This window comes from Piliocolobus tephrosceles, chromosome 18 (genome assembly GCF_002776525.5).
Source record: "Piliocolobus tephrosceles isolate RC106 chromosome 18, ASM277652v3, whole genome shotgun sequence".
Taxonomy (NCBI): Eukaryota; Metazoa; Chordata; class Mammalia; order Primates; family Cercopithecidae; genus Piliocolobus; species Piliocolobus tephrosceles.
In genome coordinates, this window is record NC_045451.1 from 57,391,077 (window position 1) to 57,463,165 (window position 72,089).

Genomic DNA, 72,089 nt, shown 5'->3' on the forward strand with positions numbered 1-72,089 from the left:
AGAATCTTCACATTCTGGTAACAACAGGGTGTGAGGCTGAAAACAAGGCACTAGGTGGAAGTCTGTCTTCCAAGTGCCCTTTCTGTCTCTGCTTCCAGAACACAAGTGCCCAGATATATACCTTCCAGGCACGAAAATGAAGAATAATTCTCTAGAAAGACTGACTGGCCCTAGGGACAAGATTCACAGAGACTCCACCTGAAACGTTCTTTATCAAGTAAGCCCACTCATATCCTGATAACACTTACTGAGGGGCAAGCCACCCCATGCACATAGTCTCCTCTTAGCTTTTTAGTGTACCACTTCTTAATTATAAACAAACATCTAAGGATCACCAGACATTTGAAGAAAACCTCAACTATGAAAAACGAGAACTAAAAAATAAACGTTTTTCTGAGGGCTGAGAAGACATAGAGACAATAGAGGGAGCAGAAAAATAAACAACAAAAACAAACAACCCTATAGTCATTATCATCATCAGAAAGTTTTGAGAAAGTGTTGCATTCATGAAACAAGAATAAGATGCAATGAAAAAGTATAATCAGAATGAAAAAAAGGAATTAACCAAGATAAAAAATATTCTGTAGAGCAGTTGGAAGATAAGGTTGAATAACTCTCCTTGAAAGGCCAAAGAAAAAGATGAGAGTGAAGAAAAAGAAATGTATCCAACATCTGAAATTCCAAGAAGGGAAAGTGGAGAGAATTATGGGGTGGAAATAATCTAATAAGTGGTTGAATCTCCCAGAACTGAAAAACATGAGTTTCCAGAGAAGGCCCAGCATCATGTATTTAAAACAACAACCAAAAAGACTACCTAAGCAAATATTATGAAATTTCAGAATATCAGAAATAGGACAGATTGTAAATTGGCAGAGAAGAAAGCCTGTCACAAAGGACAAGGAATAAAAATGCCATCACGCCCTCTTACTAGCAACACTGAGGCCAGACAACAATATAACAATTGATATTCTGAGAAGAAAAAAAAAAATGTTCAGTCTACATCTATGTTCAGTCTACATCTATACCAAGACACACTTTTAATCAATTTTGAGGGTAGAACAATGAACTTTCAGATAAACACAGACTAAGGAAATACACTTCTTATGCACCCTTTCTCAAGACTAACTGGGGTCAGTGTTTCCCCAAAACATTTTATCAGCTAACAAGGTGCTACGATGTGGATATTTGACCCTTCCTATGTCATGTTGAAAGCTGGTCCCCAGTGGTAGAGGTAGGGCGTGGTGGGAGGTATGGGTTGTGGAGGTGGGTCCCTCATCATTGACTTGGTGCCATTCTCGCAGGAATGAGTGAGTTCTCACTCTTAGTTCTCATGAAAATTGGTTGTTGAGAAGAGCCTGGCACCTCCTCCCCATCGCTCTTTCCTCCCCTCGCCATGTGATGGCTGCTCCGCTTCCTCTTCCACCATGACTAGAAGCTTCCTAAGGTCCTCACCAGAAGCAGATGCTGGCACCACGCTTCTTGTACAGCCTGCAGAACTGCGATCCAAATAAACCTCTTTTCTTTATAAATTACCCAGCCTCGGGTGTTCCTGTATAGCAGTACAAATCAACAAAGACAAATAAAACAAAATTGGAATCCAGGAAGGGAGAGAGTGGAAAACAAACCCCAGAATAACACAGGAGAGGAATCCCAAAACAACTGTTCAATGAGCCTGAAGAGCAACCAATGCAGACTCTGGGAGTTTGGAGAACTCTAGGAGGAAAGCCTCCAAGCTGGGAGTAGGGGCCAGGTGGGAGAATTCTGTATTATTTAATATCTCGAACTTGGGGAAAATTGTATGAGAAGCATTTACACAGCTGTCAGAAGATGCAAGGAAAATTAGTGATAGGTTCACAGAACACTAAGCAAATGGAAAAAAAAGAGACAGTTATTAACTTCTGGAGAAAACATTGTAAAATAGACTAGATGTAAATATAGTACTTGTTTGGCTCAGTAGTAAATAATATTTATATTGCCACAATAACGTAAACCCTGAATATGGGCTATAAATATGAAAATGTGCTATAAATATGTTGAGAGGAAAGAGAGAGGGGAAGGGAATGATTAGAGAAAAGCTTCACGAGCATAATACAGAGTAAATAGATAATATCTAAAACAGATAAATCAAGCATTAGCAACATTAGCAAAGTATTTATAAATGTGCAGGTACATGAGAAAAAAACTAAAATAGCTAGAAGTAGTTGGCAATGAATGGAGAGAAAATGGGGGTGGAGAAAAGTGGAACAACAGTGCTGCTAGGTTTGATTTTAAACCTTTTACTGATAAATTGAGTCACGGAATTTGTGAGGGAGGGGATTGTTCATTTGTTTGTTTTAAGAGACAAGATCTTGCTCTGCCACCCAGGCGTAAGTGCAGCGGCATCACCGTAGCTCGCTTCAGTCTCAAACTCCTGGGCCCAAGCAATCTCCTGCCTTGGCCTCCCAAATCCTGGAATTAAAAGCATGAGCCCCCATACCTGGCCAAATTGCTAAAATTATGTCCACACAGATGACTTTAATAGCTATACAAATAACTATACAAATAATACATATAATGAATATAAATAAATAGATAAGAGAGAGAGAATGAGACAGACAGCAGAACGGACAGGAGGTAAGGTTTGAAGGAATAAGCAGGAAGCCTGCTGTTGATGCCAAAAACCATGAAGACCCAGGCTGAGCCAGGCACAGGTGCTGTTTTGCCAGAAATGCAAGACGAGCATTGGGGAATCAGGCAGAAAGAAACAGAAGATGGGCATCGGGGAATCAAGCAGAAAGAAATTGCTTTTTAGATTATGTAGGGAAGATTCTGGCTTGGACTGAGAGAAAAATAACATTGGAACTAAGCAAAATGTACTGACTCCCAGGAGAGTCTGGCAGAGATGAACCTGCAATGGTCATGAGCCAGCCTTGCATTGCCCAACCACAGGGGACGCTCTCCCCATCAAACTCCACATGACCCATGCTCCCTGGAGTTATGCAAGTGGACACACCACCCCTGTGGGTGGACATAGGGATCCAGGATCTAAATTTTACTTCTTCAACTGCACCTTAACTCCTTCAAATTATATTTGTTTTCTGTAACTTCCTGCCTGTATGAAACTATATGATAATTCTTAAGACCTTCAGCAATGAAGATACATTGCCCATAAGAAAGACATTGCTGTCTTAGTCTTAAGAAAATATGCTCTAGGAGAAATAATAAAATGAAAGGCCCCCAAGTGAAGTTCTTTTTTTCTTTTTTAGAGACAGGGTCTCACTCTATTGCCCAGGCTGGAGTGCAGTGGCATGATCACAGCTCACCATAGCCTTGAACTCCTGAACTCCTGGGCTCAAGAGATCCTCCTGTCTCAGCCTCCTGAGTAGCTTGGACTACAGGTATGCACCACCGTGCCCAGATAACATTTTGGTTTTCTCTGTTGCTGTTGCTGTTGTTTCGTAGAGACAGGGTCTCTCTTAGTTGCCCAGGCTGGTCTTGAACTCTTGGCTTCAAGGGATCCTCCCACTCTGCATCCCAAAGTGTTGGGATTACAGGCATGAGCCTCTTGCCTTGGTAAGAGGAAGTTTTTAAGTCCTCAAATGGTAGCAGAAGTGATAACAAAGCAGACAGCTGGGCTTGGAATGGGGTCTCACAGCCATTCCATAACAAAAGTGAGAGATCTCAGGCAGATCACTTCCCTAATCTTACCTAAGTGTCAAGACATTTACTGAGATGAGGAGTTGCGCTAAATATGGAGTATGGCCTATTCCAGCTCAGAACACTTAGCTATGTCTAAATTACACGGCTGGAGGAGAGCAGCTGCCTCGTGGACAGAAGTCCTCAGCCACTGCCACTCCATCGGGTTCCCCCACAGGGTTGGGTACCATTTCACAACACTTCAGGTTCTGCCCAAAGGGCTTCTTCCTCTTCGTGCCACAAAAGCCACTCTACTGAATGTTCAACCTGTACCTCAAGTCAGGTCTAATCAGATTTCCTTTTGTGTGTATTTTCTTCCAATTTTAATGAATTCGTGGTGAAGAACTAGTCATAATCCTCTACTGGCTCCTTCTGGAACAGGTGTTTGGTGGCAGAGGCTATCATGTGGCAACCTTTGGCGTGTCCCTTCTGGTTGTCCCATTTGAGTTGGAAGGTGGCTACAGAGACTTAGCAGTAGACAAAGTCAGGATATAAGACAATCTTCTATATAGTTGCCAAAAGAAGCGCGAGGTGGCGAAAACATAAAACACACAGGGTCTGCAAGTTGGCCTTAAACTCAAGCTGTAGTCCTTTCGGCCCACACACCACCCACTGAGTTTACAGAAGCCCACTTATTATCAAAGCGGTGCCCCAGCTGACGTGTTGTCATTTCCACTTTCTTGGACTAGGGTCATCAAGATTACTGCAATCTAATTCTGAGTCTTCTTTTCAGCCTTTTCTGCTTCACACACTACACAACATGGCCACTCTCTGAGCATGCTTTATCATTTCTCATTTTCACCCTTTTTCTCAAATTCCAAGTCTCTGGACTGTTTCTCCTTTACTCTATATTTGGAGTCCTTTGCACCTTTCCAAATTCAGACCCTGACCCCCATCCTAGAACACTTTCCCCAAACCTCGCTGGTTGAAGGGTTTCCTTGCCCACCAAGCTTCAGGACATTCATTCCCTTTAGGACTCCACAGCACAGACAAACCTTCATAGCCCTGCTTCCACCATCTTGAATATATTACTTAATGATTTCTCTATCTCTGCTAACCTCACCAGATTAGAAGTACCTTAAAGGCAGGATATACATCTTGTGCTTCACAGTCCCTCCCACAGCAATTGGTCCACACCTCAACAAATACTCCTTTAATATTATTATTATTTTACTGAATACGAAGTGTTTCAACTGGAGACACCTCTCATAGATGGACATGAATAACATGTTCATCTCTTCAACTCTAGGATCATTTTTACTCAACACAACATGTCACTCAAGTTTAATAACCTTCACTACCAGAAGCCCGGCGTTCTAGAGTTAACCGCATCCTACTTGACCCTGGCGTGGTATTGGCCAACAAAGAGGCAGCAAGACAAAGAACACACAATGGAGCTTGGTGCTCAACTACCTGGGATCTGGGGCCAGACTCCACTTTGAAACTTTGGGCAAGTTTTGCCTCTTTCAGCTTCCATTTCTTCCTCTGTAAAATTATCCTCTCTCCTCAAAAATAACTCTTTGGTGGATCTTAACATCTTCTATGATTCCGTTACATTTTACAATTCTTCCTTCAAGAGAGAGTTCTGCATAGGACTCTGAATGACAATCAAAGAGATGGATCCAAGCCTCAGATGGGCTGATGAGACAACTTCCTTGGCGTCCCCATTTGCAAGCTCTGTATGAATGGTTTTCATTGATTGGCATAATAAAAATACTTCTAATAACAAATGTGAGGGTCCTGCAGGAAATTAAGCATGTGATGGTTGAAGATAGCTTTTCTTTCACCAAATGTTTCTGGTCAGCTTCTGCTCACTTCATGGGGAGGGAGAGGGGTACACAGGCTACTCCTGAAAGAAACCTATCTCTTGACTATCAGTAGGGTAGGGGTTGAGATTTACACATTTGAGTATCTTTTTTCTTGTGAGGCTTTCACATTGAACAACTCTCTCTTTTTTTTTTTTTTTTTTTTTTTTTAGACAGAGTTGCGCTCTTGTTGCCCAGGCTGGAGTGCAATGGCGCGATCTCGGCTCACCACAACCTCTGCCTCCTGGTTTCAAGCGATTCTCCTGCCTCAGCCTCCCAATAGCTGGGATTACAGGAACGCACCACCACGCCCGGCTAATTCTGTATTTTTAGTTGATACGGGGTTTCTCCATGTCGGTTAGGCTGAACAACTCTTTTCTCCTGGGCCTAAGAGTTATATACTGAATGTCCTTCCCCCAGGGCCTGTGAGCTGCCCTGCACTCTTGGTACTCGGTCAGAGAGACAAGAATCTGCTGAAGTCTGCGATCTGCCTGTCTGCTGGGTGGAGCCCCATCACCAGAGGCCACTTTTACCAACTTCTATATCCATGTAAGGCAAGAGAAATGACAGAATAGCTGTGCACTCAGAAATCACAGTGTTTGTCCGAGTCTTAAGAACCATTTGCTACCATGATGATCACCGAGTTATGTGTTCAACTGTCCTAGGGAGAAGCTTACATTTGGGAGATTGGGGAGAAGGAAAGAGTGACAGAGGCTGAGATTCTCTCTCACACACACACACAGAGTGAGAGAGGAGACAGTAAAAGAGGAAAGAGAAAAAGAAGGAGAGAGAGATGAGAATTTGAAGAACTAGAGCAGAGATTAAACAGAATACGCCCTCAGAAGCTTCACGCACCGGTGACAAGCCATGCAGCAACCATCATGTGGAAGGGCTTTGATGGCTTTAACCTCCACCCTGAGAGCAGAGCTGGCGCTGCAGGGCCGCGTGTGCAGCAGCTGCACTCTGCCTCTACCTGCTGCAATGCAGATTTGTCCTTAAAGTGCCGGCGAGGCGACGTTTTCATGAGCTGTCTCGGCAATTGATAAGTCGTTGGTCGGGAAGTGGAGACATTCACAGGTTCCGACCTGGAGCCTGGTCCTTAAAATGAATTGGAAGCATCTGGCTGTTTTGCCGTCTGTAGGTAATGATGCAGCCGCGTCACACACCCAGATGTGATTCTACATTTCTGCAGCTGTTCTGGTGGGAGTTTCTACACCCAGAACATCTGCTGCTGGGACTCTGTGGTACAATTCTCACTCCGTCTCTCTGGGTTCTTATTCTTTTCCCAGAAAATGTACTTTCTTTCCGCTCAGTATTTTTTCTATTTTTCAAGGAGTTATTCCCAGCAAAGGGATGCCCACCAAATTCTATTTCATGTGGAAGAGAAATTCATATCATCTTCAAAATTCACAGGCAAACTGAGGGGGTATGATGCTAATTAGTTTTATGAGGTTTGATGACATAGAACATTAGAACCAGGCAAAGAATCATAGTTTATTGCACATTTAGAAGAAATGGCTTTAATAAAGTCACTTCTGTACGTTAAACAAAACAGGCATCATGTTTAACATTGACTTCTGTATGTTAAACATAAACAGAACATCTTTGAATTAAAAAATGTTTATCTCCATGATATCTGTCAGCATCATCAAACTGCACACATAAAGCTCTCTCAGTACTGCATATTTAGTCAATAAAATACCCTCGTAAAGCATGATTCCTCAAACATTTTAGGTGATAATACAAAGTCACATAATAGCTTTAAAGATCAACAAGAAATATCAAGAGTCATAAAATATTTATCCACTTTGACCCTGTAATTTCTAGGAATTTATCCTAAAGAAATTATCTTACGTAGAGAAAAGGCTTATTTATAAAGATACTTATCATGGGATTAATTACAGTGAAAAATGGATTTGATCTATTGTCCCAAAATACAGAAATAGTTAACACAGTGTCTCTACTTCCATAGGACACATGGAAAGTCAATAAGAGGGACTGAATTGTTCCAGCTGTTGGGCAGCAATTAAAAAGATATTTACTGAAGCTAATCATAACATGGGGAAACGCTTCTGACATAGATTAAGTGCAAAAGCAACATGTAAAGTTGTTTGTACATTATGCTTAGAATCATATCAAAACTCAGCATTTGAAAATGACCCAAAGTAATTGCTCCGAAACAATCATAGCTATTGTGTTTGAGCGGTAGAAGTATGAGCAATTTTCTTCTTTATTTTCCTAATTATTTCTGAAATGGTTATATTGCTTGAATCAATAAAAAGACAAAGAAAAGTGAGTTCTTACAGCGTGGCCAAGACACAGAATCTGCCAAGGCAAGGGAGTCTGGAAAAAAAAGCAAGACCACTTAAATCTGATGTAAGTCTTCAAACACAATCTAGAGCAAGCTGACTTCAGACAGAGGCCTGTTTCCCCACTGCAGCCGCAGCTTTCTGCCTATTTTCTCCAGCATTTTAAGGATCCCAAAGTGAAATTAACCCAAGATTCTGAGTTTCACCTGACAGAGCTGGAAATACAGTGACCAACTATGAGAAAGCCAACCAACCCAGCTTCAGATGAAGGTTCATGAATAACTACATATGGGGAAACTTATTTTCCTTCGTTTCAGTGATTGAAAAAACTTGGAATGCAGTTCCTCTCTTTGTTTCCACCAAGAAACTTTTCCAAGCCCACAAAACTTGGGAAGGGCGAATATAGTACTTGTGTCTCACTGCACCCAAATGCCTTTGCCAACTCCTATTAAACTTGAAGGAGAAAACAGACAAGTGAATATTGCTTCAGGCCAACTTTTTTTTTAAACACTCCTCTCAAATTTTAAAATAATACAATGGATTTTTTTAATATCCAAAACTAGACTGCTATTTCGTAGCATTTTGGAGGACAGTTTTCCTTTAGAAGTGAAAAGGGATGATTGAGTGATAGTGATAGGAAACTGATTAATCTCAGGATTTCACAAGGAAATGCCGACCCAGCATCGGGCCCTCACACACACCATTATAATTCTTTGATTTCCTGTCACTGCAGACAGTTTAAAAACTGAAAGTAAATAGGAGACATGGAAAATCAATGTGAGGTGCTGAATTGTTCCAGCTGCTGCAGCTCTGTTAATTACATCATATTTTTATGGAGACATTCGGCTCAGACGTGCCAAGTGACCGCATCTGGAAGCATCGCCTGCCATCCTGTTGGGGGAAGCTCTTCTCCCCAGGCATCTCGGTTAACTGCAAAAGGACAAGCTACCCCAGGAAAGCAGCTTGTACAGCCCAAGTCTCTGAGGCAAAATCCGGATGATCAGCGTGTCTTCCGTTACCATAGCGATGAGGTGCTGGGCACTGAAGAGGGGCCATACCTGTGCAGGAAGCGGGTTAGTCAGTACGCACAGTGCAGACCTAAGGAAAATGAAAGTCTATTCTACTCGGATGGCCAGGCCTCGGTGGGCTAAGTGGGAGAGAGCCAAGAAGAGACCGCAGGGAGCAGGCAGAGAGGAACAGTGAGAGCAAAAGGACGGGGCTTAAAGTGCCAGGCCCAGAGGAGCCACAGTGGGCTTCCAAGACAAAGTCCTTTGAGCACCTACCTCCTTGCCAGGACAGTAAAATAAAGCTCTCAGCACTAGCACAGACTTCACAGACTGTTCCAATAAAGGCTGTTGCTCATTTCCTTGTCATTTACATGCTTCCGAAGTGCTTCCTGGTTTCTCTTCCTCCTCTCCATCTTATTCCCTTGCCTTTTTCTTTCCTTGCATCTTTCCAGAAGTTTCCAAGGCCCCACTTTCTTTCCAGTTTTATGGGTGCTAGGGCCAGCTTCTTCATCCAGGCATCTCTATCTCAGCACAATTCATTCTCCTTTTCTCTCTTTGTTTTTATCTCTACAGCACCTCCTTCCCTCATCTATTTCTTGCTATTTTTTTTCTCATTGTAGCTTCTTGCACAAGTAGCTGGATGAAAGATAAATCTAGTGTTACCAAAGACACTCTGAGACATTCCTCAATGTCCAGCCTCTGCTGCCCACCTTATCCTTAGTGATGGGGTCTGTCTTAGGCGCAGTCTTGGCCCAAGACTCTGATTTTCCAAATCCTGGATTCCTCAGAAAGCATCCAAGGGCTCTATACACATTTTGTTTTAATTTCATTATTTATATGTATTTCAAATGTATGACACCTATCTCCTATTCTCTAACCCCCAACCTGAAAAAAAACCCTACACATTTTTATTGTAAATTAAATGTACATTATATGTAAATCTCAATGCATGAAATACGTAAGTACATAAATTTAACACACGTGGAAGTACATTCCATTTTTAATATAAATTCAATATAAATTGTATGTTTTTACAACATACAACCTTTTGCACATTGTGAACTTGTGCCTATTAGTAAATTGTTTTGTACAGATCTGGGAATAGAGGTTCTTATAGTTTCTAAGAACTGTCTCCTTGACTAGGAATGTGGTAGGGTTGCACTGATATTTGGATAAAGTCTGGCCTCTGCCTGGCAGTTCAAGTAAAATTGCTTAAAAGCACATCTTACGGCACATGAGTGAAAGGCTTGTTCCAATGCCAGCAAGGGTTCCTGCCTATGCTTGGGGCTTTCTTTTCCTGTAGGGTAATTGCATTTGTGCAATAGTAAGCTAGGTTGTACCATGTCAGAGACTATTTAAACTCTTGTTCCAATGTCCTGGTTGCTTTCTGCAGTGACCTTTCAATGAGAGGAATTTGAATATTTACTAAATATCATGAGTGATCCAGCCTTAAAATATAAATTTCCTGTTGCTCCTCATGCAAAGAGTCCAGGTCACTTTGACTAAGAGAATCTCCTAAAATTGCAAAGCCAACTGCCAACAAACTTGTCATTTACAGCATTTATCTGAGCAAATTTGCTGATTCCAGGTGATCTAAGGCTGAATTATTATCTGTAGCCACCAATTTCTACTTTTTGTGTTCATTCCAACAGCTTCATCTATATAATTTATCATTATAAAGATAATTGCTATACATTTGAAATAAAATGTATATTAATACATTATTTAATTGGCTTTATCAACTGGAATTTCCACTTAGATTTCATTTGAAAAGAAATGCTTTGCTACCAAAAAAAAAAAAAAAAAAAAAACTTGAGAACCACTGGCTTCGCCACTGTCCCCTGGCACCCTCCTCCTCTCCATCTCCCCCACTTCTGCTTTTGGCCCCAGGGGACCCATTGCCAATATCCTGCCTCCCCATCAACTGTCCTTGCTCTTCCAGGCTGTCCTCTGCTCCCTTGCCTCCTCCTTTCCAACTTGATCCATGACTCTTTGCCTAGAAGTCTGGCCATCATGCTCTAAGCTGTCTGCTCTAGTGTGATAAACAGACTCACACTAAGGGAGTCATTTCTAAAAATGATTTGAGGGGTTACCACTGCATGGTGGGAGTTGGGGGTGGCAGACTGACATCTATGAACTCTTGTGAGTTGATGTAAAAAGGCGAATCATCCACAGTGAAATTTTAGGCACTTTGACATTCAGAATAATCACAGGCAACCCACGGTCCATCTCATACCCTTTCAAAGTGTTTCCCAAACTATCAACTGAGCACACTAGTATCAGAACCACCTGTGAAGTGCTTACTAAAAAGGCAGATTCCTGGTATCTAGCCCGAACTCTTTGGAAGCTAAGACCTAAAGCTGCCTTTTTAGCCAGCTCCTCAAATAACTCTGCATGTTGAAGTTCAAGGGTCCCTGCCGCCACTGTCTGCACGTGGATGTCAAAGGCTGGGGTAGAGTGGGGACGCTGCCTCTGCCTCCATGGGAAGATACAGACTGAATGGCAAGCCAGGGAAGAGAAGTACACAAGCAAGATGAGGACCATACAGAGACAGGACATAATACCTACTGAGCATTCTGAAAAGGAAAAGAAAACTAATGCAAGTTCTCTTTTCTCCAGCTCCAAATTAATCGGTCAGCAGTGGCAGAGCAGAAACAGATAGGGGACGTCTGAACCACAAGGCAGCCCAGCTCCCAGCACATCCTGGAGGAAACAGCAGCAGGAAGGGGAGGGCGGTGCACGGCAGTGCTTGGAGGCAAAGCCACAGGCCATGGGGGCCCGGTGGAGGCACCAAGCCCTGTTCCCTCTGGTCTGCCTACGTGGAAGGTGTTTGTTGCTGGATGCACTGCCTTTGCAGCCCTTCTCCAGGGCAGGCCCGGAACTCCTGGAAGGCCCAGGCGGAAAGCACTTGAGCAGAACAAGCAGAGTCCCACTTCCTCAGGCTGTCGTTTGTACCTCTGTTCTTCCTTAATAAAAATCCACCATGCACTCCAAAAGAGTAACTAGGACACTTCGTTTTTATTCCACGTGCATCTCATTTGTCTTCAGTAGGTTCTTCCATAATCTCATCATTATTGCTATGGCCCTCGGAGGACAGCTGACTTGCATTAATCAGGCAAGCCCCTCATCGCTCACCAGATTCTTTACACTTTTACCATGCCCTGGGGCATCCTAACTTACTTGAAAAATTAATAAACCTCCCCCCTCTTATCTTACCTTATTAATGTCTGTCTTTGTAACCCATTATCCCCGCATATCATCAGAGATCACTGGAGGGTGCAGTGAACACCAGCTTGCTCCCCTCATTCTATTCCTGAAACTGGAACACCCCTCTCCCTGAATGGCCAGAAAGAAAATGGCCTTCGTGGGCCAGCAGGGTGTTTGTTTACCAGCTCAGATGGCACTGTGGACCACAGGCAGGAGAATTCTTAGGCTTCAACTAAAGGCTATTAAGGCCCATTAAGTTGTTCTCTCCTCCTCCACATCCCTCTCCCCTCTCTTGTGCACCCTAGTAAATCTGACTCATTAGCTTTAGATGTTTTGAAATAGTGGTACATTAATCACTTGTGTTTGCACACTGTTTATGTGGGTTGTTGGTCATGGTCTGTAGTTATACTGGCTGTCTCCCTTGCTTACTTAAAGGTACAATCCAATTGAAAATAAAGATTTTTGCAGGTTTGCTCATTACACACAGTGTCGGCAGCTGGTGAGTGTCTTTTGCAATTCATCAGAGGCCTCCCAGACCACCTGCTCTCGGCATCCTGCAAACAGCTGGCTCTGGGTAAGTACCATAAGCTATTACCTTATACAACAAATAAATAAATAAATAACGGGATGGATGGGTAGACAAATAAATAAGTTGAATTGTCGGCCCTGAATCATTGCTTCTGGAAGGAAAAAGTCCATTTTTAAAAAGGGAAAAAATATATCTAGCCCAAACTTTTGGGGTTCCATTTATAGGAAAAAAAAAGAGGAGGGAGGTGAAGCGCCCAAAACTTTGAGTGGAAATATTTTGTCATTTGGGTCACAAGGCAGTCAAGAAAAGAACTCTATGACAGGCTGGCAATGTGGTTTGGTACGGAACATGAGAAGTGGGGTAGGGGATTGAGTTTAATTGCCTGCTGGATTTTTCTTTTTTTCTTTTTTTCCAGAAAAAGCCACAGGGAGGCTTTGTGGAGCTTGAGCTAAGGCCACCAGATGTCCCAGGATTAAGAAGCCAACCTCAATTTCCAAGGTCGTCACCACTTTAGTTTTTTGTAACATTTGCCTCAATTTTTAACTCTGAAATGACCTTCTGTGTGGCCGTGCCCTACTCCAGTCCCTGAAGAAAAGCTAGAGATGGTGGGAGCAGGAGCTGAAAGCTGACCACTGGCAAGAAGGAAGGACAAGGTTAGAGAGGAGACAAGTTGCAGGTCAGCTGCACTGTGGCTGACCTTGACAATACAGAAACCAAAAAGCAAGTGTGGGTCTGGGAACGGGTGTCATTTTGAGAGATTTCCAAAATTTATCACAGACAGCCAGAAACTTCTCTGAGGTCTACTGAGAAAGTTCTTACAATTTGAAGCTGGATCCTGGATCACCCAACACAACTACGATCCCTGTGAAGGAAGAAGTTATTCATGATACTTGTTAAAGAATGGCGAGGCAAACGCTATTCAAAGGGGCTACTCCGGTGGGGTTTTGGAGTGGGGAAGAGAAATCGGGCTCAACTCAGAATACAAGGAAAAGTGGGAATTTACAAGCAAGGAGGTCAAGGGGCAGGCTGGGGAGCAGTCCATGGGAAATTGCTAAGAAGAAACCTCAGGGTTGGGTGTGGTGGCTCACACTTGTAATCGCAGCACTTTGGGAGGCCAGGGTAGGCGGATCACTTGAGGTCAGGAGTTCGAGACCAGCCTGGCCAACATGGCAACACCTCATCTCTACTAAAAATACAAAAATTAGCCAGGCATGGCTACATGGCAGTGCCACTACAAGCACGTGCCTCCAGACCTCCAAGAAGGAGTCACAAGGCTGAGGCAGGAGAATCACTTAAACCCGGGAGGTGGAGGTTGTGGTGGAGAAAGTCACACTGCCACTGCACTCCAGCTGGGGCAACAGACTCTGTCTCAAAAAAAAAATAATAATAAAAGGGGGAAACCTCAGGGGTAAGGGGGACTCTGCCCAAACTGACCTAACAGGATTCTTGCTGACAGCAGGCCAGGGTGGCCAGACATCACCTGAGGAGCTGGTGGGTGGAGGATGAAGAACTCCATCAGATATCAAGGGTGATCAGATATCACAGGTAGGACAGTCTGTCTACATTGACTTAACGGGGTTCCTGCTAAAACTGGACAATGCATGGAATTCAGTGAATACGAAAGTCCAAAGGTCAGGGCCTAGTTGGATGCAGGGCCTAGTTGATTAGAGTTTAGTCTACAAGAGAATCTTTGTCATCCTCCAGAATGATTTAGTGTGGTCTCCATGAATTGATCAAAATTTGGCTGTGACTTTTTACCTTGTCCTTGTAAAACTGGAAGGGAATTCTGGCATAGGATGGGTACCTAACTGACTCGCTGTTATGAGCTTCGTCAATCAAATGCCTGAATGAAGCTCTTAGAAATTGATATTTTTATCTTATGGCTGGTTAAAATCTGAAAAATTCTGCAGCTTTATTTTTGCCCCCTTTTTAAGCGTGTTTTTAGTGTGTGTGTTTTTTTTTTTTGGAGTGTTTATGGATTGAGTTAATGTAGAAAAATGTTTTGCATTTTACCACATTGAAAAGTTGGAAAATAAAAAATCAATATTCCTAAATTTTTCTTACTTTGATTCTTCAAGAACCTTGCTATTAAGAACCTAGCTACTCTGTGAGGCTAAGGAGCAGTAGCATCAGCACCAACTGGGGGGCGTGTCAGAAATACGGACTCCCAGAATCAGAATCTACATTTTAACATTTCCCATCCCCAGGTGACTTGTTTGCACATTAAAGGTTGACAAGCTCCTCACCCTCTTCTGTGCCCTTGATTCTTTTAGGTCAAATGTATCTGGTGTAGATTGCTACCACGCACATCAATACTAAGGTGATCATAAGAATTTGAATAAGCAAATGCAAATCTAGCAATTTCCTCACCAGTTCTTTGGAGAAGCAGCACAATGTGGTAGGAAAGAATGATGGAGTCAAAAATCTAGGTTGACTTTGACTCTGCAACTTAGTAGAATCCTGACTTTGGGCTATCACTCCACTGAGGCTTAATTCCCTCACTTGACAACAGAGAGAACAGCAACTCCAACGCTCCCTTCAAGGCAATTCCAGAAATAAAGGAGTTCTTTTATGTGGAATCATATACTAAGCTCTACATGTGTTACACATGTACAATTAAGTTGTAGTAGTAACAGAAATAAGTGATGAGGGTCTTGGAGCTGGATCGCTCACCAACTGCATGAGAATGGAGAGCCACCCTGGTGGAAGGTCGAGAAGAGGTAGGCCCTGGCATACTGCAGTGCTGCCACTATTCACATTTGTCCTTGTGGAAGTGGATGCAATCACTTTTGAGATAGTTCTGGCCCTTGAGAAGAATGTGGGATATGTAAAATAAAAGGAATTCCTCCAGACAATTGATTGATTGCAGAGAGATTACAATTAGACGGTCATTCAACAGTTCAAGTAAACTTATGAAAGCCAGAGCAACTTCTGGGCAACATTTAAGGAAATGCTGATCTCAGGTAGCCAGCGGATGCACAGAGAGAATGATCAGGCTCACAGGTAGCAGAGCTTCAGAGAAAGCCAAATTCTCATCCTACAAGATTTCCTATGCTGAGATCAAGCTCTATTAGGAAAACCCTAGGACCCTGAGACTTGGAATGGGGATATCTGAGTAACGCCATTGAGAATTTCAGCTCCCAGATTCCCCTGAGGCCTCTGGGTCTGCAGAAGAAGCCCACCCCACTTTGGTAGAAATAGTGCCCTGCAATTTGCTTTGAAGCGAGTGTCTATATTAGTGTTTAGAGTCCCCAAGACCACTCCAAATTTGATTATTCGCTAGAAGGACTCACAAGTCTCAGAATAGAGTCATACTCAGCTATGATTTATCGCAGCAAAGAATACGAAGCAAAATCAACAAAGGGAAAAGGGACATGGAGTGAAATCCCAGGGAAACCAGGCATAAGCTTCCAAGAGTTCTCTCCCAGAGGAGTCACACAGGACACACCGAATTCTGTCAGCAATGAGTTGTGACAACACGTGGAAAATGTTGCCAATCAGAGAATCTCACTAGAGACTCAGCACCCAGAGTTTTAACTGAGGGCTGATCATGTAGGCAGTCTCTACGTGGCAAGTACCAATATTCCAGACTCCCAGAAATAAACCACATTGTTTTAGTATAAACCATGTTGTTTGCACAGACAGTTTAGGCACAGTGAGCCGCTCTTACCCATTCCAGGAATGGTAGGAACCTTCCCAAAACCCAAGTTACAAATACTAGTCAAAGGCTAACCTTATCAGCAAGCCTTTCAAAGAATAACAGCCAGGCCTGCTGTTTTCTACACTATCGGTTATAGTTTTTTAATTTAATTTTATTTTTTAATTTTTATTTTTTTTTTGGAGACAGGATCTTACTCTGTTGACCAGGCTGGGATGCAGTGGCACAGTCACAGCTTACTGTAACCCAAACTCCTGGGCTCAAGGTATCTTCCCACCTCAGCCTCCTGAGTAGCTGTGGGAGGTGTGTGGCACCACACCTGGCTAATTTTTATTCTTATTTGTTTTTGTTGTTGTTGCTGAGATGGGGTCTATATTACCCAGGCTGGTCTTGAAGTCCTACCTTCAAGTGATCCTCTCACCTTGCCCTCCCAAAGAGCTGGGATTACAAGCGTGAGCCACCCTACCCGGACTTATAAATTTTATGTAACAAATCATCCCCAGGACTTAGTGGCTTAAAGTAACAAACATCTATTTGCTCACAATTCTGTGGGCTAGCATCTGTGGCTAGGATGAACTGAAATGGTTTGTCTGTGCTTTATGTGCTGTTGTGGGATTCTCTCCTGAGCTTGCAGTCAGTCAGTCATCTGACTAGGATTGAACTGTCCCCACAAATCTCCTCACACATCTGGCAGTGGGTTGGTGGGCTGTAATTCAGGACCGCTAAGTTTTCCTACATGTGGCCTATCTATATAACAAAGTTCACAGCATGGCCACTGGGCTCCATGAAGAAGACAATAAAAGTTGCATGGCTTTTTGAGGCATCGGTTTGTAAGTATCACATCATTTCCCAGTCTCCTCTGTCAGTCAAAGCAAGTTACATGATTGGCCCAGGTTCAACAAGGTAGAGAGATAGACTCTACGTCTTGATGGGGGGCATGGCAAAGAGGTACAAACAGACTTCGGTGCCACATTTTCCAAACTTTCACAGTGCTTGTGCCAGTCATCAATTTATTCCTCTCAGCTCCAATCCATCCTCCTTTGCTCTGCTTTGTGATCCTAGAGCTAGAGCTTGTAATCATTGCTTTCTTTTCCCATGGTATAATATCTTTATTAACAAAGGGCACTGGGGTGACACTGCAAGGTCACAGCCAGAGGAAGGAGATTCTCTTACTGGTTCCATAGGGCCATTTTTCTTTGTCCTCGCTGCCAGCAGAACAGCATGCAGGAGGCCTAGTAATGCTCACCTTACCAGCTCTTGTGGACCAATTCCAGCCTCCCTGCACCCTCCAGCAATTTTCTCCACCACCCAGTGGGCTGTTTTCTGCAGACCAGCTCCATCCGTGCCTTCTACTAAGTTTCTTCTTCACCAACACACTGTATGTTCCCATGGCAACCACACCCTCTCCAAGGGAGTTTGGACCTCAGCCTCGACGGAGGAAGATGGAGAAGATATCTTTTCTAAGTTCCTGGTCTCTCCCTCAGCTCTGGCAGTGGTAGCTGTTTTCCACGTGTACTATTTTTATCTTCCTTAGACCCCTCTTTTATGCCTTTTTGTAGTTAAACATATTGTACTACTTAATACTTCTTAGGTTAAAGTCTCTCTGTTCAAATTACTGGTGTGATTTTTGTCTTCTGATTGGACCCTGATTGATGCCATGCCTTAAAAAATAATGTTTGCCTCCCCCGACCCCTGCAGCTCCTTTAAGCAACAGAAAAACAGCAAGGTTAAATTTCAGCACACCCTAACCAGAGAGGTACTGGGCTTGCTAAGAGGCCAGGGACTATATACCAAAGAAGCTGTAAGCTCTGGCTAATATGTGCCAGCAGAAGTTGCAAAAGTGTGCATGGGAATGGATCCTGAGAGGTGGGGCTGTAGGACACAAAGTTAGACAAAGGAGAATTAATCAGTGTGGGAACATTCTCCCACGATACTCAAGTCTGGGCAAATACTCCAGAGAGAGTATAACACACTGCAAGGATGGCTCTCAAAAGCTTGAAAAATATCATGGCCCATCCATCTATTTGGCCCAATGAATTAGAAATACCAAAACTGATATGGCAAATGGTCTGAAAGGGGCATTTAAAGGTCAGAGAAGTGGGTATGCTAAAGAGGATATACCAGGTAAGTCTAGGGGGCCCCAACCAGCCAGAAATGTGCCAGAGAAGGGCCCCAAGGGCAGTCTTTTACAAAAGGGGTAAGAAATACATTCTTGACAATCAAAGATGTTGCACAAATTATCCAACTAAAAAACATCAAGAACAGAGGATCAAGAGCCTGCAAACATCTGCCTGAATAAGAAGTCATGATGTTTAACAAGCATCTGAACTTGAGCCAGTTCTCAGTTCAAGAATGACTGAAGGAGAAGCCAGGTCCCCATGACAAAAAAACCGTGCAATACCACAGAAGTGTATTTAGCAGTAATTCTTCAAGTTCTTCCACAAAGAGATCAACAGCCATTTCCTTAGATAACTGTCCAGTGGAAAAATGGGAACACCCAAAACTTACAAGGATCTAAGTGTAAGCTGACTTCGATTCCCAGGGACCCAAAGCACCATTATGCCCCTCCATTTGAATAGAGAAATATGGGGACCAGTCATGACCCACGTCCAGTTCACTAAGGCTACACTGGGTCCATTAATCCAGCCAGTGATCATTTCCTTGTATTGTGCTCAAAACTTACAAGAATTATTGGACCCACGGTCTGAATGGGCTGTCATATCCAGGGACACAAAGCTCCATTGTGCTTCCCATTATAATAGGGTGAGGTGAAGGCTAATAATGACCCAGCTCCAATCTCCCGATGGGTCCAGTGGGTTCATGGATCCATCCAGTGATCATTTCCCTGTACCCAAATGTGTAATTCAAATGGATATACATGATAAATGGCAGAACTCTTACATCAAGTTCTTGATCTGTGGTGCAAAAGCTGTTGAAGCGTGGAAAGTCAAAGGAAGCCACTGAAATGTTCCCACTGTCCCCTATCCAAGGCAATAAATAAAGACAATACCATATCCCAGGGGAAATGGCAAAATGTAGTGCCATCATCAAAATTTTGAAGAATGCAAAACTGGTGATGGCCATGATAGCCTCATTTTATTTACTACTCTAGTCCCTACAAAAACTCTATTGATTTTTCACTAGGAAGACTCACAAAACTCAGAATACAGTCATACTCACAGCTGTGATTTATTGCAGCAAAACAAAGCAAAATCAGCAAAGGGAAAAGGTACATGGAGCAGAATCATGATACATGATAAATGACAGTGGACTACCAACAATGACATGCTGGTAAACATTTAACAACAGGCTCTCCAGGGGTCAAGGGACGATTGCTATATAGTATTTGCCAATTTCCAGAGTATAAAGGTCCCACCATAGGTTTAACAACCAGCTCACAAGGCTCCTGAAAATTGAACAGTAGGCTCTTACAGGCCAGTATGTGCCTGCTTCAGCACCAAAACTGTCACAACCTTAATCAAAGAGAAGTCTCAATGGCAGCTGCTATGCCAATGTGGTATCTTTACTAGAACAAATGGTTTGAATGTGTCTCCTCCAAAATTCAGATATTGCCAATGTGATAATATTAAGAGGTGGAGACTTTAAGTGGTAATTAGGCCATGAGGGCTCCTCCTTCATGAATGGGATCAGGGTACTCATAAAAGAGGCTTCACACAGTGTTTGGCCGGTTTGCCTGTCTGCCTTGTGAGGACACAGCATTCCTTCTCTCCAGAGGATGCAGCAATAAGGCACTATCTTGGAAGTAGAGAACAACCTTTATCAGACAACTGAACCTGACAGCACCTTGACTTTGGACTTCTGAGCCTCAAGAACCGTAAGAAATAAATTTCGATTCTTTATAAATTACCTAATCTGTGATATTTTGTCAAGCACAAAACAGACTAAGACAAATTTCATCATCATAGCCATAACTATGTTGCTGGCTAACTTTTTGTTTCCATTTCCATCCAAAAGAAGAATCAGAAAGCAGTTCACATTCAATATGGGATGGTTAACAATACACTATTATGGTCTTCCCACAGGGCTTCATTAACAGAGTTAACTCTCTGCTAACTGCCCTCACAGCCTCTGTCATAAGATAGTCCAAAGGGACTTGGACATTTCACTAAACACCATATTGGTCCACAATATCAATGACATTATGCTAATTGGACTTGATTTGTAAAAAATGACAAGTGCTTTGTAGTATCTCAGTAAGACATATGAGCTCCAAAGAAGAAGAGCCCTATGAAGATTTAGGAATCCCTTATATTAATGAAGAGTTTAGATTTAGGAATCCCTTATATTAATGAAGAGTCTGTAGGGACCAAGCTGACTTAGATCATCTCTTCCAAAACAAAAGACAAATTATTAGATTAAAAAAGTAGTATTCTGCAGGTACAACCCTAGCACTGCAACATGGGCCAAAGATCCATCACAGCATCTGTGACAGGAAAAAGAGAAAAAAAAAGAACACCCTGCAAAGTTTGGGATAAAATATCCCACTGGGAACCAGCACTGCCTTGTCCAAGACTGCTCTCCCCTCAACAAGGGGACACCCCAAACCAATGTTGCTGATGTAGGGGCATAAAGGCTTAACCTTTGCTTCAGTTTGGGACAATTCTCAAGACCCTCCAGCCCCACCCCAGAAATTCCCCTGCAGAGATCTGTGGAGAATCAAGTCAGCCTTCTGTTGGAAATGCTTCGCAGATCAGCCTCCCCCTCTATCCAATGCTGTCTTCCCCCTTCTGTATAGACGCCTCTCAGGAGTATCTCCCAGTAAACAATCTGCATGCAGCTCTTCATCTCAGGGTCTGTTTCCAAGGAACCCAATCTAAAAGAGCATATAATGGAACTCGGTCTCACTTTCTCTTTATTTGCTTCTTTCTCTTTGTTTCTTGTTATCAGCATCACCGATACCTGATAAGATTTCTTATAAAGGGAAAAATTTTCAAAGCAAAATCAGGCAATGTCTCAATGAACTTGAAGGGACTCCTCATGTTCATTGCCTCATAACAAACCATTGTCTGTTAAAAACTTGAACTGAAGCTTAGACCTTGCTACCAAATCCAGTATGTCAAATACATGTTCTTTTCACATGCTATTGGGAGTGACTTCCAGCATAATCTTAAGAAATGTTCTAAGGTCGTTTTCATCAGAAAATGAGCATAATCAATTAGTCATAATTATTTAATCAACCAAATCAATTACTTAAATAATGAACTAAATAAATCAACCTAATCAATTAATGATGTCAGCCCTGAGTAGGATGTAAGAAATAGTGGTTGCCTATGTGACATATATTTGCAGAACCATTGTAGAAATTATATAAGATGACATACTAGGAATGGGTATGAGCAGAGGAAATTACTGGTATAAACCCCATAACTGCTACAGAATTGGGTATTCTGGGGAGAAGAATGAGCTGTTTTACTGAGAGCAGAACTCCTGGGTTAGAAGCAAGGCAAAAGAGTTCTTCCCATAAAAGAGGTGACACTGGAAGTATTTAACTCAAATGACTATCAGATTGGGGGGCACATGCCTCCTTGACCCCAAGGGCACTGAACAGGTTGTTCTAGAATTCAGAGACTGCTGGGACACCAAACACAGAATTCTTCTGAGACTGTGGTAACTTAAGAGTTCCCAGGAGCAGGAAGGCTCACAGGATTGGCTATAGAAACCACAAAGAAAGGAAAATCAGTCTTGCTTGTGATCAAAAGGAATCAACTAAAAAACTGAAAGTGCTTGGGACTCTGAAAATCCAAAAAGATGTCTATTACAAAATAAATGGATAAGAGTTCATAGCATTTAAGACATAATATAAAAAAGTAGATCTTACATTAAATGTGTGTATATGTGCATGTGGGGGGAGGGGCAGGGCGGGTAATAGGGTTTGGGAAATAACCTTGCAAAAGACTCTATATAGCTGCGGAATCTCTATGGGAGGAAAAACCTTTGCCAGTCTTGACCTCAGATCCATTCCTCACTCTTCTTCCTCTGCTCTGGTCTTAATACAGAGGGCTGACAACTCCAGGCTACATTTTTCCAGCCCCTGTATCCGTCAGGATTTGGTCAACAGGAGGCACTTCTGGGAGATTTCTTCCTTCTAGCAGAAGGAAGAAACCCAGGATTTCTTCCAAGAGAAGGAAGAAATTCAGATATTTTTCCCCTTCTTCTGTGCCTCAGGCAGCATCTCAATAGAGACAATTTTCTCCATGGTTCCAGCTGCCACATAAAAACTGCTTAAGCATCCAGCTGATGCCAGACACTGGCACCAATAACACTGTCTCCTCCCTGCCCCTCCAGCCTGGGGTGTGGGGATTTCCCATTGCTGCTCCTCTCCAGGTTTCCGCACTATCCCCTGTTGGCCTTCTCAGCTCATTTCCCACTCATATAACCAATAATAGCATTAGATCCCTCTGTTTAAAATACTCAATTTGATAATAATAATAATAATAACCCCATTTAAAAGTGGGCAAAGGACATGAACAGAGACTTCTCAAAAGATCACATACATGCAGCCAATCTGCACAAGAAAAAAAGCTCAATATCTCTAATTAGAGAAATGCAAGTCAAAACCACAGTGAGAGACCAGCTCACGCCAGTCAGAATAATGATTATTAAAAAGTCAAGAAACAACAGATGCTGGTAAGGTTGCAGAGAGAAAGGAACACTTTTACACTGTTGGTGGGAGTGTAAGTTAGTTCAACCATGAGGGAAAAGAGCGTGATGATTCCTCAAAAACCTAAAAACAGAACTATCCTTTGACCCATATGCCCAGAAGAACAGAAATAGTTCTATCGTAAAGACACAGGCACACATGTGTTCATTGCAGCACTATTCACAATAGCAAAGACAAAGAATCAACCTAAAAAGCATAAAGAAAATGTGGTACACATACACCATAGAATACTATACAGCCATAAAAATAACAAGGTCATGTCCTTTGCAGCAACATGGATGGGGCTGGAGGCCATCATCCTTAGCAAACTAACACAGGAACAGAAAACCAAATACCATATGTTCTCACTTATAAGCAGGAGCTAAATGATGAGAACACATGGACTCACAGAGGGGAACAATAAACACTGGGGCTTATCGGAGGGTGGAGGGTGGGAGGAGGGAGAGGATCAGGAAAAATAGCTAATGGATACCAAGCTTAATACCTGGGTGCTGAAATAATCTGTACAACAAACCCCCATGACACAAGTTCACCTATATAACAAACCTGCACATATATCCCTGAACTTAAAATGAAAGTTAAAAAAGAAATGTTCAGATTGTTTTTCTTTCTTGCTTAGACACTATTACAAAAAAACAAAAAATGTATTGCTGAGGAATAAAAAGATTTAATTATTGAAAAGACCAGTTTCCTGCTGCAGCTTCTCATACCACCCTCTCTTCATTTGTACCCTCCCCAGGGATCCCAGCAGCTAAGCCAGAACATTAACACTGATCATCCAGACCTCCAGATCAAGATGGACATGGAGGATCCAAACAATTGCTAAATTGATAAAGAGTAGAGCAAAATGCTACAGAAACTAGTATTCAGAACAAATAGCCATCCGAGATAGAAGTGTCCCTACTCAAAGATGAACAACATGATACCTAAACAATAATTCTGCAAAAAAAAAAAAAGAAGAAGAAGAAGGAATGTTTAGCTGGGCATGGTGGCACATGCCTTTGGTCCCAGCTACTCAGGAGGCTGAGGCAGGAGGATCACTTGAGCCAAGAAGTTTGAGGCTGCAGTGGGCTATGATCATGCTACTGCACTCCAGCCTGCATGACAGAATGAGACCCCATCTTCCCCACCTCCCAAAAAAAGGGAATGGAAAATAGTAGCTTTTGAAAGTCTTATCTGAAACTCCTTATAAAAAGTTCCAGAAAACCCAATTTTCAAAAGACCGTATGTGGCCAATCACTATTTTTGCCACACTTTATGCAAACAATCAAGTCAAGTAAAATAAGACTAGGACTTACTTTTCAAATAAATTGTACTATGATTTGTCATTCATAGAGACAGAGGACTGGAGGAAAATTAAGTTTCAGAAGAAAACTTTAATATATCTGTTATTAGATCTGTTATTAGATTCTAGATTTTAGCCTTGTCCATTGTTTTTCAGTTTTTATAATTTCCATACAATTTGGACCGAATACTGAATTTTTTACTGGCTCCAAACTAATGTTTACAATTTTTTTTACTTAAAATCACTAAAATTAAAACTGCTTTTTCCTAAAGCCTTATAAGCTAAAACTAGACAACTTGATTTAAAAAACTTCGAAAAATCATTACAGCAGCTTCATGTATGAACAGCCTTTGTGCCTGCTGGTGTACAGACTACTCAGAAAGTTCACTGGAACAGCTGATGCAAACTGCAAACCATAAAAAAAAAATCTGTCAGATTGCCACTGTCTGCTCTCACTTCGTTGGAAGATGCTTCAAGCCCAATATCCAAAAATCTTTTCAACTGGCTTCCCTCTGGACTCAGAAACTAAGTTTATAGTTTGTTCTAACCACTAGCCTTTGTTTTTCTTTTGTTTCCATAGGAATGCTTCTTATTAAATAACTGACTGCTGAAATCATAGAGAAGCCTGACTGTGGTGGAAGATCACCTGCGCTGCCTGCAACGAGACACAACTATTAACTGTATCACTGGACTAGCTTATCCTCAGGACTGACAGGCTGGTTCAATGGATTATAAAACAATCCACCAACCCAATATCTGGACTGTGAAACTTCTGGGGGAAGTTTCAGACTGGGGAATGTAGGGGCTCAAAAAACAATATCCTAAAATGAAGGCCTCAGAAGCAGCCTCAGAAGCAAAAGCTTTTTTCTGACCTTCTCCTACCCTCCTGTCTCTCAGAACCATTCTCCCTCAAGGCTATCCATAGAAACTAGAATCCCTCTTCTCCAAAGCAGGTCACAGAAACCAGAACCCCTTCCCGAAAACCAGCCATAAAACCTAAAAATATTAATCTAACTTTTCTTTTGCCTTTCTGTATAAAAGCTGACCATTAACAATTATCTGACCTACCTTGTTTGACTGTAGGTCATAAGACTTCCATTTCAGAGGGCCCTGCCGCATACCCAGAATAAAAAAAAAAAAAAAAAAAGGCAGCTGAGACAGAGAGGGCAGGAATAATCTAGACAGACAGATCTTGCTGGATTCCCCCACTCACACGCTTTTTTTTTCCAATTATATTTCTACAAAGCTGTCCATACTTTCACCTAAGCATAAAAATGGAAAATTTCCCGTGTATCTAGTGGTTTTCATTGTGGAGGCTCCCATGTATACATGTTAAATAGATTTGTATGCCTTTTCTCCAATTAATCTGCCTTGTGCACGTTGATTTTACAGCAAAACTTCAGAGGGCCAAGGGAAAAGCTTCTTGGTCCCTACATACGTATACGTCACATGTCTTTATTTATGTGTCTGTGTGTGTGTGTGAATCTGTAAGTTCATGCTGGTACCTCCAATTTCAATCCAACACTACAGGGTTTATTTTATCCAAGATTACCAGATACATACAGGATGCTCAGTTAAATTAGAATTTCAGATAACAAATAACTTTTTAGTATAAATCTGTCCCAAATAGTGTCCTGTATTTTTATTTGCTAAATTTGGCAAGTCCGATTCTAGCTGTCTCCATTTTCATATTCCCAACAGTAAGAGATCCGACTCCCATTATCCTCAAAGCATTTCTCAGTCCTCCAGGACACAGCAAATCACTTAACAGAGCCCCATTCCCTCCTTGTCCACAGGCCTTGATCCCTGCTTTGCTTGCCTACTTCATTCTGGCCTGCTGATGGTCTTCAATGATGCATGGATGAGGAGAAGGAAGAACGAAAATAGTTTTAAAGAATGAGTGGGGTAACGGAAGGGAAACATGGTAACTGCAGCAGCAAGCAACCCCAAATCTCAACAACTTCCCCCAAAAAACATTTACTCTTGCTTGCAGGTCTCCAGGTGGGCTGCACTTCTGCTGGGCTCAGCTGAGCTCTGATGGGCTCCTTGTGTCTTCTCATTCCATGTCCCAAGCTGAAGGGACAGCCACTGTCAGGGGGTTCTTGTGCCAGGAGACAGAAGCTCCAGGAACAAGCCAAACTCATGGTGTTTCTTAAACCTCCGATCAAAACTGGCCACTGTTCCTTCCATCTACACTGCATTGGTCAAAACAACCCCATGGCAAAGCCCAAAGTCAACAGGGCTATAAAATACAGCTAAGTGGGGAAGTGGATAAATAATTGAGAAAACAATGAAATCTATCACCATTGCAACTTAAATAAAGACAAACATAACCAACATAGCAATCATACATGAAGAATAAAGCACCAATGCAAAAACAAAACAAAACCCCTCATACTGAATCAAAAACTGAAACTCAACTGAATTCTGTATAAAATAAAATAACTCAGGATGCTTGAAATGGAAAGAATAATTGTAAAAAGAGCAAAGATTATCGTCTGAAAATTTGACCCCATATCCCTGTGCAGTTAATCAAGCAATTACTTAATCTAAAAGTCAAAGGGATCTCCTCCCGCAACAAACCAAGTTCCCAACTTCAAATCCCTCTTTCAAAAAAGTTCCAACCCACACTTAGCAGTAATAGAAATTACAGATGAGAGAGAGAAGACAGAGGTATATGCTATATAGAGATTGTATTAATAACTTCTTATGACATTTACAAAAATTGAACCATATTATACTACAGAGAAAACCTCAATAAATTCCAACTAATAAGTGTTATTCAGACCATATTCGCTGACAACAACAGACAAAAATAGATTAATGTGTTGGAAGAAACAAGGAATGAGACCCACTCCTGAGAGGGTAAACCATTCAAATTTCACTGGTACAGGGAAAAAAGCAAAACTACACTTGTAGAATATTTAAGAGAATAACAATAATGGGAAAACTACATATATATGCTAATGCTGGCATTTCTAATTAAAGAGGAAAAGATGTTGGAACAATTAGCTGGACTTCTGGGAGAAAAAAAGTAAATTTGTTTCCTTTATTGCACAATTCTTTAAGCTAGATGAATTCCAGATGGATTAAAAATTAAAACATAAAGAAGGGAATTCATACTTAGCCATAGATTTTTTAAATACATTTTAGGGGTGGCCAAGACCTTTTTTTATGTTGGACCAAAGGCAGAAACTAAATAGGTAACACTAGCATATCACACACCACTGAAATTTAAAGTTCTGAAGAGAAAAAAAAATGACTAAAAGAAATTAAATTCTGAGGGAGATACTGTTAAAATTTTAAAACAAAATGTTTAATAGCCCTAATATTCTAAAATGATCATATAAGTCTATATGAAAATACTGAAACCCAACCAGAAAAAAAATGCAAATTACATAAATACTTTAGAAGTGAAAAAAATTAAAATGTCCACTAAGTATATAAAGAGATGTTTGGCCTGGTAGTAATATGTGTTGAAGTCTACATGGCCATGTGTATCGATCCACAGGAGAATGTCTGGAAAGATAGACACTAAAATGTTAACAAGATTATCAAAAGATTATCTCTGAGGTGGGGTGAGATTTTAGGCTGACTTTTCTTCTCTCCTTTTTGAAATGGCCTTTTTAAAATTAGCATACAATCATTTTATGACTAGATTACCCAGCATACGTAAAATATACAAATAAAAACTGATGAATCCCCTTTTGGTTTTTACAAAGATTCTTAAAATCCATTTTTAGTTATGTTGTAGAAAAATGCTACTGACAAGGGCAAATACTCACTTTGTATTAGAGGATAGAAAACACAGGCTACAAAATGATTATTTCATTTGTATTTTATAAACGGGATACAATAAATGGCAGTGATTTTTCCTTAGCAATAAAATTGTGTGTCATTATATCTTCTTTTGTGTTTTCCAGTTATCTACAATAAATGGTTTCTTAAAAAATCAATAGTTTTTAAATAATGAATGTTATAGCTGCTACAGGTAATAGTCCCAGGTAATGAGGCCCCCATAATCGTTGCAAGGTTTGGGTATCTCAGTTTTATTTTTCAGGAATAAAGCAGGGGCCCCATAATAAATGCAGAGCCCTGAGAGATCCTCTCCACAGATTCTAAAAACCAGGGACAGAAGGAAAAATACTGCATGATCTAATTTATTTGTTGAATCTGAAAATACTGAACTCATTGAAATAGTGAGTAGAATGAGGGTTGGTAGGATGGGGAATTGAGAGATATTGATCACAAGGTAGAAAGTTTTAGTTAGATAACTATACTGTATAGCATAGTGACCATAGTTAATAACAATGTACTGTATATTTCAAAATTGCTCAAAGAGTAGATTTCAAGTGTTCTCACTACAAACAAAATAAGTATGTGAGGTGATGGATATGTTAATTAGCTTGATATAATCATTCCACAGTGTATACATCTATCAAAACATCACACTGTACCTTGTAAATATACACAAAACTATTTGTCAAATAAACATTTAAAAAACAAATTTTAAAATAAGAGTGGAGCTGTTTACACAGAATCTAAGCCTTGAGTAGCAATTCCTGCTCAACAAATTTTCATGGGGCACTTTCTAATACCAGTGAGGCATGAGGGGAGATGAAGAGGAACAAGATACGACCCCTCTCTTCATGGAGTCCACTGCCTCACAGAAAGGTGCAGTGAATATACAATGTGAAGTGTGCAATGACAGGCCCAAAAGGGAAGAGGGTGTGGGGGACAGCGATCAGCTATCTCATTTTACCTGGGACTGAAGGGACATGGGACTTACTTTCAGTGCTAAAACCAGGAAGTCCTGCCCAAACCAGGACAAAATGACCCCCCCAGAGTGAGGACTGGGACAGCTTCCGAGCTCAGGTTCATCCTAAGGGGGGTTCTGAAAGATAACTGAGCATATTTGTAGGAGACAGAAGCCCTGCCCCATGGTTTCATCCTTGCCCAGGTCTTTGTCGGGAAGGCAAAGGATTGTGTTGGAGAACAGAATCGGGTTTACAGCAGGTCATTTTCCACTTTCGGGGTTACCAAAGCCCTTTTGGAAATGGGATGAAAATTGATTTTATCCCTGACAGAGGCCTCGAATCCTACTTCCTATAAAGAAGCTGGGCTGTGTGCCATGGTTCACACCTGTAATCCCAACACTTTGGGAAGCCAACGCAGGCAGATCACGAGGTCAAGAGATGGAGACCATCCTGGCCAACATGGTGAAACTCCGTCTCTACTAAAAATACAAAAATTAGCTGGGCATGGTGGCGCATGCCTGTAGTCCTAGCTACTCAGGAGGCTGAGGCAGGAGAATCGCTTGAACCCAGGAGGCAGAGGTTGCAGGGAACCAAGATCGTGCCACGGCACTCCAGCCTGGCAACAGAGTAAGACTCTGTCTCAAAAAAAAAAAAAAAAAAAAATGCTGAACCAGACATTGTCTGTGATGGATGGGCCTGCAGGTCCTCTCAGAGAATATCAGGTGTAAGGCCCCCATGCTGCACAACTGCATGGATGGCAGCTGTCCCTGTTAGGAGTTAGGTAGGATGCCCTTCAGGTCCTGCAGGATATTGAGGCCTTCTTTCCTGCAATCTGGGGGAGTTTCCTGGAAGAGCCCCATAAGACATTACAATTCAACTCTGAGTAACCCATTCATCCTTGCCCAAGGAGGGGTCCTTTATTTGCAGAGAAATAAAGACAAAGCAAGTTCCTCCACTCTGTGCCTCTGGAGACGAGAGCAGATTGATGTAAGCACCAGGAGTGATTGAAGGCCAAGCAAAAGCCAGGGAGGCAATTAAGCACCAGCTGGTGGTGACCAGTTCGGGAGGTGATCTGAGAGCAGAGTCTGAGTGGACAGTGAGTCACAGGAGGGGGGCCTCATGGGGGACTCCAGGAGAGTTACCAGGTAGCCAGCTCTACAGAAAGCAGGGAGAGAGACAGCTAGCTACAAGGTATGAGGGCTCCAGCTGCATTCCCAGGGCTCCATGACACTGTATTCACCCAGCACTGCTACTGATCCACGATACAGACAGGGACTTGCATCCCAGATATCTTGAAGAGGCCACTCGGCCTCTGACCATTACACTCTGACCACACGGTTACTGAAAGAGTAAAGTGCGCTCCTATCTTTTCTGTTTCTAAAGGACAAACAAATTCAGTGATGTTCAACCCTTTTTTGCCAAGTCATTTCTCATCCCAGCATGCCTACCACACTAACACCAAAATTACTGTAAGTTTGCTATTTCACGAAAGAGACTTCTGGCATTTCTATGCCTTCCTCTGAGACTCATCCTCCTGTGCTCAGAGGGGACAATGATGTCCCCTCATTTCTAAGTGGACAGTGCCATTCCCTGGGAATATCAGAAAGCAATAGGTCAGAGTTCCTGGCATAGGAAAAGGCTCCCCTGGGATATATTTCAAAAGCTACAATAGCATCCCGCCCCCCAACCGGCCAAATCAAGCCAAGATTTGCCTACACATTGTTGAAGAGAACAGAGGTGAAGAGCGGTGTGTACTGAGGCACACTTAGGGACTTCTCTAAAATATACTGCAGCCATCTGCCAGGCCAGGTGGTTCCAGCATGGCCCAGATCAGCCTCCTAAATACCTGCTATCAGCAAACCACTGCATGTGCTCCATCCCTCCTGAGCTATACTCTCCTCTAGGGCTTTTCAAAATGGGTCCTTTGGAATACTAATGCCCTGAGGTGCCCTCCACCAAAAAGGGCTTCCTGGCCACATGGGGCTGAGCAAACAGCCTGCTGGGCCCCCGGCTCTGATCCCAAGGGAGACTCCCCAGCTGCGGCCCAGCTGCCGCTGCCTGTCTTTTGGGGTAGGAGGTGGCAATGACACACTGTGACCGCGCTCCAGTGTTTTCATGTGAGGGACCTGTGTACATTTCCTGAAAATATACTGTCTCAGTCAGGCTCCAGCAAGAAAGAGGACCCAACTCGGAAGGTTCCAGAGGCTTTAGCCACTGATGGGACTATTTGCAGAGCTGTAGGCGGAGTGAAAGGAACGCCCAAGGAGAGGCTGAGGCACCTGGAAATTAGCAGTCTTGGGAAGCCTTGGCCACCCTAGGTCAAGGGCAGGGGGAGGAGCGAGCTTCCCCTCCCCCTACCCGCTGCAGGCCACTGAGGTCTGGAGCCAAGGGGAGGGGCTGCCCACGGGAGGGGGCGTCGTAGCAGGACCAGGCTCCACAGCAGGATCAAAGAGGGAGGGAGGTGGGTATGGAAGAGAAGGGTGCACCGTGCAGGTGACACCCTCTACAGCAGCGAGCCTCCTGGGGACGAGCTGGGAGGAAGATGTGGGCGTGGGACGTGCAGGAGCTGGGAGGTAGCCAGCATGGACTAACCAGAGCAGAGCTTATGCATCAGCAACAAAGAAGCAAAGCATGAAAAGTGTGTGTTTCCCCGTGAGACGTTTAAAAGCTGTTTTCTTTTGAATGCCTTAAGAATAAAGGGAGAGGGGACCTACTCCTAAGAGTCCTAAATGAGGTAAGAATGTTGAGTTTTGCTGTCACCCTTGTGGTCTGCAATTTCTTTCCTAAGGAAAGCAGTGAGAAGCACTGAGACCACGTTTCCCTTAGAACGGTTGCCCTTTTGTGCTGGCAGGGACGTGGCTGCAGGCAGAAGGCACCTCTCTGTCATCGTTCCCTAAAGACAGTGAACTGTGCCAGTTCTGGGCCCTGAACACTTCTAAGAGCCAAAGGCTTTATTCACCTTCAGCCAGAGGCAATAATACCCCAGTGGTATTCAACGCTGCATCATGTTGGAGACAAAAATTCAGTCTCTTTCAGTTCGTTTCTATCTCTGGATGTCTTGAAATTTACATTTCATTGCAATAAGAAAAAAGAAATCAAAGGAGAGCCTGCCCCAGAGAGGAGAGTTACCCCTAATTTTGATGGATCATGAAACACCCCTTCTTGGAGATCTAAAAGGTACATCATCAAAATCTCTAAGTAGTTCTCCAGAAAGAAATCTATTCAGCTCTGCTTAATCCAGGATTTTCCATACTTACATGAAACTAGAACCCATTTATTTTAATCCAAGTACTCTTTGGAAAGTACGGTGATCTTCTGTAAGCCATATTTCTACAGTCTATATTTAGCAGAAGACTTAAGAGTGCAGTAATTTTTTCAGACAACTAAAGAGTAGAGCTAATAAGACGATGCTCAATGCAGAAAGGAAAAGTTACCAGCAGGCAAACTTACCAGAAAGGATAAGATTGGCGTTATAGCCTGCTAAAAAAGAAAGGGTTTGGTAACCCACGTTCCGTCCATCTGCATTTAAGGTGATAGAGACACACCCGCTCATGCCAAGAAGTAGCTTACCTGATCCTGACAAGAAAGGCCTCTAAAAGAAATGAGACAGATGTGGGAGAATCAGAGAAAAACGGCACTTTAGGAAGCCGTGGTGCCGACAGCTTTTCAGAGGTGGCAGCCATAAATGGTGAACGGCGTACAACAAGGATGTGTTCCCAACAGGAGCGAAACACAAGTGGGCGGCAGCAGCTGGCAAGGACGCCTGAGGAGGGCCATGACCAAGGGAGAGCCTGAACGTCCAGGATCAGGGTTTTAAATCTGATTTCAGGAACAATGGAGAGCCATAGGGGCTTTGGAGAATCCTGAAAATGAAGATACTGTGCACTGCAGTGCACAGAAAAGATGGAAGAGGACCAGATAGCGTTCAGAGCACCAGTGAGGAGATTATACTAGTCTTCATGAAAGAAGGCTGACAGCAAAACTACGACTGTGACCTTGGAGCTAGAGAGGCAGAGATGGATCTGAGAAGTAACAAAGCTAGAAACTTTATGTCTTACTGGCAAATTGTTACAAGGGACTAAGGAAACAAGTGAGTTGAAAATGAACTAGATTTATGAGCCTGGTATGGAATGAGCCTTTAGACTATAATCTACCCCAGCTTGAATTTCTTGGCACTTCTTCCTCTCCATCTTAGTGCCTCATTATACTCTGGGTCAGCTGGCTTCTATGCTTCAACACCTTCTGTGCTCATCAGTGCCAATGCCAGAAACAAAGGTGGCTGGGTGAAGAAAATATAGCCAGAAATAATAGAAACCCAATGAGAAAGGAAGTCTGGAATGAATTCTTTGGAGCTAAAAGAAAATCAAAAGGAGGGCTAAAGATAACCTTATAAAAACCAAGTGAAAAGTCAAAAAACCAAACTAAAAGTCAGTTGTATCCCATGATCTGGAGTCCAGACTCCTTCCAGGACCTCAGAACTGAGCTTCACAGCAACCCTGTCTCCACTTTGGAGACTGAAAAGCTCAGCTGTCATTCTAAGTGACCCTGAAATACATCAGTGCACAAGTGGATGATGTTTAAATAATCCTCTGACCATGCCCGAAGAACATCTCTTTCCATGCCAGCATCTCACAAGCACATTCTGATGGCGCCTAAACTCAATATCATCATAGAATCTAAGAAGCATTAACTCGAGTTCAGCATCATACTGAAAAAGATGGAGGCTGACCTCAGGTGGATGAAGCAGAAGTACCTGTCCTGGTGCATCAATCCTTATTGTACCAACACATCTTCCTTATTAGCCCAAAGCCCTTTCATCCACCAAATTGTTGGCATTCACCTGGCCATCCTCCTGGTGGTCCAGATTCAAAAGCTGGTGATCATCTTTGACCTCTCCCTCTTCTTTGTTCAAGTTTTGTTAGTTCTGTATCCACAATGTTACTGACAAGTGTTTTCTCCTTTCTGTTTCCACAGAGCACACCTTGTAAATTTGGGCTCCCATCATTTCCATCATGTTCTATTGCTGCAGCATCCCAAAATGGTTTTTATGACCTGCTTCTTGTCCCCCAAGTCCACTATGCAGCCAGAGTAGCTACCTAAAGCAAGGGTAAGGCCAAGCATGTCTGGCACAACCATAATTGCTTGATTCCAAAATGTCCAAAGCCCCCTTTGCACAAGATATATTTGCATGGTATTAAATGTTACCATTTCATGTGCCAACATAGTTCTCTCAACATATTATTGAAAGACGTGTCTCCCTTTGACTACACTCTTCACCACAAATATATTTCTATTGTTTCCTATTTGGCTTGCTGACATTATTTGTATACTATATGGCTTTTTCAAAAATTTAAGAACTCACAAGTAGAGAATTATTATGATCTCGACCTGTCAAAAATCTTGCCAACATCAAAGATAGAGCCCTTCTCAAATGCTGTAGATTCCCAGGTGCTTCTGCTAAATCTCTTTTGTTAAAAGTAATTTCTCTGTCTTTTGACCTCTATGGAAGGTTTCAACACAATCTGCATTGTATTAGAGTTAATTACATTCCTATCTCATCTGCCCTATTTGAACATAAGCCCCCTGAGGGCCAAAGCAGTGCCATACTCATCCTCACAGCCTCATGTCTCTTAGCTTAGTGCCCTGCTTGACAAATGTTTACTGTTTCATGATGAAATAAACAGTCTTAGTTAGAACCTACACCCCCTTAGCAAACCGAAAATAAATGGAGAATATGGAACATCAATGGGAGGCATCACTCCAGCTGCTGCTCCAACACTGTTAATTACACAATACTTTTATTGAGCAATTCAGTGGTAATTCTTGCCACTATTCCTCCTTAATAAGATCCATTGTGCACCATAAAATAGTAACTGGGATGCAGTTTGTATTCCACATGCATCACATTTCTTTTTAGCAGGTTCTTCCATATCCATAATCTCATCATTATTACTATTACCCTCAGAAGACAGTTGACTTGCATTAATCAGTCCTGCTGCCATTCCCTTGCCAGATTTTCTGTAGTTTTATTGTGCTTTTGGACATTTTAATTAACTTGAAAAATTAATTTTAAAATCTTACCTTATTAATGCTCTGCTCCCTTGGAAATCCCTCCTTCTTGTTTATTATCACTGACCATTTGAAGATGAGGTCATTAGTGATTAAAGCTCCAGACAACTTCCACGCCCATCCTGCTGCAGATTCTGTGCTATTTTTAAATAGGATGTGAATAATAACTCCAACTTTTAAGCAGGTAGGGAGGGAGTTCTGTTGCTTAGGGAGTTAAAAGACATAATTTCAATTATGCCATAACATTTACTCCACAACTACTGCTCTCTACAGAAGCTCAACAATGCTCGTTTATTAATACCATATACAGAGGTAAGTTTTGTTTTACCCATTTGACAAACTGAAATGAGTAAGGCACCAGACTTGGTGACTCAAGAACACTCGCACAAAGCCAAATAAGCAAGACGCGTCTGGTAAAACTAACTGGTTGATTCTCAATGCTCTATCTGGACCCTAGAAAAATCATGGGATGGTCATTGAACATGAGTTCTTCATTTTCTAAACAAGAAAGGCAGCATCTCACAGGCTAACTCTTATCGATTGGTGGTGGCTGCTTGAGCATTATAATGAGAGTGTGAGGTTGTATTGGAACCTGTCAGAGTGTCCTTATCAGTGAGAGCTGCCTGCTGTTCGGATGGGATTAGCGAATGACAGCAGTATATCTGCCTTCCCCATTATAAAGGCTTGATACCCTTTTAATATAATTTATTGTAGTGACTCTCAACTTCTAATTATGAGGATTTAGTCTTAATTTTAGAAAAAGGACAGACTCATATATCCCTCATTTATAGTGTCTGTTGATATAGAAAATATCTGACAAAAAGCTAGTATGGGTTCAGTAATTGTTGTACAGCAATCCTTGTTTTATAGATATTAACTACTTCTCCGTTTAGAACACATGGTTCACATGTGTGCAGGATATATTATTTACTCGGTTTACAGACAATTCATGACATGCCTATGTATTTACACCCTCCTTGTCTAAAGTCTCTTGCCAGCCCCCTCCCAACGCAACCCCTCTGGCCAGGGCTCAGGTGCCCACAAAGAGGGAAACCACTAATTTTAGTCATACAACTCAATAAATGAATATTTAAACCAAAACACTGACACAAATGTCTAACTTTGAACATTTTCAAAATGGGGCTTATTTTTGCTACAATTCTTTTTGTAGAATGATAGAAAAATAGAGAACTACTCTATCTACCTGCCTTTAGTCTAAGTTAAACATAGCAGGCTATCTAAGTTACCTGTTGATTGGAAGGAGCAGACACACAGTAAAGCTAGTTTATTACCAGGATACTTTAGGAATACAGAGTAACAAGATGAGACCAATTTGCAAACAGTATGGCCTGTAATTCAAGTTCCTGTTATGTCATATACTGGCTGGTATTCTCAAGTAACTCACCTACCATCTCAGAGCCGTCGCTTATAAAATGGAAATGATGTAAGTGTCTGGACCATAAAGGTATTGAAACTATTAGATGTACATCAAGAAATTTGCCTAGTGCTCGGAACGTAGTGAGTACTTACTAGATATTAGCCAGTAATAGCAGCAACAATAGCAATAGAGGTAGAAGCATAGTTAGGCCCCATGGGAACTATATGAGCTCAAATCTCCAACTCTCCAAGTCTGTCTTTCAGAGGCTGCAGAGTCTCTTATCAACTGCTCAATTCTCTTTGCTGCAGATTTTCTTGCTCTTAGCTTCCTAGTTCCTGCTCTTCTGTAATTCTGCCTGAATATAGCTAAAATGGATCCCTGCAACTAGAATAGAGGATCCATGAGGGCAGGTGTTTGAGCTGATTTTTCCCCTATTGCCCCATACAATAATAGGCACTTACTAGGCCTTCCATCAATCAATATTTGTGAGAAGTGTGAGCTGTCATGGCACCCACACTGAATGCAACTCTACATGGTCTTATTAGTACCAGTAACCCAGCACCATCTTAATGACCCAGTCTCTGTTTTCAATTATATATCCCAGGAAAAATGATATGATTGGCCCGAATATGGGTCCAGTGTCCATTATAATCAACTCAGCAGGGGTCAAGGAGGCAAAGTTACATATGACTGCCCACTCTAGAATAAATTCTTTAAGAAGGGAATGGAAATAAGTAGAGCATTAGACCATCTTTTGTTTACATAGCATAAAAATTCAAAGGGAGACAATTCAGGACTGGCAAGGGGGAATTAAGGATGGCTTCATGGACTAAGTGGTATTTCAGGTGGGTTTTAGAGGATGGGTTAGGGTTTGATGGGGAATTGTTTTACATTTTTCATGCTTATGAAATTTTGCTTAGTATTTCACAGTGAGAAAAGACATACTCTATCATTCTAATACAATTTTTGCTGAGTATCTGTTAATACTATGTGCAAAGCTTCGTAGTGAACACTGCAAGATATGCAAAGACATATAAGCAGATTCTGCTTTCAGGATATTTCTGTTGGTTGAGGAGAGAAGACCTAGACATAGGAAAACAAGAGCTGAGTTCAAGGTTTGAAGAAAGCTCATCAGGCTACAGCAAAAACAGAGCTTGGCTTCCTGGAGGAGGTGAGACTTGTGCTGAGCATTGAGCTTAGCATGAGTAGGCATAGAGAATGAAGGAGGAAAATGTGGCAGGCACTCTTCATGGCATACAAAAACTCCATTCCCAACCCTCCTCTCCCTTCCTACTTCCATTAGAGTGACTGAAAAGCTACACACTCATTTCCAAGCTTCTCTTGGAGCTCAGGGGGACATAGGATTTCTGGTCAGTAAGACATAAGTGGAAGGCAATGTGGATTTTGCTCTCCTAATAAAGAGACAGGCATCACTGGAGCCCTTCCTTCTGACCTGAACAAAGATGTGATGCCTAAGACTGCAGTAATGTTCCTGCAACAGTGAGAGTCTTTGTATGAGAAAAGTGAGCTCCCTTAAACAATCCCAGGCACAGAAAGTTGAGGAAACCTCCCCATCACCCTTTACAGCTTTCTTTGAATAATTCATCCAAATTTTTCCTTATGATCCTATATGTTTAATTGTTTCATTTCCAAATTTAGATCCAGACTTTGCTTTGCTTTTCTAAATAAATTAATATGATCCTCAAACTGTCACCTGGTATGTCATTCATGATTTACTGGAAATAGATTCAGTCCTCTCAAAGTATCTCCCTCGCCAAGTCAGTGCACGTTCTCTATCAAGGCATAGTCCCCAAGCGCTCTTTGGGGATGGGCACTCTGCTCATGACTCATTAACTTTTTTTCTAAGTATGAAAGATTTTTAAGGAAGAAATGAATAGGTGGAAATGCCTTATTAACTTCGAGGAGGAGACACAAGAATGTCTAAATCTGGTTCAATATATGGAAAATCAGCCATGGTTTCAGTATTTTTTGACAACCCATCACCTTGATAGGTTGACTTCATCTTTGTCTCCAAATTCAATGAACTGAGTAAAGTGAGAATTTTAATAGAAACAAAAAATGATCTCCATGACTAGCAGCCCTCTGCTTTTTAAGGGTATTAGTAGTGTCTGTCTTCAGATGCTAAGTGTATAAGAGCTGGTATTATTTCACAGGATAAGAATAAGGGGAGGTGGCTTAGAAAATAAATGAAATTTGGCTGAGTGTGATGGCTCATTCCTATAATCCCAGCACTTTTGGAGGCCGAGGCAGGTAGATCACTTGAGGTTCACTTGAAGAGTTTAAGACCAGCCTGGCCAAAATGGCGAAACCCTGTCTCTACTAAAAATACAAAAATTAGCTAGGCATAGTGGCAGATACCTGTAATCCCAGCTACTCAGTACTCAGGAGGCTGAGGCAGAGGAATCACTTGAACCTGGGAGGCGGAGGTTGCAGTGAGTCGAGATTGTGCCACTGCACTCCATCCAGCCTGGGCCACAGAGCAAGACTCTGTCTCAAAAAAATAAAATAAAATTCATCTGGAAATTTTTACAAGGATAAAGTTATGCTACTTTTCAGTTAATTCAACTACAAGAGACTGAATATTTGTGCCTCCTCCCCCATCAAATTCACATGTTGAACCTTAATTCCCAAGGTGACAGTATTTGGAGGTGAGGCCTTTGGGAAATGATTAGGTCATGAGGGTGAAACCCTCATGCATGGGATTAGGACCCTTACAAAAGAGACCCCAAAGAGCTCCCTCACCCTGCCACCAAATGAAGACACAATGAGGCATGAGCCATATATGAGCCAGGAAATATCCCTCACTATACACCAAGTCTGTTGGTGCCTTGATCTTGGACTTCCCAGCCTCCAGAATTGTGAGAAATACTTTTATGTTGCTTGTAAGCCACCATGCCTGTGGTATTCTGAAATAGCTATCCAAATTGGCTAAGACATCGACATATATTTTTAACTACATAATCAGGGTTAGGACCCAGAGTTTAATGACCTCTCTAACTCAGAACAAGCAGGAGAGTTTTGTTCTGCAGATACACCCTTCCCTAAGTACTTCATAGGTGCTGGAGGAAGTGACATGCTGCTGAGGCTGTGGCTGAGACCCAGCCAGGTGGGCCAGGCTCGGTGTTGAAGGGTTTTGAGCCTGTTTCAGGCAGTGAGTTGGTCCTATCCATGTGTGTACACTGGCGGAATCTAAGAGTTCTGGAGTCATACACCAGCTCTTCCATGTCCTAACTGTGTGACCTCGAATCACATTACATAAGTTGTGCGCAGGTAATGAAGCTTTCTCATCTCTAATATACAGTTGTGAGGATAAATTGCTATTATGCATCTAAAATGATTAGTCCAGTGCCTAGCACATAATAAGAACCCAACAAATATTACCTTTTTATATTGCTATTATTATTTTTACCACCAGTAGTTTCAAAAGGAATCCCTAATGCCCAGAAGGCACTTGGGAGGTACTGAACAAACAAACAAAGGAAAAACAATGGGACAATTGACGCAAGGTACTACATGATTCACTGTGGATTCAATGGATTCTAGGGTAAATCATTTTCTTTTAGCCTCTTCTTGCTTTGAAAATATGTGTTCATTTTCAAGTCAATCTCAGTGTTACAATCTGTAGATTTTTAAAATGTTTCTGGAACAAAATTCCTTTAATTGGACAAAATATTACAAATGTTAGTGTTTGACAAATAACTGGTTACTTAGAAATGGGAAGCAGTGCTTATTAATCTTCATTGCAGGGAGATCTGTTTAAGATTCTCATTTGATTTGTTGAAAGGCTGAGAACTCAGGTTGTTACATTCACCCAGAGAGGATACCTCTTATGAAGCACATTAGAAATTGGATATGCAGCTTTCCTTTTAAATGGCTGTTGAGACCTTCTCAAATAAAAGAAGAGAGAGCTGCCCAGCTTGTCCGTCTCCATCTCACAGCAGGCCAGGTGTGGGAGGAGCTCTTTGAAAGAGAAGCTATTTACAACCATCTAGGAACTCAGAGTGAGTAAACAGATGTGGGGAAAAGGTAATTAACACCAGCATCCTAGGTAGAAGCGAAGGCCAAGCTGGTGGAAATGATCAGACAGTGACAAAAATGACCCAGGACAACTAACAGACAGGAGAACCATAGATATTCCAGTCTTGGCTCAGAGCAAACGTTAAGCCAACAGCCAGAAATTAATTATTCTTGTGTATTTTTAAAAACATATCACCCAAGTATTATGCAGATTATACACAGAAAAATGAAGCAAAGAAATGTATGCGCTGTTATGTAAAGTAAAGTACCTTAAGGTTCAATGGGGCACACTTGTGCTTTTAGCCTGGTGTCATTCTTGAGACTTGGATCTCCTTGTTCAGTTAATCACTTCTGTCTCCCAATCGAGCCCACCCTAGAAGCCAGCCATTAGCCTCTGGCTCAGGGCAATTCAGAATGTATTTTTCTTTTACCACTTAACTACAGCCTTGAACTTCATCTGTGTCAAGACCATCTTCTAGGACAAAATGCATGTGGCATATTCAAGAAATGGCAATGACTGGGCCTGGTAGCTCCCAACACTTTGGGAAGTTGAGACAGGAGGATCACCTGAGCCCAGGAGTTCAAGACCAGCCTGGACAACACAGTGAAACCCCTTCTCTACAAAAAATTTTAAAAAGTAGCCAGGCATGGTTGTGTGCACCTGTAGTCCCAGCTAGTCAGGAGGCTGAGTAGGAGAATCTCTCTGTTTTTTTGGCTTTAAGTTTCAGGATACATGTGCAGAATGTGCAGGTTTGTTAGGTAGGTATACATGTGCCATGGTGATTTGCTGTACCTATCAACCCTTCATCTAGGTTTTAAGCCCCACATGCATTAGGTATTTGTCCTAATGCTCTCCCTTCCCTTACCCCCACCCCCACAACAGGCCCGGTGTGTGATGCTTCCCTCCTTGTGTCTGTGTATTCTCATTGTTTGACTGAGGTGGGAGAATCTCTTAAGACCAGGAGTTCAAGGATGCAGTGAGCTATGACCATGCCACTGCACTCCAACCTGAGCAACAGAGTAAGACTCTGTTTTTTAAAAGAAAAAAAAAATGGCAAGTATGCCAGGATGAGCTGAGTGTATAGCACCTAAAAAGGGAGAGTAGGTAGTGAGGCTGGAGGGGAAGGCTTGGTCCAAGTGGTAGAGCTCATGAAGCCATGCTAAGGAGTTTAACCACAGGTCATGGGCATGAGTGAGGTCTGGTCTCTGCAGCACTGGAGGGTCTCTGTGCTAGATACTCCTTTCTAGAATTCACTTAGCGACTCTATTGCTTGCATGCAAGGCTTTGTTTAAAGTTTATTTTGTTATTTTTTTAATGTGATATCCAATTTCAAAAATAATCAAATGACATTTTTACCTTACATAGTTAAATATTTTATAATAATGCTGCCCTTATCCACATGTTTGCCTCCTAAGGACACATTTTTAGTTTGTACCCTAATTGCTCACCTAGTTGACTCTTGTTTTATTGCTTCCTTCATTTTGATAAGAAAATATTTTTTTCTGTAAAATTCCACACTGCTCCACTCTCTACCATACAGATTCTCCTCTGCTTTACTGCTAGTGCTATTCCTTGATCTCTACTGCCTGTCTTCATGATTGTCTCTCTAGGCCGGTAATCTCTCTTGTTCTCATGAGGGAAGTATCATGGCTGTCCAGGTCCCTGGACTTCCAAGACCTTCCATTCTAGGGATCATCACTACTGAGAGGCTTTTGAGTTTCACAGTTCAGTATTTTGAGAAAAAGAATCTGACTGGCTCAGCGTGAGTCAGGGATCTACCCCCCGTCCAATCAGGTTAGGGGAGCTGGGCCATCTGGCAGAGGCAAGTCAGGAAGCCTCCTCTTCAAGCCAGGACTGTGGGGCACTTCCAAAGACACGAGCCCAGGCTGGTCACAAACCGCAGGCATGCCTACTTCATGTTCCTTCTCCAAACATGAATGCTTTTCTTATGGGGGCAGTTTCGTGGAAGCTAAAGAACTCATAAAGAAAAAGAAACCCATTAACACAATTTGAGTCTAACTGCTTTGTCACTGATTGCGGTTTAATTCTGGATGGGTTGTTATTCTTAGTTAACCGGGAAGGAAAGATATAACAATTTAGGGTAAATGAGGAGATAGAACATAATTCACATTATTTTCTGATTAAAGTCTCTAGGCCTGAGTTAAAGTGATAACACCAGGAAAAAGAGTATGTTTTGAAAAGCGATTCAGTTTATCATATATGTAATCAAGATATTAGGATTTCCATACTTCTTAAGATCTAGATGCCATGGCCTCACTCCCATTTCACACTTGTAAAAAGTCCAAAGTCTACTCAGGATTCCTGTGGGTTCTTAACCACATTTGTCTCCAGGCTTCTGCTTCCACTGATTAGTGCAGGTTATGGATCAATGCATCACCTGTATCTGCTGCCCATATCCCTTCCTTTCACACAGTTTTCAATTCACATATTGACTCTGCTTCTTTCTGTCGTCCCACCAAATCAGAAACAACTCGTGTAAGCCATAGTAGACTGCAATGAAGAGAAAGAGGGTGGCACCCCCTAAGCAGGACCCTCCTACGGCTGGCCCTGCAGGCACTCAGCCCAGAGAGAGAGGGCTCTGCCTTGAGTATAGCAGCAGCCCCCAGAGAAGGGGAAGCTGGAAATGGAGAAGGGAAGGCTGGGAAATGGCCAGGCCTGTGGATGCCATTCAGCAGAAGTCAAGAAGGGAGGAAATCAGATGGAGGGGCCTCCAGTGTTATTGACATCAGACGTCTGGAAATCAGGAGAGCAACACAGCAATGGGAAACCCAGGCTAGGGTTAGACCTAGCCAAAGCTCTTTAAACCATCCCTCTCCTGGCTGACTGTTTTCTATAAAGCATTCTATACAATGCCCGTGGCGTACTGAAGCCCAAAGGCCATGAGGCTACACTGTAGTAGCTAAACACCTAGCAAGAGTCAGTGTATTTTTCCCTAAACCTGTTTATATCATGTACATGTATGCCACATGACTTATAAGCGGGAAAATAGTAGCACTAGTGTTTCTGTAAAGACTAAGTTGAACTCTATGGAAAGACTTGTTAATACAAATAACCAAAAACTTGGTGTCAAATAAGCATAAGGAAAGATGCTTGTAAAAGATGAAAAATAATAAAAATCAAAAACATTCTGAACCCAAACTTCTTTGAAAGTCTTAAATTATCTTCCCACTAACAAAAAAAGAAACAAAAGAAAGAAAAAGAAAAGGGCCAAAATAGCTGGAATGGACACACACTGCATGACAGGTGTGATTTATTTGTAGAAAACTGTGAAAAACTCCAAAGAGCAAAACCATGAAGAAGAGGTCTTAGCCCTATGTCAAAAGCATGTGGGTTTACTATTTGTTTTAAATCTTTTTGATTCTTTATTTTAACTGTTTTTTTAAAAATTGATCCAACAACATGAATATGTCAAGAAAGATGGTTTATGCTGAGCCTGGGAATTTGGAAAGCTGATGCTATTCTTCATGGCATGTTCTCTGTATTCCACAGATTCTCAGCCAGCAATTACAAAGTACAGGGGCCAAGCTCAAAGAGGAAACCAGGACAGGCTTAGATGGAGAATGAAGGTCTGTGTCAAGGGGAAGAGGTCCAGGATGAGACCTAAATCCTAGGACACACAGGATGGGACACTGGACAGAAGCTGAGGCCTAGGGCTGGGGTGGGAAGCAGAGATTGGTGCAACTGGGTGTCCCAGGTTTGCTGCTAAAGCCCAAATCCTGTGTCTAGTTGGCAGCAAGGAGACTTGCGCAGTAGGAGCTTGAAGACAAAGGTGATTAGGAAGCCACAGGAATCTTGGGTAGACACCAGACTTTTTATAAGTATGAAATGGGAGTTGAGGCCAGAGCATCTAGATCTTAAGAAGTATGGAAATCCCAATAATACATTGATTCCATATATGATAAACTGAATTTCCTTCCATTTCTTTTCAGGTTATGGATCAACACATCACCTGTATCCACTGCCCATGTCCCTCCCTTTCACTCTGCATTAACTTCAGATGTGGGCTCAACCTCTTTCTGTCTTCCCACCAAATCAAACACCACTCACGTAAACAATAGCAGACTCTATGAAGTGCAGTCATCAGCTTTCCAAATTCGCAGGCTCGACATAAACCCTTTTTCTTTACTTGATCATGTTTTTGGATTGCAGCAGGAGTAACAGGGAAGGAGAAGCTGGCAGTAATTTACACAAGGGACCCAGTAGTTCTGTCTCAGCTACCAGGTACCAGGAAGGTGACCTTCATTCAAACCCTACTGGACAAGAGTAGAGATAGTTAGGTGACAATAGTTATTGCCCTGTGTATCGTCTTAGTTGGGAATGTCTCAGAAACTGGAGTGGTTCTCAGCCTACCAGTGGAGGAACAACGGATTCAACTCCTAGGAGATGGAAGAGCAGGAAGAAAAGAATCCATCCAGGACTGCAGAGCCCAGTCGCTGGGGCTTATAATGGATCCTTCCACCCTCTACCACCAGTCTCAGGTGTTTTCAGAACTGAGAAAAACCCTGGTGCTCAGAAAGGCTCTAGGACTCAGGATTCACAAAAGCTCAATGACTTCAGTTTGGGGTTCTGGACTCAGGTTCAAAGCTCAATGGGCTCAGGCTTCTGAGGAGTTCGATGGTGTTCAGAAGCTTTGTGAGCTTAGAGCAATTAGCACTACGCAGCTGTGTTTGTAGCCATACAGGCTTCTGTGTCCAGCCTGAGGTCGTAAACATCCTTTGGAAAGATGTTTCTGTGGGAAAACTGTGCTTCCCAATGCAACTGTCCCTCTCTCCCATGCTCACATTGCTGTGCACACCATGCTTTTTTAACTCATGAGGAGGAGAAAACTGAAATGATATTGAGCTTGGGTTGGCTTGACATGAATGTCTCCCATATGGCATCATTTTGCACTGAATAATCCAACTTTGGGGAAATTGATGTCAGATTGTTGTGCACTTGTTCTGTTAATGCCATGGGACCAGAGGATATCCCTGTGGTTGGGCATGTGATCCTCTATGAATGGAATGAACATCCATGGGGGCAAGCACTATAGGAAGAGGTCAGTCTGAGGCCCAAAATATAGAGAAACCAGGGAGGTAAACCTTATACAGGAGGGAAGGAAACACTCATTTCTCCGAATCTGGGAATCCCTTTGGATTAAAAATGATGTGCAGAGAGGGAGAAACATTCACGGAGATGAAGATAAGCTGTCTTTAGCCAAGTAGGAGATAGGCAGAGAGCTGATCTAGTAGAGCAGTCATCCCCAACCTTTTTGACACCAGTTTCATGGAAGACAATTTTTCCATGGATGGGATGGGGTGTGGTTTCAGGATGAAACTGTTCTACCCAGATCGTCAAGCTTTAGATTCTCATAAGGAGCACACAACCTAGTCCCTTGCATGTGCAGTTCACAACAGGGTTTGTGCTCCTATGAGAATCTAATGCGGCCACTGATCTGACAGGAGGCAGAGCTCAGGCAGTCATGCTCACTTGCCTGCTGCGCACCGCCTGCTGTGCCACCTGGTTCTTAACAGGCTGCAGACTGATGTCGTCCGCAGCTCAGGGGTTGGAGACCCCTGTAACAGAGAACCCAATGGTGGGCCTGTATGTGACTATTTGTTGTAAATTATTATCTCTAGTGAGCTCCCTTTTAGTATTAGAACTCTAGGCTGCTCATGATAGAACTCAAACCATACTAGCTTAAAGCAAAACTAGAATTTATTGGCTCATAGGATTCCAGGAAGGGCCGAACAAACAAACTGGAAAGGCAAGGATGAAGGTAGAAATCAGGAGCATCTGAACCCAAGGACTCGAATGCCTCCAAGGCTCCTTGTCTCTCGTTACCACTTCTACCTGCATGATAACACTCTCTCTCTCACCACTGGTGTCTTCATGTAGCAGTGAACATGGTCACTGTCAGGTCTTAAATTTTACATCTTACAACCACTGCTGTCAAAGAGATGGTCAGGGTCTTTTTCTTAGCCCAGGGAAGGATTCTTATTGGCCCAGTCAGGATCACTCAACCCCATACAGTCACTCACTTTTTCGTGATCCCTATAGCAGGCATCATGAGTTGAATTAATTTTATTTACTTAGTATGTCTACTTTGTCTTATTAACTGACAAAAAATTGTTTATATTTCTAGTGTACAACATGATGCTTTGATATATGTATACATTATGGAATGACTAAATCAAGTGAATTCACATATGTATTACTTACATACATTTTTGTGGTGAGAACACTTAAAACTTAGTATGTCTAGTATATGTCTTCCTGACTGGCATGTAAATTTATGAAAGTAGACACATTTCTGACTTGTTCACCACTATATCCCCAGCACCAATACAATACTTTGCCTGGACATGGTGGCTCACACCTATAATCCCAACACTTTGAGAGGCCAAGCTAGGAAGATTGCTTGAGGGCAAGGAGTTCAAACCCAGCCTGGTCAAAACAGTGAGACCCCATCTCTGTAAAAGACATTTTTTAAAAAATTAGCTGGACATGGTAGCATGTGCCCGTAGTCCAGGCTGCTTGGGAGGCTGAGGCAGGAGGATCTCTTGAGCCTGGGAAATCAAAACTGCAGTGAGCCATGATTACACCGCTGCACTCCAGGCTGGGTGAGAGAAGGAGACTCTGTCTCAAAAGAGAAAAAAAAAAGACAAGAAAAAAACAACACTTTGGTACTTAGGAGCTACTCAAGAAATACTTCTAACTCAATATATCCGAAATCCAGTCAAAATCAAGCCACATGTGTCCATTGGCCATTAAAAATTATGTTCTTAAAAAAAAATGACGATGATAAAGGAGAAAGAAGTAGATAAAAAATCTGTATTCCTAATATAATCCTAATTTATAAATAAGCTTAGCTTTAAAATGCAATATCTCAAATTGGGGGATAAAATCCACAGGGACTCATCAGACTATAGGGCTACTACAGACCTTCATTCCATCCAAAGGTAATGAGGAGGGAAAGCAAAAAAATAAAATAAAGAGATGTTGTGCCCGTGTGCCATGTAGGGTTGTCAGATAAAATGCAGGATTCATAGTTAATTTTTATTTTCGGATGAACTACAAATACTTTTTTAGTGTAAGTATGTCCCAAATATTATGTACTAAATAACACTAAAATTGTATTTATCGTTTCTCTGAAATTCTAATTTAACTGGGAATCCTGTGTTTGTTTTTGCTAACTCTGGCAGCCCTAAGTCTCCCTGGTGCCCACCCAGGGAGTGCCAGCAGTGCTAAAATAGCAGTGTGACATACAGAGTGAGAGCAGAAGACAGGACCTTGGGTTGTTCTGGCTTCAGGCTGACGTGGAAAGAATGTTCCAGCTGTTCCTGCGTGCTTCCAGCAGAGGAGGCAGATGGTGGCTGAAAGGTGTCCCCAGAGTAGAGGCTGAGGAGTGGGAAACCCAGGCCAGCTTCTGGGCAATCCATAGCCAGGACTCAGAGAATCTGTTGTGGGGCAGAGCCTGCAGGAGATAGACCCCTTGACACAGGAGATGGACCCCAATCAAGCCCAGAGAAGTAGCCCTGTGTGATGTCAGCTTGGACCCCAGAGCTAACCCCAGCAGCAAGCCAGAAAAGACAACAAGCATCTTTGAACAGAGTCCATGGATCTTCCCCAATCGCTAGGAAGATTTAGATGCCATATTTTGGAGAAGAAGAGGGGCAAATCTTTAAGAAGAGAGAAAGTTGCAGTAAGAACTTTAAACTTCAATATTTATGTACCCTGTAAGGTACATATTCCTGCTCTGTAATCAGGAATAGGCAGAGGTGGCCTTTCAGCACAGCTTGACTCAGCAGGTTTGGAGCGCAGGCACACAACTCTGCACGTTATGTAAGCATGCCACATGAGGCTCATTAGGTGATCACCCACATGAGCTTGTGCTTGGCTTGAAGCCACTGTTATCTGTAAAAGATATAATTACCTTGCTGCTGATGCTGTACATACAGCTCATGCCTAGACTTGCACCCATGGCTTGCTTGTGCCCACCACTCATGCCCAGGCTTGCTCGCACCCAAAGAGATAGTAAAAGCCACGTGGAAACTACAATTCCTCAAGGTTTTTTCCAGCTACCTGCCATTCGTCCATCCACTCTCCTTGGTCCTCAGCTTGGGCTGGAACCTGACACTTGGCATAACATAGGTCCCAAACAAGTTTGTTATCTTTTCAGGCCAAGTTTGTTATCTTTCTGCCATCAGTGAAAATGCAAACACCAGAGAAACACGAAAACCAACAAAGAAAATGAAGAGCATCACCATCTCTTCATTTAAGCATCCATCTACACATCTGTCAGTGGGTAGGGAAGCTTCCTAGGGATATAACTGATCTTTTAAGATAACATGTTTCTGAGACTTCCTTTGGATATGGAAAGAAAGGCACCCTGCACATGGTCTGAAAAGATAGGATTAAGAGAAGAATTTAAATGTTCCATACAACAAAGTAAGCAGGATTTTAGAACTTCCTCCCCAGGAGAGATTTGAGAGTTCTGGCTGAGGAGGAGTGATTTGTGGATAGGAGCAAGTTTCAGGAATGTGATGAGAACTTTAGGCCAAAGGAAGAAGGAGCCTGTGAATATTCCCTTGTTCAAAATGGCCCAGGAATATTTAAGATCAGGCATGTCTAATCTTCCACTGTAACTTGTTCTCTGTTCTGGGCAGGGCTATTATCTAAGGCCCCCTCCATTAACTGCAAGCCCCCAGGGAAATCCACTGAATGTAAAAGCTTGTGGCAGAGTCACTGCAGACCTCACGGCTCAATAGTGAAAGCAAGAATTGCCTTCCAGATTGTGCAGTGCACAACTTGCACACTTATACTTGGTGACCCTAACTGGACTAGAAATGAAGAAACCTTCCTTCCTCAAAGTACATTAGCATAAGATGACCCTCAAAAGGGAGGACAAGGAAGACTAAATTGTATTATTACCTGGATTCAAAAGGAATATGATGCAATAAAATGTGAATAGTAATTATCTGTAGGTGCTATAATAGGTGACTTTTATTTTCTTTTTAGTGCTAATGTGCACTCATCTGTGTTAGTTTTGATGTCAGGAAGAATGATTAAGAGTCAAAGAAATTATCACACCCTAGGCAAACAGCAGTAGTTATGGCATAGCTGGTGCCCAGCCGCTCATCTCTGGATGCCAGCTGGGGTCTGAGTCAGCTGACATTCCACTTGTCTTGGTGCCTGGCCCAGGAATTGGGAGGTCCAAGCCTCACCTGAAAGATGCCGGTGCCCATAACAGGGATGATGATGCTGGCAGGGTGGTGGTGTTTGGGAAGGAGGTCAGGACTGTGACAGGGGAGGACAGACTTGGCAGCAGAACCCAGCCACATTTTGTGTTTGGGGACAATGCCGAGACACATGTATTTTACCGTAGCAGAGACTGACCAAACTGTTCTAAATGTTAAGCAAAAGTCAGGGAATAAGGAAGTGTTTCCACATTTTTATCTAGTACGTCTCTGGAATTTGCTTTCATTACTCTTTGTAAATATCGTACGTGTCAAAACTAGCAGGTGTTTGCATCCTGCACTTTTTAATTTCTAAGGGGCCTTAGAAGCAATGAAGGTCTACTTCCTCCCTTTACAGATTGCAAACGTGGGCCTCAGAGAGGAGAAGGGCCAGAGCCAGGATTCCATAGAGTCAGGTTCTGCAGAGAAGCAGCACCAAGACAATGTGCGTGTATATATGTGTGTATATATATATACATGTGTGTATGTATATATATGTGTGTATATATATACATACACATATATATACATATACGTATATATATACACACACACACACACCTCTCTCTCTATTTACATATAAAGAGATTCATTTTAAGGAATTGGCTCGTGTGATTTTGAAGGCTGGCAAGTCCAAAATCTTCAGGGTGGGCTGGCAGGCTGGAGACCCAGGGAAGAGTCGATGCTGTAGTTCAAGTTCGAAGAACATCAGGTTGAAGACCCAGAAAAGAGCCAGTGCTATATCTCAAGCCCAAACGCTGTCTGCTGACAGAATTCCTTCTTACTGGGAGGAGGATCAGTCTTCTGTTCTATTCAAGCCTTCAACTCACAGCATGAGGTCAACCCCATCAGGAAGGGCAGGCTTCTTTACTCAAAGTCTACCAATCTAAATGTTAATCTCATCTCAAAACACCCTCACACAAATATCCAAAATAATGTCTGATCACACATCTGGGCACCATGGCTCAGCCAAGGTGACACATAAGATTAGAAGTGGAAATGGAATTGAAACCCAAACTTCCTGACTTCCACAAAGCTCCTTCCACTTGGTCATGTGACCCCAGTAAGACTCATGCCATTGAAACAATAAATGCTGGAGTCTTAAAATTTCCAAGGAAGAAGCTAGGGGTAGTGAAATGTTATACTTAACAAATGTATTTACATGCTTTAAGTGATTTTCCCCAGCAATATGTCTACGTAAACACACTGCAAACCAAGGAAGAAAAAAATATAATTTAGAGAGACCAAATTCAAGACCCCCAGTTCTATGTACCCCCTGAGCATCCCAATCCTACCATAAAATAACATTAATGAAATATTTGTCAAGACATTTCAGAGCCATGGATATTAGGTGTAGAATATTATGGATATTAGATACAGAATATGATGAAATACAAAGCATTAGAGGCACACGCACCAAACATAAGCTCATGTCAAGTTCCTCAACTAGTTATCTTCATGAATCCTGAATGTTGGGTGTGATTCCTCATTAGAGAAGAAGCACTGTAATATCTACATCTTCCACTTCTCTCATGCCTCAATTTTAGCACTCTGAATTCTACCTCCTACCGTCTTTTTTTCTCCATTAAAGGAAAAAGAGAGAATGTAAGCTTTGCACTTAACACCACATTGAGAAGCCTATATTAGAGAAAAAGACATTCCCACCTTTACTGCTCTGATCTACTGGAAGAATGTTTTATTAGCTAAAGTAACACTACCACTATTTAAAATTCTCACCAGATTTCTGCAGTGACATTACCATAGCAAACTAACTTCAGTTTCAGTCTCACCTTTTTTCACAACTTAGGTAATCCATTTGAAAATCCTAGATGCATTGGGAAATATTTGGAGGCTGCAGCTTTTGGTTAGAATATAGTTATAAGAATAAACAATTTTACTCTGTTCATCTCACAAACATCATCAAGTAGGAAGCAATTGCTGAGATGGACTGACCAACAGCTGCACAAGGAATCATATTACTTTAGTTCTAGCTTTGTGACAGCCAAAATAATGAGACCTCAGGCTAAAACATCAATCTATCCTGTCCTTAGGACAACGATCTTGAATAGGCCATGTATTAGTCATCTTCAGCTGCCATGACAAAAACCATAGACTAGGAAGCTCAAACATTTATTTTTTCACATTCTGGAGGCTACAAGTCCAAGATTAAGGTGCCGGCAAGGTTGGTTACTAGTGCAGCCTCTCTTCCTTGCAGATAGCTGCCTTCTTACTGTGTATTCACATGGTCTTGTCCTCTGTGCACTCGTACAGAGAGAAAGACCGGGAGAGCTCCATGGTTTCTTCCTCTTCCTCTATCAGGACACCAGTCCTATCGGATTAGGGCCCCACCTTTATAACCTGATTTAACCTAATTACCTCCTTAAAGGCCCTATCTCCAGGTGGAATCACTTTGCGGGTTAGGGCTTCATCATATGAATTGAGGGACACAATTTGGTCCACAACAGGCAACATTAACCTAATTAAAATGTATCTTTCTACTATTTAAACTTTGTATGGAGGTTCTTTCTCTTCCTTCCTCTTCTCCTCCTTTTCATTCTCATTCTTCTTGTTTTGTTGCCCTGTTCTTTGCCATTCTAATTAAGACTTGTGGGGAGTTAGAAAAATGCTTTTCTTTTTTTTCTACTTTAAAAAAATGCATTAAATGTCTGGGATTCTTCCTTTAATGAAAAGGGAATGATTCATAATTAATTCAAAAAATCCAAAACATATTTTTGAAATAGTCCCAATAATTCATTTGCTCTGACCAGATCCAGCTCGAGATGGCAATAGAAACACAAGTGGGAGGCCGTGCGTGGTGGCTCACACCTGTAATCCCAGCACTTTGGGAGGCCCAGGTGGGTGGATCACCTGAGGTCAGGAGTTCAAGACTAGTCTGACCAATATGGAGAAACGCCATCTCTACTAAAAATACAAAATTAGTCAGGCATGGTGGTGCATGCCTGTAATCCCAGCTACTTGGGAGGCTGAGGCAGGAGAATTGCTTGAACCTGGGAGGCAGAGGTTGCAGTGAGCCAAGATTGCACCACTGCACTCCAGCCTGGGTAACAAGAGCGAAACTCCATCTCAAACAAACAAACAAACAAACACAAGTGGGAACACATCAGGCCTGATTTCAGGGGAATTACTTCTTATGTAAATTAACAAAAATTCAGCTATATCAACTGGGAAGTGGGGGAGACATACTTCTCTAGATCACATAGTACCTAAACACAAGCCATTCAGCCAATCTGGTATTCAACCAAAGAAATGGCAAAATATTCTGACAGGGGAGGAAAATTTGACCACAGATGAACTTACCAACAGGCAGCATGAGATACACTAATTCATCTGTGCTATATTTGACAGGCAACTTTAATCTCCAAGCAAGGGTACTTTTGACTCTATAATTTTTTGCCTAATGACCTGTCTTTAAAAACTAACTCCCAATTAAGACTCAATTTAAAATGTATCATGACAAAGTTTAAGGAAGACAGAGTGCAACTGGCTGGCCCCAAAAAGATGAATAAAATTTATGTAAATGGGCTGGGTGTGGTGGCTCACACCTGTAATCCCAGCACTGTGGGAGGCCAAGCCAGGCAGATCATTTGAGGTCAGGAGTTTGAGCCCATCCTGGCCAACATGGTGAAACCCTGTCTCTAATGAAAATACAAAAATTAGCCAGGTGTGTTGCTGGGTTCCTGTAATCCCAGCTACTCGGGAGGGTGAGGCAGGAGAATCGCTTGAACCCGGGAGGCGGAGGTTCAGTGAGCTGAGATCGCGCCGCTGCACTCCAGCCTGGGTGATAAAGTGAGACTCAATCTCAAAAAAAAAAAAAAAATTTACCGAAGTGCATGGAAGAAGAGACAGCATTGAACAGTATAAGCAAAGACATAGAAGCAAGACTGCAGCTTCTATATCTTGGGCAGGGCTTCTCAAACTGATGTGTGCAGGAATGACCTGGGAAACGCAGCTTCTCCTTCCGCCCACAGCTGGATGACTCCTGAGTTTCTGCATGTTAGTAAGCCCCTGGGTAGGACTGATGCTGCTGTCTGAAAACCTCACTTTGATTACAAAGCACCTAGAAGGAGATCAACTGAAAAGATGTCTGTAGGGAGGTGGCAAGATAAAAGGCAGGGTCCTTTGCGAAGGTCAGATTAAATAGGGCTTGGAAAACCGACTGAGGAGTTGGACTTGTGATAAGTTATTACTCTCAAAATGATCAGGCAGTGAAGCAACACTAAGTGTTGGCAGGCAAGTGTTAGGAATCTTGACTAGCAGAGCCATGCAGGGACCGAGCCGGGGAAAGAACATTCTGAGTTAATTAACACAGAAGGTTGGAAAAATTTGCGTATCAAGGAGAAAAATTCCACTACAGCGGGCAAATATTTAGAGGTAAAAACAGTAGAAGCAGCCCACTTAATAAGATTTCATTGTAACTTTATGTTCAAAGGCCCTAAAATAGTTGGTAATCTATGTCTTAATAAATGTGTCTGTATAATTATAATAATCTCTCTCAAGTTTGAAAAAACATTGTATTTATATATTAGAAATATAAAATTGCTATTCCAGAAAGCACTTCAAAGAAACACACTATAATGGGCAAATATTTATGCGCCAGCCTAATATTAAAACCCCAAATCTCTCTTAAGGAAAAGACGACATTTACAACATTAACTATAATGGCAGAGAAAGTTCATGCTACAGATAGACTTTTTATCCAATGCTCTATGGCAAGTACAACATGGGTAGGAAGAAAAAGGACAAAATGGAAATGCAGATTTTGTCATGATTTTGACACCAATCACTTGGCAGAACTGCTTTTTAAAAGCTGGTCAGTACTTCAAGGTGCATTGTTTGAGCCCAGCTCTAGATAAACATAAACATTCATGCTTCCAGGGACTGGAATCACACAAGTGACTAGCAAAGTTCATAGGAGCAGAAAGGCCCTGGTGCCAATTAAAAACCATATATCCCATCACAGCAAGGAGGGGAGCTACTGAATAATTGAATACTCTCAAGCCATTCCAAAGGAGAATAAACAGATGATGGCCTGATCCCGCGGAGACTGGATGGAGCTGTGGGCATTAGGCTGCGCTACATTCTTTTCATACTTTGATTAATTATCCAGCTGTGCAGCTGTCATTAACAATGATATCTCTGAACCATGTGGCTCCGACAGTAACCAAATCTGGTTGTTCCTTTCTTCTTCTTTTTTTTTTTTTTTTCACATGGGTAAGCACCTTGTTGTTTGGAAGAGAGTTGTATGGTACGTCACTTGCAACAGGCAAATTCTCCTTTCACCACAGACAACAAAGGTCTCATTCTTTAGATGGTCTTCCAGGTGCTGCCGATAGGCTAGTCACAGGAGTATAGACAGTGGATGAGAGAAACATGCCCTCCTGTAAGTTGATCTTCCACCGGAAAAGGTTGGGAAACACCAGGCTTAAAGTGAGAATGACCGTCATTTTTAAATTTTATTTGCTTGCTTATTTTATTTATTTATTTGTGCTAGAAAACACCACCCACATCCCGTCATTCCAAAAGGGGCTTCAATGTGTCAGGCTCAATATGGCATTTCTCTAAAGGCTGTTTTGAGCTGTAAAGTACTGAGGGCTTAAGCCAAAGAAAATCATTTCAAATTGTAGGAATTCCATCTTTTCCAACCAATCATTGGAGGAAATAAGACGTGGCGGTGGGGGATAGCAGAGAGGCTCCTGGAATAATGCCATGTCAGTATCTGCCTATGCTACCTGCTCTTGGTAGCTATGACCAGGGTGACCACGTGATCCTGAGTGAGTCACTCAATCTTTCTGTACCCAAGTCTACCTACTGATTAAATCTGGATAATAATGCATATTTTCCATATTTCCAGGGAGGCAGGACAATAATAGGGAAGAGGCAGCATGTTCATTAATATTCCATCTGTTCCCTACATTTCCCAGCCCTCTTGCAGTTAACCAGGACCATATGACTCGTTTTAGCCAGTGAAATGTGAGCAGAGTGACATGAGTCAATTTCAGGCAAAGGCAACACAACTTTCATGCATCATTTTCTCTTCTGCTTATGTTCCAGAGTGTGCAGCTATAAGACAGTAGCCCTTCAGCTTGGGTCCCTGAGTCAATGTGTGAAAACCAAGACCTTTATTGGTTTAGCTTGTAAATATACCATGAGCTAGAACTAAACCTTTGTTTGGTAGAGAGTCCCTTCTCATCTCTAGCAGGGGAAATACTATTCACCCTTGAAAGCCAATCTCAAATGCCACTTCCTCCATAAAATCTCCCCAGAGATGAATTCCCATTGCACTTTAAACCTCTATTTTTAACGATTTTGCCCGATACTACTGCAAGTCTAAAAAAGCATATCACAAGCTCTGTGGCCAAATGTACTGAGATTCGATTCTCAGCCCCCACATACACAAGCTGTTTAACCTTAGACAAATTATTGATCCTTCCTAAATCTCAGTCTTCCCACCTGTAAAACGCAGTTAACAAGAGATATCATGAGATTTAAGTGAGATAACATGTTAAAAACTTGGTAGAGGGTCTGACATGCAATGAAGATTCATTCTGTTATTTTTCTGAATTTGTCTTCAATCTTACAACTGTAAGAGTCTTATATATGGAAATGACATGTTCACCTACTTTCTGTCTTTTACAATACCTAGAACATGATCTTACACATAACAGGTATGCAGTAAATGTTTCAGAAATGAATGAACTAAAAATCACAAAATAAATCCATGAAATGATAAAAGAAACAAAAATTTCTCTGAGAAGTAAAAAGGAAGTAAGAGAGAAAGAAAAGAAAAAGGAGAGAAAAAGTTTTTAAAAGTGGACAATAGACTGATATTAAGTAAATCATGTTGATTTGAGGAATGTAGGTGGATGTAATCTGTTTATAGGTGATCATTTTTTGAGAGGGTCTCAGGTGCAGAAAGTGAAGTAATTCTAATCCTCTGTTCACAACACATGTCATTTTTATTCTTCTGAATTTTACAATGTTTCAATGAAACATTTACATTTTAAAATTCCTCAAGTTTTAAATATATAAGATACTTAGACATAATGGCACTCTAAATTCTTCAGAAGAAATTGTCAGGTAAGACCAAGACAGTTTTGATATTGCTGAGTAAAGGAAAAATAATAATAAATAAAAATGTAAAAGGAAGCTTTGGGATATAAGTCAGCTGTTTTTTTTGTTTTTTTGTCTAAAAATGCCTTTTATGTGTATAAAAGTGTTCCTCTTATTGGAACAGCAGTTTTCCATCTTCCTGAAACTTCCTTTATAAACTAATCCTCACAAAAGGGTTTTCGTATATATTTAAGCAACAGCGACATCATGTGGTCTCTCTGGTAGACCCTTGGTAGACAAAACTCATTTAGTAGTCTAACTTCATTTAGTAGTCTTCTCTCCCAAATGAATTTCCCCAGGGAGATACCGAAAAATTGAGTCCCGCCTTCCCATTGGAATAAATTCATTCAAAAAACATCCAGTGGATCAAGGGTGGATTCCATGTATCCACTGATACATGGATCTCTAGAATATGTATCTCTACACAATCTTATCTAAAGGATCATCCCATCACCACTAAGCTCTTAAATCACCAAACACAGCCTATTTGGAGACTAAGGTAGTCACACAGCAACCTAATCAACTTGTATTTGACAAAACATCATTCAAATATACTAGGGATGAATGTGTTCTATAAGTCTGATTCAGTAATCACAACACAAACACAGTGTATGCATGGGCTTTTCCCACTATTGTCCTAAGCACCCCAGGACCAAGTCAAAACCCCTTGTTGTGCACGTCTGTGACCTCTTGTAATTCCTCTCATAGAATGTATCACACCCACGTGATTGCCAATGCACGACTCCTTCACTAGGCTAAATGCTCCATGAGGGCAGAGGCCTTTTGCTCACCTTCGTTTCTGCAGTCTCTGCCTCTCACTAGTTGATGCCCATCTATTCATTCAACAGATACTTACTGAACACCTATTGTGCACCCTGCATGGTTGTCGGTGGCACAGACTTTTCAGTGAACAAAACAAAGTCCTTTCTCTCATGCAGCTTACATTCCAGTTGGAGCCGTCAGGTAGTAAACCCTGAAGCTGGAAGCTGGGAGTAAATGCTTGGAGACTAGGGAGTCCTGAGGGTTAGGACGCCACTTTATGTTGGGGGCAAAGGGAGACCAGAGACCTAAAGAAAGTGGGGGAGCCAGTTGTGTAGTTTGTAGAAAATGTCCGGAAAAGTGCATCGAACTTCAGGGAAGAGGGGAAAGGAGGAAGAACATATGTGTCACTGGACACGGGGAAAAACTAGACAAAGAGTGTCACCAACTAGCGGGGCAAACTCAGGCTTTCCTTCCCCTCCCCAAACCTCCTTTTCTTCACTCTTCAGATCAAATAATTGCTAAAGTCCTAGCCAATTTTAAGATTATCATGAAAATTCAGAGGTTGCAACCTTTGATGGTGCTTGGTGTGTATGTATGTGTGTGGCCAGGCATATGTCCACATGTGTGGGGTTAATTTCCAAAGCAATTGCAGACATTTATATTTCTTCCAGAATGATTAGACAAAAATTACTATGTGCTCATTTAAAAGAAATTGATCTAGATTCTGTGTGTTTAGAGGTTGGTTGGTCTCACGCTAAGATAAACATTAAATGAGATGTATCATATTTGCCCAAACACAGTAATCGCTAATTTGGTCATGCACTGCAATTTGGTCATAATAACCACGCTAGTGGAGGTGAGGTGAACAGTTAGCTGCAGGATATCAGCAACAGTTAAGTACATGACATTTCACCAAGAAATCAGCTCCCAGTCTGATAATTCCCTAGTTTGATGGTTTTAATTGTACTAGTGAGGCTTAGGTCTAAGGATTCCTGGTAATACAACGACAGATACAAACAATACAATCAGGGAGAGAATTTAGAGACTAAATGAGTTCTACATTCAAAATGGTAATACGTTTGGTAATGTGTTTCTCCAACTTTCACCAACATTATCACATGTAGAGCCAGCTACAGAAGACAGAATGGATTATGTTGAAGAGCATCAAGGAGTTCGTCATCAAGATTTTAGGAATCAGTAAATATTTGCTCAGAAATATCTTCTACAGTGGACCATCATTTTGCTTTAAGTATCACCAGCAGAGATTCATTCTTTGGGCTAAGTTGCTATTTCTACAAAAACAAATGCAAAGATACAAAGATATGTCCAGAAAGAGCTACCTATTCCTTTTTTTTTTTTTTTTTAAGATGGAGTCTCACTCTGTTGCCAAGGCTGGAGTGCAATGGCACGAACTCAGCTCACTGCAACCTCCACTTCCCAAGTTCAAGTGATTCCCTTGCCTCAGCCTCCCAAGTAGGTGGCGCTACCGGTGCACATGACCACACCCAGTTAATGTTTGTATTTTTAGTAGAGATGGGGTTTCACTGTGTTGGCCAGGCTGGTCTCAAACTTCTGACCTCAAGTGATTCACCTGCCTCGGCCTCCCAAAGTGCTGGGATTACAGGTTGAGCCACTGCCCCCGGCCCCATTCCACTTTTAATTGTCACAAATGCCTTAGGAAACCTAATCAAGATTGGGGGAGAGGTGTGATAAACAAGCCTTGGATACAACTGTGAACACAGGATGAGAGGTCAAGGTCATGAAGCAATGCTGTAGGCAGATCAAGCTAAGAAAAACTGAGTCCCATTTGATGAGTTTCTGCTGTGTATGCCAGTTTCTATGGCTAGACTACCAATGCAACATAGACCCCATTGCTGCCGTTTTTACAGATGAGGCAACTGAAGCTTACCTGAGGTCTCCCAGTTGGTTGCAGAGCCGCGGTTCCATCCCAAACCCACAGACACCCCATTGTGTCAGGCTGCTTCTCTACACTGGGGCATTGGATACCCCAAAGAGGTGGAAATATTGAAAAGGAAGAGGAGGTCAGTGACGGGGGCTATATGAAAATGAAAAATGATCAATTTGCCATTGTGTCCTGAATCAGCCCTGTTCCCTCCCAGAGCAGTAGAGAGTTTCAGGTACCAGGGGACAGCAGGTGTCTCTGCGGCAGGCATGGGTTGCGTTGACTGGGATGACTTGCAGCACATTTTAGTGCAGTGCTGTTGGCCCTTTAGCAGTTGACTCATGTTGAACAGAAGAGGTTGAACAGTGTTGTAAACAAAGGACATCTTCAACTATCAGCCTCATCTCTTCTGGACTGTGAAGCCTTGGGCAAGCCACTTACTCTCTCAAAGCCTCAGTTTCTTCCTCCATAAAATGGGGATAAGAACATCTCCTTAGGAGGGTTTTGTGAAGACAAAATTCTATCAAACCTAGCTCAGTGCCCGGCACATAACACATATATCAATACATGTGATCCCATCCTTTTTTCCTGGAGAAGAACAAGTAAATTAAGGAAACCTGAGTTTATTATACCTAATCCACTCTCCTTGTCCCATGAGATGTACCTGCTCCCACCCTGAAGTTCCACAGTGGCAGAAGATCTGCTGAAAGTCTCATTTCCCAGAGCTGTCACTCTGTAGATCGACACTCATTTATACAATTTCCCAACGAGGCCCAGCTGAAAGTGGGGGTCCTTCTCAGCCATGACATTCATGTCACCCCCAGAGAACACCAGAATACATCCTGGCACAAGGTGGGTTAAGGTTCTACGGTCCTTTTGAGCTTATACTAGATTGAGAGTAGGGTTCAGGGGAAAGTTGAAGAGCTGAGAATCTAGAAGGCAAACCATCCCTAATTGGTTAGAGCCAAGAAGTTGTAGAATGTCCTTGTGATATTGACACCTGGGACAAAGGCATCATTTTATTTCCCACATCACTAAGGAAAGGGTCAAGGATGCTTGAATTGGGAGAAGGAAAACAGGCTAGAAGATAGCTCTGCTCCTGACCCTTATCCCCATTCTCTTCCCACTCCTTTTGGGTCTGTTGAGTGTTTAGTACACAGTAGGCACACAGTAAATATTTGATTGATGAATAATGGGTTACAAATGAATCAAATATTGGGTACATGGACAGACAGATGAATTGATGAGTAGATGGATGGATAGAGGTTTATGTACGTGGTTACTGTCTATAAACTTTGAAACAGGTTTTTTCTAATTGAGCTACATTGACAAGCAAAGTGATTTGCTGCAGTGCTATTCCTTTGTTTGTTAATATTTGGTACATCAGTAGGAGGACAGAGGCCAACACTCAAGTTAATTATTCTTATACCCTCTGAGCCTCCTAGCCTGATAGGATAACACAGCCATGTCAAAAGATAGTCTCCCAAAGAGAAACAAGGTTCCACTGGTATTACTACAATGCCCCTGAAAGAAGGCGGCGAATTTATTTCTTAAAGTTAAAGATGGGTATACAGGTGTCAGTTGCTTTATTGCTCTTCAAATTGTCCATATGTGATGTATATACTCTTATGTCTGTAGATTTCCAAATGATATTAATATAAATTTTTTTAATGAAACAAAGGCAAGGAGAGAGTTAACAGCTGCCTTGAGCCTCTGCAGAAAAGAATAAATCTTTAACCTAAGGCCTCATGCCTTCACGGTGGTGGGCAGCTCCGTAGATGGTAGAAGCACAGTGTGGCGCCCAGACGAACAAGTAGACAATGAAAGAAAGAGATCCTGTGATCTTTCCATCCTTGGATAGTCGTGAATTCCACACAGCTGTTTCTGGACAAAGGGACATTCTGGAACTGGAGTCTTCTCCCTCGGGATTGATCTTCGTGTCCTTTGTTACCCGAGAGTGGCGGGTCTTTGGTGCCAATGATGAAAGCTGATTCACAGGCTGCAGTGGACATAAAGGCTCTTTGTGATTTCCAAGGGTGTGAGGAGGCAGGCACCGGGCACTCTCGCAACCCCACTCAGATCTCAAGGACGCTGTGGCGCTCAGCTCCTCCCCGCTGACCTGAGAAGGCCCTGACAAGCCACTTCAAGGAGATTACCTCGTTTCTATTTTGCAGCTTTCTCTGGGTTTCCACAAGGTGGTTGTCTGGACATAACACACACTGGCAGTTCATCTTAATAGAAAGCAGAACGAAAACAGCCCGATCAAATCCCTAGCTAAAGGAATTCACAGTGGCTGCTTTCAGAGGGCCCAGGGCTCCCTTCACCCACACATCCCTGTGAAAGAATGCAGGGTTGGGGGTATCCGCTGGTGGGGAGGGAGGACGAAAAAAATGTAAATTCCTACCAAGAAGATACTTTTCTTCCCTACTGGCATACCCATGCTTTGTGGACTGCAACATTCCCACTAAATTTTTTTTTTAAGAATGAAAATGACCTCAATTTTAGAATTATTTTTCAGTTTGGGCTGATAATTGATTTTTAAATTTATTTGCAATAAACACTCACTGCAGTGACCTCATGCAGGACCTGCCAACAATGATCCCTCCTCCCCTCCCAAACTTGGCCACTACCCACACGTACCTTGAGACCATCAAGCTCCCCCCAACTCATTCTTTGCTCCCTTTCTTCCTCTTCCTCCTCTTATCTGGCATACAATATGTCTTTCTGAATGGGGGGTGTTTGTTTGCTGGGGCTAATGTAACACCATCAACTGGGTGGCTTAAACAAAAGGAATGTATTATCTCCCGGGTCTGGAAGCTAGAAGTTGGAAATCAATGTGTCAAGAAGGATTGGTTTCTTCTGAGGGCAGTGAAGACAGGATCTGTTCCAGGTCTCTCTTCTTGGCTTGTCATTGGCCATCCTCTCCAATGGGGAAGAAAGGTATCTTCTTGGTAGGAATCTGCATTTATTTTGTTCTCCCTCCCCACCAGTGGATACCCCCAAACCTGCATTCTTTCACAGGGATGTCTGGCCAAAGGGAGCCCTGGGTCCTCTGAAAGCAGCCACTGTGTCTCTTCGCATCATTGTCCTTCTATGTGTGTCTGTGGCCAAATTCCCTCTTCTTATAGGAACATCAGTCATATTGGATTAAGGTCTAGTCTAATGGCCTCATTTTAACTTCACACCTCTGTGAAGAACCTGTCTCCAAATGGTCACATTCTGAGGTACTGGGGACAAGGACAATTGAAGTTGGGGGGTACACAATTTAATCTATAACATGGGGCTTTGCCAAAAATCCCCTTTTCAGGTAGTGACAGTGCCAGTTGAGTTCTAAAACTCAACTTCTTCTTCCAGCCTGGACATGGTAGTAAATACGGAGAGGTCTGTACTCAAAGCAGTTACTTGCTTGAGTAGATCTGCTCCACAAAGCACCAAGGAAAGATGTGGCTTTGGTTAAGATACCAAGAGAATGGGAAAAGTTCTTCCCCAAACAAGATATGAGTTGCTTTATACTAAGAATCAAGCCACGGAGATTTTTGTGTGTTCAAGTCCATTTCCTTGGTGCATTTCTTTGAAGCACACTACTTATCTTCCTTTCAATTATCTTTGTGTTTCATATTCTTCATATTTATTCATAAATCCATACCTATCAAGATGTATTCATAAACCCACAGCTATCCACATCTGTTTATTTAATCCACATCATGATTCTTTAGTAGTGCAGACAGCTTATTCTATAACCTTGGGCTATTCAAGGGCAAATTGGTGATGATCTCCTGTCATCTACCATCAGAGAGGGAGGGAATGAGATATGGGGAACTTGAGCACTTTGGGTCCTCTCTCAGTTTATCCTCCCCTTCCTGTGTCTCTTCTTTAAGTGGTGTAATAAATATCTGGCTAATAAATAACCATAGAGAAGCAGGTGATAGCCAACTCTATGGTTTCAACTCTATTGCACATCCAAACCAGGTCTGGAGCCCAATACCCCGTGGACACAACACAGCCTCTGCCCAAGGGTGAATGTCCGTGCAGTGTAATGGACAAGGGGCTGCCTATACTTCCGGGCCAGAACCCAAACCAGAAAATCACCTGCCCTTGTCACACCAAGATAAAGCAGGTGGGCTTGCCTGTCTTTTTGAGAATTCTTCTGGCTTTTTCGTTCATTCCTTTTCACTTACGAGAAGCTAGAGTTCATCTGAAAAAGGATAACCAAGGGTGATTAAAACTGAACACTGTGTCATGTGAAAAGGAACTGAAGGAACTCACCTGGAGAAGACTAAGGAGGAAAGTTTAAAGAACTGCCAGAGACAAGAGATTGCTGTTCAGTACCAGCAGAAGTTGTAAAGAGCCCGAAGGTCAGTATTAGGTCACTGCTACAATCTTGAGCTCTCTCTCTGTAACCTGCCCTATAAGAAATGAGCTTCCCATCACTGAGGTATGGAAAAAAATACCATTCCATCCAAATACAGTGTCATGCCAAGAGGATAGGCTTTTGGAAGCTGAATCCTGCCTGGCTCACTTCTCTCTAGCCATGAGAACTTAGATAAGTTACTTATCTAAGCCGTAGTTACCCTCACATATAAAAGAGCAGCCACAGTCTCTAGTACAGGGAAGATCCTTAAAAAACAGTAACACATCCCTGCCTGCACCCCTCTTCTCTTGATTCTTTTTCCAGAGTGATGGGTACTAGAAACTCTAACTTCCATTCTTCTTGCTGAATAAACCAAGAGAATCCAACATCTCAGCATGGGTGTTTGACTTTGGGTGGAAAATTCCTCTGGGCAACTGAATCATAAGCACCCGGGCCTGAGTTGACCACCCCTGCTCCTCCCCTCCTCCCTGAAGGGAACCAAGATTTGAGCACCAGTTATCACATAAAACATTCAACTCCATCTTGCTGGTAGTCTTAACCAGGTTTAAATATTTCATACAGAACATTTTTCTTTGAAACACTATCTTGTCTCTTTTTTTAACAGCGAGTGACCTGAATTAATGTGGAGAGGCCAGAAGAAAGACCAGAAAAAATAAATACAGGGAAAGCTCTCGTGCTAAAATAGTTGAACACGGTCCATATATGTTAAATGTCCAAGCATTGAAGTCCTTCAGCACTTCAGAGATCTCACCACGCAGGTGGGTGCCTCTGTGTTTAAAACGACAGAATATATTACATACACATACATTCAGCTGACCTCCTGAGGTAAAGTGGGTTGAGGATCAAGAACATTGACTCCCTGCCTTCCTCTTCCAAGGTGGAATTACACTTCCCCACACCTCTACGTGGAGTGCAGGCCCCTAACTCACTTTATCTAATGAAATGTAGGCAGACACAACAGCACCAGTTCCAAGTCTGGCCTTAGAGGCAGCATGGCTCCACGTGTGCTCTTGCCTCTCTGGCATTGCCCTGAGAAGAGCATTGCCCATCAGACCACTGCTGCCTCTTCTGCCAGGGCCCCTGAATGAAGACTCATGAAGCAAAGCAAACCTCAGCCCAACTTGCAGCCAAGAGCTAAGCTCAGCTTGGCCATGGAAGTGGAACCACCAACAGAGCACAACCTCAGTAGACCAACCTACAGACACACAAGCAAAAACAAAGATGCCTCCTCCCTGCCTGAGCAAATCTTGTGTCCTTTTAATTATTCCTTGTACTGTATGATGTAGGTTTAACTACAAAATAAAGTGGACAGTTTATGGATGGCATTACTCCCTGCCGGTGTAATCTATGTGTGTGTGTGTGTGTGTGTGTGTGTGTGTGTGTGTGTGTGTGTGTCGTGCGTGTGCATGTGTGCTTATAAATATAATGACAAAACCATCACACAGAGGACAACGGCCTAGAATGAGAGCCTCAGAAAAGAATCAGCTTCCTGAGTTGTGGACAGTGGTGCTTTTATTAGTCATGGTTCTCTAAAGGGACAGAATTAATAGGATAGATAGATATATAAAGGGGGGAGGTGTATTAAGTATTAACTCACATGATCATAAGGTCCCACAGGAGGCTGTCTGCAAGCTGAGGAGCAAGGAGAACCAGTCCAAGTCTCAAAACTGAAGAACTTGGAGTCCGATGTTCGAGGGCAGGAAACATCCAGCACAGGAGAAAGATGCAGGCTGGGAGGCTAGGCCAGTCTAGTCTTTTCATGCTTTCTGCCTGCTTTATATTCCAGCCATGCTGGCAGCTCACCCAGATTAAGGATGATTCTGCCTTTCCCAGTTCACTGACTCAAATGTTAATTTTCTTTGGCAACATGCTTACAGACACACCCAGGATCAATACTTTGCATCCTTTAATCCAATCAAGTTGACACTCAATATTAACCATCACAGTGCTCAACAACACAGTGGAACAGATAATCAGGCTCATTCTCATTTCTCTCCTCAAAGAGGAAGATATGACTGAGAGAGCCTAAGACTGAGCCATGGTCCAAAGCAGCCCTTGAATCAACTGATTTCTAAAACTCCATTTTTGAGTGACCTCAACGGCCTCATTGATTGAATCACTTGAGCATAAATCTCAATACATGGTTTTTGTGTTTCACACACACTGGGATCCACATTTTGGGGGAGTTAAATCCAGATCTGTCACTATTATCAATTAACATGGATTGAATGTCCACCAGGGCTTCCATAGAACTCAGGGGCTGAGTCCCTAGGATCACCTTGGGTGGTCACCTAACCTCTGTGCCCCCAACCTGAGCCTGCATTGATTTGATAACAAATGTGCTGCCAGGCCCACGGGTGTCTCCCACTCACTCATGCCTGGAAAGACTATCGGACCACTGCCACTCTACTATGGCTGTTGGGGAATGTGCAGGTTCAAGAGACTGTCTGGTGCAAGTCCCCCGGGGGAGAGACTGCCCTGGGAGTCACATGGGGGCCATAATGGGAGACAAACCACAGCTCACACCTGTGTGGGAAGGGGCCGTGCTCTGACACAGTGGTGATGTCGTCTTTATTGGGGGGTGCTTTCTCAGGGTTGAGAATGGAAAGCCTCAGATCCAAACCCAGGGCAAGAGAGCTGGAATGAGGAAGAGTGTGATCTCTGCAAACAGGGCAAGACATTGACAAAAGAGCAGTATGAGGTGCTTCAAAACGTGCTATTTATTGTCTATATTTGGCCTTGCCACAAGAAGCAGGAGTGCTGGAATCCCTACAGCATGCAAAACCAAATGGGGAAAAAAAACCTCACGCCTATTTTACAATATTATAGCTGGTATACAGCTATTGTGAAGAAAGGGGAAAGGGGAAAGGGCACCCCACAGCTCTCAGGTTCCCCAGTCATAACATATAAGGAGCTTCTCTAAAAGTTACCCACCCACCAACCTGTCTCATGAGGAGGAAAGTAATTCAACAGCAATACACACATCCAGAAAAACTGTGACATTCACAGAATGTATTCATTTTCTATTGCTGCATAAAAAATGACCACACATTTAGTGGCTTGAAACAAAACCCATTTATTTATTTATTTATTTATTTTTCTTTCTTCTTCAACTTTTATTTCAAGTTCAGGGGTACATGTGCAAGATGTGCAGATTTGTTACATAGGTAAACGTGTGCCGTGGTGGTTTACTGCACAGATCATCCTGGCACCCAAGTTTTAAGCCCAGCATCCATGAGCTATTCTTCCTGATGCACTCCCCGACTCCTCACATGCAACACCCATTTATTGACCCAAAGTTTCATGGGTCAGACATCCAGTCAAGGACCTAGCCAGCAGGACACCTTGATTGCAGCCTTGTGAGACCCTGAGCTCACTAAGTTCTCAGCTCAAAGTCTCACAAGTCTGCAATCAAAGTGTCCTGCTGGCTAGGTCCTTGGCTGGAAGCTCTGGGGAAAAATCTGCATTCAAACTCTTTCCCATTGTTTGCAGAATTCAGTTTCTTGTAATTGAAGGACTGAAGTCCCTGTTTCCTTGCTGACTATCAACAGAGTGTCAGCCCTCATCTCTTTAATGTCTATCCATACCCCTTCCCCTGGGGCCCCTTTCACCTATCAAGCCAGCTATGGCACGCAGGATCTGCTCATGCTCTGAATCTCCAACCTCCCTCATCTCTGACTTCTAGACCCAGTTGTAAAGGGCTCATGTAATTAGGTCAAGCCCACCATGATAATCTCCCTCTTAAGGTCAACTGATTCGGAAGCTTCATTACATTTGCAACCTTCCTTCTACCATACAACGGAACATAGACAGGAATGAATCTCATCTCATTCACAGGTTCCACTCACACTCATCAGGAGGAGAAGACACAAAGGAAAGTCCTTGGAAGTCATCTTAAAATTCTGCCTCCCACTGCTTCCTCCAAACGTTCTGAGGTCCTTAGCTTCCTAGAGCTTTGGATGATGTTGTAAAAGTCTTTAAAAGACCACTTTAAAAGCCATGCAGTCAAAGGTTATGTTGTGGAGTTCACAAATATACACCCACAATATGAATGAGATATTATACCAAATGTTATACCTATTTTTATATCAAGGGACACTTGTGACTTATATTAACATTTCCTAAGATCACATGAAATATGGACTAAATCTGCCCTTAGCTTCCTAGAGCTCTCCAGAAATGGCCCCATTCGGGTCCACTCAAATTTAATTCACTCATTGCCCCACTGCAGTAGGCCTTGCCTAGGTTACCACCAGCTAACCTGGTAAAATAACTAACATCTAAGTGTTACTGGGTTCATATGCCTCCCCTCTGACCATCATGTCTGCCTTTTTAATAAGAGCTCTGCCACAGTGGAGTTCAAAGCATGAAGGGCAGGAGAGGGCTGGGCCCCAACTTTGCTCTAAGACATCTATTGGTGGAAATCCTTGGCACTTTGGCAAGCTGGCTAGGAAGATATATGAAGTCTGAGAGGCGTTTTGACATCCCTCAATCACATTGCAGGGCCTCTCCACCCTAATTTTGGGTGACGCACGCCCTGCCTATAGGAGAGTATTATCAGGAAGTAAAGTATATAAAGACTCGAGTCTCATTTACATCATCTACCCAGCTTGAGCAATAGGCCAAAGGCTTCCTTTAGGTAATATAGTTCTACTCTCTGCTTCACATGTTCAAATCCACACAAAGCAGAGAATGTTCTGTCCACTCCTCAGGCTTGCAGTTTGACTGCTCAGAAACCAGCATACGTGTTTGTATGAGTCTGTTTTCACATTGCTAGAAAGAAATACCTGAGACTGGGTAATTTATAAAGAACAAAGGTTTAATTGACTCACAGTTCCCCAGGCTGTACAAGAGGCATAGCGGCTTCTGCTTCTGGGGAGGTCTCAGGAAACTTACAATCATGATAGCACACACCTCACGTGGCCAGAGCAGAAGCAAGAGCAAGAGAAGGGAGTGCTACACACTTTTGAACAACCAGATCTGAGGAGAATTCACTCACTCACTATCATGATGACAGCATCAAGGGGTATGAGGTTAAACCATGAGAAAACAACCCCATGACCCAATCACCTTTCACCAGACCACCCCATGATCCAATCACCTCCCACCAGACCACTCTCATGATCCAATCACCTCCCACCAGGCCCCACCTGCAACAATGGGGATTACAATTGATCATCAGATTTACGCGGGGACACAGATCCAAACCATATCAACATCAGGGACAGAAGCTTCAGCCAGCATTCAACAAACAGCTCTCAAGCACCTGCTTCTTGCTAAATTCTGTGCAGCAGGTTTGAGAGGCGCACTTGACATCCATCACCCAGCCACAGGCCAGGCTATTTACCATGTCCAAATAGAAAACAATCCCCGAAGTAAGGTGACTGCCTGGTTTCCTAGTGAAAAGATCCAAAAGAAAAGGTTTGGGACCAACTTCAATGTACAACATTTTAGGGATGTAATTGATACAGAAAATGTACACTTCTATATCAATGCTTAATTTATTAATTTATGTTCACAGGAAAACTTGAAGATCACAATATATAAAATACACCGGTGGAAACACGACTCATTTCCATTCACACACCATCAAACAATTCTATCTGAGCTCTTTACGTATATCTTCTACGTTGATGCTCTCACCATGAGAACACTCTCCTGAGTTACCTAACCTGGCTGAGCATTTTTTAGTCCGTATTTCATGTGATCTTAGGAAATGTTAATATAAGTCACAAGTGTCCCTTGATTTAAAAATAGGTATAACATTTGGTATAATGTCTCATTCATATTGTGGGTGTATATTTGTGAACTCCACAACATAACCTTTGACTGCATGGCTTTTAAAGTGGTCTTTTAAAGACTTTTACAACATCATCCAAAGCTTGTATCTAAAACTACTCTCTTTACCTGCTTTATTTTTCTCCATAGAGCTCATCTTCAGAGACCTTGTCTTCCCTGCAGGGACAGAAATCTTGTCTCCTTTGTTATAATTCTATGTCCTTCTTAGAACAGTGTCTGGTACATAGATGGGCTGATACTTATTTTAAAATAAATGAATACATCTAAGAATGATCACTAAATTATGTTAAATCAGTATATGTTAAATTTTATTATTCACATATAAAATTATATATTATATATTAAATCATATAAATAAATATATAATAAATTATGTATGTACATCAAATTCCATTAAATAATATTTGCAAGCATGTAAAATTCCATTAAGAGTTTTACACGTTTTACTCATCTTAGGGCTATGTGTTATCTAAACAATATTTTCTTAGAAAAAATTGAATTTTAAAAAGTAATCAAAAGAGCACCCTGTAATATGAAAGATGAGTAAGAAGTCAGTTTTTTGAAGGCGGGATCTCTTCTTATTTTGGGGCTCATATGTGGGTACAAAGAAGTTATTTCCACGCCACAGAAAGCCCACTTCCAGTCCTCTGCCTTACCCAAATGTTCTACTCTCTCAGCTTCCATAACAATACCTGCTTTCTTCTGTGAACATTCCTTGCATGACTGTTTTAAACATCTGTTCTCTAAACATCAAAGCCCTCTGTTGACCTGTGTCCAACTGTGCACTATCTTTATGTGTTCTGGGTACAGTTGCTCATCCTTGGCCAGCCTTCCAAACCCAATAGACTTCCCATCCTCTTAAAGGCAGGTTCCTGGTTTCCACGCCATTACCAGGAACTGTGTGTCCTCCTGCCCACCTAGGAACACATTCCTTGGACTCCTAAGCTTATTCCTGTTTTCAGCATTCTTCTGGCTGACCCCAGCCTCCTTCCAGTGCTGGGTAACATTGCATTATTTAGATGTACTGCCTGGTGCCAGTCACCATCATGAATTCAGATCCCTTGATCAAGTAAACACAGCAATATATGGACATCGTAAGAAGGTGAGGGAGATAGATGTGCACAGAGGGAGGCAGTAACTGTCACACAACACAAGGATCATGCTTGAAAAGGAGAAACCTTCAAGAACTAGTCGGGAGGGATAGCTGCCATCCGTACAGATCACTGTCAAGCAACAGAATCTGGACTGCTCAAGCGCCATGTGGTCTTCAGGGTTACAACCTGGCTCCCAGGAAGAAACTGACTAGAACCAGTAAAGCACAGTGAAGTTCAGGACAGTCCATTGTTCCGTTGTATATTTACACAGCGGGTGGGAGATGGAAAGCAGCAGCCCTTTCCCCGTACCAGCAACAGAACAAGGATCTTGGAGTTTCTGGAGGGTGAGACTAAGGGACAGAGGGAGAATTCCACATCACATCCCCGCCAAACCCATCACCTCTCCCACTGATCTGTGGTTTGTCACAGACACTCCATAAAGTTAATCCAACTGACTCACATATAGAATAAAAATTCTTCCTTGGACCTTCAGAAAATTCCTGGGAGATGTAGGAGAAGTAGATGTCACGCTCTCCTGCACCCCAATGAAAGCACACTTCCCAGCCCTGTTGAGAAAACCCAGCAGTGCTTGTGAGAGGGAGGAGAGCAGGTCAGAACAAACAGCCCTGCTTCTCCTGAGAAAGTTTCACTTTATTCCCGGGATTGTGATGGCATGAACATCCCAAAGCACTCTTTGGTTTTCCCTCCTCCATTCAGTTTCTGTTCTATAATGCGACTAGACAGCTGTGCTTATCGGGAATGAAAATATTCTTTGTCATTTTTTTCTCCATCTCAAGTCTTGCATGATGAGTTGCCTGTGCTATTTGTGTGCAAGCATTTTTCTTTTGAAAAACTTGAGAAAATCTCCATTCGCAAACTTCTATTACACCTGAAATAGCATATATGCTTATTCAGAAACTAAAGCTATTGTCATCAAACTAGAATAGCATTTTTGGGCAGTTCTACAATTGTATAAAATATGAATCTCTTCGTTCACTTGTTTCGGTTCTGTGTTTTTTTGAAAACGGTTTAAGAAAAAAATCTGTTGAGAAAATAGTTTCCCTTATTCTGGCATACTTATGAATTGGTGATGAAACCACTACCACAGAACGTGGAGTTAGAAATATGTGATAAGCAATGATTCACAGTCTCATGACAATATAATTTATACAGGGAGAGATGCCAATTTCTATGCATCCTGATTTATTTTATTAATAATTCTTTCAGGCAGTATATTCTGTTATTACTGAACTTATTTTAGATCAGTAAGTTTTCAAATTGGCTTATGATCAATTCATAAAAATACTGGAAGTAATCAGATACATAATTAATTGTTCCATAGAGTCAGATATAACTACTATGTAACAGTAAATTGAGATGATATTGGTT

The 72,089-nt window shown here is 42.2% G+C and overlaps 1 long non-coding RNA gene across 1 annotated transcript; it reads right to left on the reverse strand.

Moving 5' to 3' along the window:
• Positions 1–6,954: 6,954 nt before the first annotated feature.
• Positions 6,955–35,077, reverse strand: LOC111539636. Its single transcript, XR_002730739.1, has 3 exons — positions 34,996–35,077; positions 9,073–9,432; positions 6,955–8,847 (listed from the first exon to the last, which is right to left on the reverse strand). It is a non-coding gene; the product is annotated as an uncharacterized LOC111539636 (long non-coding RNA).
• Between the last annotated feature and the right edge of the window lie 37,012 nt (positions 35,078–72,089).